General features: G+C 42.2%; 1 long non-coding RNA gene across 1 annotated transcript; it reads right to left on the bottom strand.

Annotated features, from left to right (window-relative positions):
- Positions 1–12,990: 12,990 nt before the first annotated feature.
- LOC310665386 lies at positions 12,991–38,615 on the bottom strand. Its single transcript, XR_014505447.1, has 3 exons — positions 38,413–38,615; positions 19,313–19,520; positions 12,991–13,170 (listed from the first exon to the last, which is right to left on the bottom strand). It is a non-coding gene; the product is annotated as an uncharacterized lncRNA (long non-coding RNA).
- Positions 38,616–72,089: the final 33,474 nt, after the last annotated feature.

The following is a 72,089-nucleotide window of genomic DNA, read 5'->3' as shown; positions in this document are numbered from 1 at the left end:
TGAGGCAAATGGTAACATCAGGATGACCATATGGTAAGGGGAAGCTAGAACTGTTTAGGCATAAAACAAGAGCCATCAGAATTCCACCAACAGACATGCTCAAAAGGAGTAAGAAGGTAGAATGCAAGGTAGCCAAGAAAAACACAAGGGCAGAACAGAATGTGAGGCAAGTTGATAGGCACACAGTAACGGTGACTGGAATTTCCCTGATTCCTGCGTGACTTCAGGAGGAGGGGAGGGATGTCGCTGGTCAACATTTTCCAAGCACTGCAGAGCTATACACACACACACACCCCAAGAAAACATTCATGCTTAAACCAAGACTAAAAGTCATATTCTAATAGGAAATTTCCTATCCTATGTTACAAGAAAACCAGCATAGTAGGTGAATTCCCCATATATCTGAAATAAGTGCCACATCTAGTGATGGGCTAAACTATCCAGCCCAGCATTTTTTATCCCTGGCATTCCACGAGGATGGAGAGAAAACACCTCCTGATTCTATCATGTATCTATCTATCTATCTATCTATCATCTATCATCTATCATCTATCATCTATCATCTATCATCTATCTATCATCTATCTATCATCTATCTATCTATCTATCTATCTATCTATCATCATCATCTATATCATCTAATCTATCTATCATCTCTCTCTCTCTCTCTCTCTCTCTCTCTCTCTCCCTGTCTCTATCTCTATCTCTCTATCTCTATGGCATCAAGCAGTGGTTTGGCTACCTGCAGCTGCTTAGCAGCATCCCTAAAGACGATGCTCCATGGCAAGGCCTTTTAAAGAGGAAAAGAAAGGAAAACATCTTTGGCCACCTCCTCTTACAGGTAAGCAAAGGATCTTCGAGAATTTTGCCCAACTGAAAGTTGCCAAAATATTATGCCCACTGCTTTTACTGGGTGTTGAATCGTTCCATGAAGTAGATAGTGGTGGTATTTAGTCCAGGCCTCGTTTCTGACCATCTTTCATCCTCCTTCCTCTAAAACAGGCATAGGCAAACTCGGCCCTGCAGATGTTTTGGGACTACAACTCCCATCATCCCTAGCTAACAGGACCAGTGGTCAGGGATGATGGGAGTTGTAGTCCCAAAACATCTGGAGGGCCAAGTTTGCCTAATCCTGCTCTAAAAGTTCTATCCCCCCTCCTTCTAAAGGAGACTAGAGACAAGCTCAGTTCAGATACATAGTTTTCTATGCATATTTATTTCTGATGGAACACAGAGAACAAGGTGCATGTCTTGTCTGATACAGAGGTGCTTCAGAAAAAATAAATGCATTAGCTTTGATAACAGTAGAGAAGCTTTCCATTACAAGCCAAGGTAGGAAGGAAACCTACACCTGTAATCCTTTGCATGTGTGGATCTGCTCCCCTACTCCAAATTAATGGGTAGCTGAAAAAGTCAACCTCCGCATGTGGGGATACTAAATAATAATGATAATGATAATGATAGTTTATTATTTATACTCCGCCCATCTGGCTGGGTTTCCCCAGCCACTCTGGGCGGCTTGCAATATAATATTAGAAATACAATAAAACATCAAACATTAAAAACTTCCCTAAACAGGGCTGCTTTCAGATGTCTTCTAAAGGTCAGAAAGTTGTTTATGTCCTTGACATCTGAAGGGAGGGTGGTCTACAGGGAGGGCACCACTATCAAGAAGGCTCTCTGCCTGGTTCCCTCTAACCTCACTTCTCGCAGTGAGGAAACTGCCAGAAGGCCCTCAGCGGTGGACCTCAGTGTCTAGGCAGAATGATGGGGTGGAGACGCTCCTTCAAGTATACTGGGCCGAGGCCGTTTAGGGCTTTAAAAGTCAGCACCAACACTTTGAATTGTGCTCGGAAACGTACCATTTAGGTGTCCTCAGTTTGTGAAACAGTTGCCTCTAACACGACAAGCAGCTGCTCCTAGCAAGAGTGGTTACATTTCCCCATGTCGTGCAGTTATGGAAGAAATTAATTGCCTAGTCAATTGAAAGATTTAAGACACTTGCTTTCCAGATTGCCCATTGCACCACATTACCATAAGCCATCAGCTCGGCAGGAAAGAGTGGCCTGTGGACAACTTACCTCACATGGAGTTGTGTTATCAGGTGATAACAACGCCATTAACTCATGTCACCACTGCATTAAGCCTAAAAGGCTTCCATTTGCTATGGTTTTTCCAAGCAGCCGAACGGTACCAGCTAATTTAGCCTAACCTTTCACAGCAGTCCTATTGACATATGTGTTAACAAAGCCTGTCCATGGTGAAAAGAATGCACTTTGATGCCCCAGTTTCATTATTAACGATGAAGTGTGTCATGCAAAGCACAGGCCTTTCCTTCTTTCACAATGTCTCCATGTCACAAATACCCACATTGATTTTGTGCAGTTTCTAGAGGCACAATACAAAGCTCCAGAATGCTGCACATGCAGAGCACTCCAGAATACAAATGTTGTGGGATTTCATACATCAATTGACAAAACAGAGATCTGCATTGCCAAGTGTTTAATGTTAAGTATAACAGAAAAAGGGACTTGTTAGTGCAGTCCTATGCTTGTCTACTCACAAGCATAGGGCAAGTATAGAAGTGACGTCAATGTGGCTTACAGTTGTGTAGGAATGTGCAACGCTGTCCATTTTAGTTTCTCTCAGTTTCTCATTTTTCCAATCTTACATTCAGTTCTTCGTATTTCAACATCAGTTTGTGAATTTTTTTTATTTTATTTTAAAAAAAGCCCTTGTGGAAATTGATCAGCATTTTAGTGTGATTTCTCCTAATATTGCAGATGTTTGCATGCAGTTTTGCCTAATATGCACATTTTTGCAAAGGAATTTCCTTTGATAATGCATTTTTCTTTTTTCTTTTCACAAATATATGCATTTTTATGGACATTTTGCCCCAGTTCATGCACTTTTGTGCTCTTTATTGGGCTGAAGAGCCTCACTACAAAATTCAGGCAAGTGTGAATTTCAAAGGATTCCTGTGTTTTTGGTTTTCATATTGTTGTGGACAGTCTGAATTCGATGGATTCAATTTTAAATGACATCTCCCCCTTCTCTCCCTATGATTAAGTTAAGTAAGTATCAGATTGTAGCCATACAACACTTCAGAATTAAATCTCTCTACGTTCAGTGGATCCTACTCTCTTGTAGGTGTGTTTAGCGTTGCCCCATTCATCGATTAATTAAAATTCTATCCTTCCTCTTAACTGAGTTTAGAGTAGCAAAGAAGAACCCAAGTAGTAAAACATATTTAAAACATTAAGAACATTTTTAGATGCATTCTAAAACAATAATATACTCTCACACTTCATATCATATAAGTTTACTCCCATGGGTCTAAATGCATGGCAGTGTTCAGCAATTTATTTTAGGGGCATCCCATAAAATATACAGGGTAATATACAGTATATACAGGGTAATATACAGTATATTGCTTTATGCACATTGGTTAATTTGAGCCTCGATTCACACATGCATGTACCTCACTTGGCTTCCCAAGACATGTTCATTGACTGACAGTGGAAAGTGTGAGCTGGTTCAACTGCAAAGCTCTATGCTTGAGGGAATGTAAACATTGGTATTTGTGGTAAGTCACCTGTGATCAGTATTCATGCATGGACCAATCATCTTAGACATGGAGGTATCACAATGAGGAATATTTTCCTCTAACACATGAACATGCCATTTATAAATGGGATTAGAATAGCAGGGACCTTCATGGATTAAGGGACCACACTGAGCATCGACCTGGATTCCCCTGTAAGTAGAGCCCACATCAGGGTTGGGGAACCTGTACCTTCCAAATGTTGCTGGAATACAACTGGTCCCATCATTCCTTACCATTGGCCATGCTGGTTGGGGCTAATTGGTTTCCAACAACATGTGGGGAGCCACCAATTTCCTATCCCTGACCTGCACACTTGCAGCCTGTGTCAACCAACACTGTCCCAGAGAATCTACTAAGAAAATAAAGAACATAGGAAGCAGCCTTATGCTGAGTCGGACCACTGGTCCATCTAGCTCAGTACTGTCCATACTGACCATCAGTGGCTCTCTAGACAGGAGCCTCACTTGGCCCCAAGTGGGACCTCCTGCATGTCAAGGCAGTGCTACACCATCAAGCCATGTCCCTTCTCCAGTCTCTTAATCCACTCTTCTCAATCTGTAAACACAAAGGGTTGATGACCTTTGTGTATTTGCTGGTGTACTTTCAACAGTAACCAATCTTTTGACTAACTTTATTTAAAACAATACGGTGGTACCTCTGGTTATGTACTTAATTCATTCTGGAGGTCTGTTCTTAACCTGAAACTGTTCTTAACCTGAAGCACCACTTTAGCTAATGGTGCCTCCTGCTGCCGCCACACCGCCGCCGTGCGATTTCTGTTCTCATCCTGAAGCAAAGTTCTTAACCCGAGGTACTATTTCTGGGTTAGTGGAGTGTGTAACCTGAAGCGTATGTAACCTGAGGTATGTATGTACCACAATACCTTTCAGATATTACAAGGCCTTATTTCAAGAATGGAGCAGGTTCTGTGTTTCTGCTACTAGAGGGGGGAAAGCTGCACATTGTTAGTGAGAGAAGCGAGGCTCTCTGAAAAGGTGCCCAGTATTTATAGATGCAAACTCACATATATTAAAAAATAAATGTGAAGGGATAGTCAAGTTCCTAATTGCTTTGCTAATGAGGATTAAAGAAGTCACGACTTTAAACAAATAAGGTTGGTTCTTACGAAACAGCCACACCATCATAAGTTTTGTTTTGTTTCTTTCAAGTACAAATCAACGCTGGCCTCGTTCTGCACTTAGAGGAAAATGTCATTTGTGTGATGATCACAGTTCTTGCAGGATCACTGGAGGCTCTTCCTCGTTTGGTATGACATAGATCAAGTATACTAGGACAACAGTGGCTCAAGGCAAGAAGCTTCTGGCATCTACCGGGGCAAAGTTCTAAATATCATGTTATGCAGAGACTGGGGAAAATGGAGGAAAGGGAGCCATCAACATCCACGCAGTAAAGACCAGTTTTGGATATGCAGCCCTGCCATTTCTCCTTTTATTAATTAACTTGACATTCTAAAATCATGAATGCAAATTTTTGCTCTTTGAATGGAGTTTTGCTGAGGCTCTTCCCCTCTAAACATTCTATCAAGAACATTGGAAGCAACAGCAGAATGCCTAACGTTTAGTTCAAATGATGACCCAGGAATCAAATGAAATGCACAGAATGAGGGTCAGTAGTATAAAGAGCTGCTTTGGGGGGATGTGATATAGCAAAGTTGCAATGCATCTACTCGACACACACTTCTTCTTCTTCTTCATTTTTATTAAAGATTTCTTAGTTTGCATGTCGAGGTCCCCAAGACACCCCCCCAAAGAAAAACACAATAAACACTTAATTTTTGTTTAAGGTTTTTGGCATAATTTTGGCCACAACTTTATTCAAATTACAGCAATGTGAGTGGTTGCTTAGGCATTGGTAGCACTAACTGCCCCCGCACGGGGACAGCTCTGACATTCGCACCCCCCGCGAAGTCAGGAAGGGTAAGTCACCTGGGAGAGAGACAGGACTGGGAACCATGCCTCACCTCTCCCCAGCATGCTCCCAGGAGTTCTTGCGTGGCCCTAGCCCCTTGCCAGGGGGTTTCGGACAAAAGCATGGGGAGCCCCTGGGTTCCTTTAACCGAAAACCCTTGAAGCAGCAGCAGCATTTTGGAGGGGCAGGCACAGCCTAATCCATACCCCTCCACCAACCAATTCCAAGACCAATGCCTAACCACAAACCTTACAAGTTGTGATGATTTGCTACGCAGTAGGCAAAAACCAAGTGGCACACACTAATCAGCCAAATGGACAAAATTCCTACTGGGCCCCTGCCCCAAAGCAGACGACCCCATGACAGGCATAGCAAGGTCAAGCAAACAGCCTAAAATTAGGGGAGGGCGGGTGATCCGAAGTAAGCAGCGAACAGAGGAAGTTCTTCGCTGCAAGCATTGTATTTAGCAAATAGGGCTGTCAATCAACAAATGGCAACATCTAGATTTCCCCAGTAACAGCCCGCCCCTGCTTAAAGGATGGCCAAACCATTTGCCTAGTAACAGTGAGGTGTCTTGTCAGCCCCAACCGCAACCTGTGCTCTCCATGAGGGAGAACACACTTTACAAAAATACATGCATTGTCAATTTTTTCAAGTTGCGTTTTCTACAGATCAGTTTCATTTGTTGTGAGACATTAACACACTCTTTATTATGTCAGTTGGTTATGTGAATGGGTCTGGCCCGTAGTGTGAAGGACAGCTATTCAGAGGGAAATGACTTTTAATCCTTTGCTATTGGAGGCCTGTGATAAGCCTGCTTCCATGCTTGCAAACTAAGCAGGGCACAATAGGATATACTGCTGCGGGGCAAGCCAAGCATGAAGAGGTGACCATATACCTGCCTGATTGACAGACGGCAAACAGCAGTTGTGCACCTCTGCCTCCAAACCACTCCTCAGCCTTCCTCCTAAAGGCATACACTCTGGCTAAGAAGTACCAGCTGCCTTTTAATTTCCTTTCCTGATTAGTGCAGACTTTGTGTGAATCAACTGTTAAGTGAATTAGCACAATACATTTTCAGCTCAACAATGCAGCCCCAGTATCAAATCAAATATTGGCACAAGGTTGGGCGAGCAATCCGTAAATGGGAGAGAGGAGAATCAGCATTCCGCAGTGCTCAGGGCAAGCAACATATTATTAGTGCAGGTGGCAGCGGCAACACTGGGGTCTCTGTCATAATAGTTTGTCTGCGGAAAACTGTGAATCGTTTTCACATTGTTGCAAATGTCAGATGTCAGCCTCTCAATGTCATCTGTGTCTCTGCCATTGTTTTCAACAAGACCTGCTGTCGCCTAGGGGGGTTTAGGCTTCTCATTCCAAGAGAAGTCATCACAGGATGTGCTACTAGTCGCTTGCAGTTGGTAGAGAGAACTTTAAGGCATCACACGCATCCCTCAAAGTGAGCAACTTCAAATGAGCTCTGTGACTGAACTCAGCTGGACCTGGGCTTTTCTGCAGTAGGCAAGCGGTATCTGCTGCCTAAACTGATAGGCGTTATTCGGCTGCTGATTCCTTTTGCTCTTCTCTCGAGTGTCAGAAATGTTACGAGGTTGGTGGTCTCCAGGCACCTATCCCTACAAGAGCTTTATGCTAGTGTGGCTCAAAATAGATGGTGGTACTCAAAATTGTTCAGGGGCTGTACATCTTTTCACTGTGCAGACACTCACCTGCATTGATCCCCCAGTATAAAGATCTCAGGTGGCAAATGTCTGCCCAGAAATTGTGAAAGGCCCATTGTAATTTAGTTAGACAACACTGGACCAGATGTGCCAGTGGTCTGATTTAACGTATTATTATCATTATCATTATCATTATTACCCTATACAAAATACATAATAAAAATAAAAACAACAACCCAACAGCCCCCCCCCTAAAAAAACCCACATTTTAAAAGGGCATAGGATATAAATCAGATCAACCAAAGGCCTAGTTGAAAAGGAACATTTTTGCCTGGTGCCTAAAGGTATATAATGAAGGCGCCAGGCAAATTTCCCTAGGGAAAGCATTCCACAGACAGGGAGCGACTGCAGAGAAGGCCCCTTCTCGTGTTTCCACCCTCCAGACCTCTTGATGAGGGGGCACACAAAGAAGGGCCTCAGAAGATGATCTCAGGGTCCGGGTAGGTTCATATGGAAAGAGGCGGTCCTTGAGGTATTGCGGTCCTGAGCCATTTAAGGTTTTATAGGTCAAAACCAGCACTTTGAATTGGGCTCGGAAACTCATTGGTAGCCAGTGCAGTTGGACCAGGATCAGTGTAACATGCTGAAACCATCATGCACCTTCTTATATGCTCATACCCCTTTGAGGTAGGAGGCAGATGTGAGTTACACAAAATTCTTCACCAGACAAGATGGAAGGCTAACTAATTTTCCATTATATGAATCCAAGCTGAATTTTCAATGGTAAGAGCAAAATCTTAATTTACAACCAGGTTTTGTAACTGCCATTAACAGTCACCTAGGGATTGGTTTTAGCATGTGAGCCGTGATACACAAACAAAGGTTTCCCAGCCACAGAGTCTCCTCCAGCTGTTTTCAAGGGAGAAAGCAGATCCGTGCATACATTCCTTGGTGCATCTTTGATCTCTCTGCTCTACTGAAACCAAAGGGTCAGGTCACATGTGCAAGAGCTACATGCATGTATAGCCTCTCAGGAAGGTGGGGAGAATTTCCCCTATTGCAGACCAGCCTAGATACAGCAACCTTCATATCTGTAGTGGAAGCCAGCATCATCAACAAGACTCCTGACAATCCATTTTGACTAAATTCCATGTCCACTAATACGGAACCCACCCCCCAATATGAAATAGCTGAAACCATATGAAAATTAAGAAGAAATAACATTTGGTCATTAGTCCTCAAGCAGAGATCATTTGACTTGATGCCAATGTAGACTCTCAGAGAAAAGTCTCTACCTGGGTGTGGGGACAGAATGGAATCCAGATTCCGTGAAGAAAAAATGTTTCCACTTTCCATGTAGCTTTAGGCCATTCTGCCATAAAATGTAACTGTTCAGAAAGCCTGCAATTTCTGGGTCTGGGAAGAGACTGCCATTTGATGGAGTGCAGAAGCCTCGATGAAGGACTGACTTCAATGTGCCTGTCATGTTAGATGTCTGAATTTTATGAGTACAGAAAAAAAGAGAAATAATTCAGCTATAAAAACAACATTTAAGTTACATTAAGGATATGATTTAAAACAATGAAAGAGAATGGTTAAGCATAAAAACCTGGATTGACACACAACAAGCTTTGCCTGGATTCTAATGCAGAAAGAGAAGGAGGAGAGGGAGATAGAGAATTTTTTTAAAAGTCAGTTAAGACTGTGCATGATTTTATTTTATTTTATTTTTAGTGGAATTGCCTCACTGATAGTTTAGACTTTTCTTAATACTTTGTGGTTAGGTAAGAAAATGTTTCTCTCATAAGGGCAGGTTAAAGCTGATGCAGGTCAGAAATAATTATGGAGGCCTCTATCATTAATTTATTTGTGGAAATACATAGTTGTAAAGTCCGATTCCGTTAAATGGAGCATGTCCCTTTCCTTTCCTTTCCTTCCCTTCCCTTCCTTCCCTTTCATTTCATTTCATTGCATTTCCATACTTGTATCTAAACCTGTTCAGCAGCAACTAAGAATCCTCCAGGTATCCCTTTTTCAGTCACCCAAGCTTTATTCCAAATGCACAAGAGTTAATTGAAGAATACTGAAGTGGATTGAAATGCACTGTGTGGTTATTTCAACTGCCAGCAGATGGAACTATTGCACCCATTAAATTTGATAAATTCCTTTTTTGAGCGCCAATATTTTAAAGCCATCAAAGCAGAAGTGGCTTGGAGAAGAGCTGCCATGCTAGCTTCCTAGCAGGCGGGTTGCTGTTGTTTACCAGAGTGAAAAGTGAAAGGGTCAGCATGCTGCAAACCCACTGGCCGGACAAATTCAGTGCTTGCCCCTCTCTATTCCCAAGAAGCAACAGCAACCCACTTGCCAGAAAGCTAGCGTAGTGGCTCTACTCCTGCGTCACTTCTGCACTGAAGGAAGTGATGGGTTCAGCTCTGACTCCTCTCTTAGCCTCTCTTGGCTCCCATAATACACCAGTATGTACTATCAAAAGAGGTTCATTCAACCCCAGGACAAGATTTCTGAGGAGGGGAAATCTTGGACAATTTCATCTCCCCATATACACACATAGTCCCATAACCTGATATTGCAGCGACCTGTCTCCTGAGCTTGCATTTCCTAGCAACTGGTATTCAGATGCCTACTGACAATGTGGGAAGAACATGGTCATTATGGCTAGTAGCTCATGTGCCATGACCGAGTACTGTGCAGCATAACTGTGTTGGTAAGCAGGGTGTTGATGCCAGCAAACCTATGGAAGTGGAATAGAGAGCTAGCAACAGTGGCTAAAGCCACATTGTCAGAAATGGTGGGTGATCAGCTCCCCATGAACTAACAGGCACCATACCTGTTGATCAGCTGCCTTAGCTTTTCAGACCTTCCCTGCTATAGCATCTGAGCTCACCTGAAGTCCACTTTCGTTTCCCTTGGCTACTGCAACCTTTGGGAAAAGGCAGTAAGAGGAAGCTGCTGGCAAGCAGGCAAATATGTCTAGCCAGATATTAATGCACTCTTAGCTTTTTCTAAGGCATACAAAGAGTCTTGGTTGATGAAGGGTCCATTTGTTTCATCATTCACTTTCTCCGAGTGACCAATCAGGAGCCCAACTTCCTGATCCAGTGCGTGTCGGGACAGGGGGCAAATGGTGTTCACCTCTGAACATGGAAGCTTGTTTATTCATTTATCTGTTTACGTTACACCTGCATCCCACCTTTTCCTTCCTCTTGGTGAGTCTTCATTTTAGCCTTGCATCAACTCTATGAGGTAGATTGGGCTGTGAGACATTGACTGGCCCAAGGTCACCCAGTGAGCTTCATGGCTGAGTGGGGATTTACACATGGACCTCCCAGGTCCTAGTCCAGTCCTCTAACCACTGCACTGCACAATTCTCTTCTATTCTGAATCTGCCTGACTCTACATCCACATACACTACCCCCTTCTCAGCTTTCCCCTAAAGTTCCCGTCATTTGATTCTAGAATCGGGCTTTGTTGTTATCTACTGCCTTGCTCCACGGGAAGTCTAGCCATGGGCCCGAGTACAAGAAAGAAGTGAAAGAGGAAGGAGCAGCTCTCCCTTGCCAGAAAAAACTTCAAGCGAATCACTTTAGGAGTTCTATCCTCCTTTGTAGAGATCAAAGGAAGAAAAGGAGCAGCAAGGATGGAGTGATAGACTTTTGGAAGGCTGAACAGGAAACAGAAACAGCCTCATGGTTAATCTGAGCAGAGGTTCATCAGAGATGAAGGATAGGACAAGTTTTCAGTACTGGGGTTGGCTGGGAACCTTGAATATACATAATAAAGATAAAGAAGAGGGTACCTTGGAGCATATGCAAAGTGACTTTTCAATACTTCTCAATGGCTGCTTCCTCCCTTTCCCGTGAATCTGACGTTGAGGCAAGAACTTCCAGGTCAGAGGAGTCTGCTTTATCAGTGCCACAATAATTAGCATGGTTCCTCCTTCCTGCGCCCAGCACTGAACTTTGGGTAATAAACCCAAAGTTTAATAAACTTCAAGCTCTACTTTGGGCAGGGACTGGCTACACTCCAGAGTTCCTGATCCCAGCTTAGCTTGAAATCACAGCCAAACAGCTAGTCAAGTCTGCTGACTTTATGCTCCACTTTTGGCAGGAGCTCCAACTTGGGGACCCCCATGTGAAACCAATTCCAGTGGGGCTCACACTGGGTGCCAAATTAAAAAAGGCAACAGATACAAGCCCTACTTGGAAAGGAAGCCTTGGGAGCACATTTTAAGGCTGCCAAATTTTTGTCTTATCATTGAGGATGTCAGGTGGGTGGGCATGACTTGGGGAAAACAGCCACGTGGGAAAAATAAGGACCATGGTTAGGTCTAATGAGGCCCATGGGCCAGAAGAACTCCATCACTGCACTAAGATGCTAAGGTTGCCTTTGACTCTCAAGAACTAACAACAATTATAATACAATTATAACACCTCCTGGTTTCTTATTATCCAGTGGGACATACATTTAGCCACATGGAGTGATATGTGGCTCCCCCCAATCACTGCATTAAGAGGCAGCCCAAGGGGAGCTGTCAGGGGCCTGGAATTGTGGGACTGCTTGGGAACAGATGAAAGTTAGGATCTCCTTCTCTTGGACCACAAATTTATTTAAAAGGGGGACATGGCTTTTCCAATCACATGTACATAATAATGTGTCAGGCTTCGGGGACTTGGCCTCCCCCCCCCTTGACTATAAATAAGCAGGACAAAGTGAAAAGAGTCGCTTACCATTTAAAGAGTCTTTAATGATCACAGCAAAAGAAAAAAGCAACCATTCTCAGAATGAAGGTGTTCCCAATTAAGGTTTCCACCCACTTCCCCCCTAGTCACTTTTGCTGCTTGCAACCTGATCTTGCAACCACCGTGCTTTTTGTGTAGCCACCTTATCTGATCTACATGACCTTAGTCTGATAGGCTGGACACTTTCCATCAAGAGAAAGAATCTGTTAGCTCTCTCACTTCCATGTCTTCTTAACTTTGCTGTTCACGCCCCAGTTCTTCCCAACTTTTGTCTTCAGAACTATGCCCCTCTGCAAACCACTGTTCCAAATCTATACTGCTCCACTGATCCTGGGCAGCTTCAGGATCCTGGTCAGGGGCAGGGGGAGAGGGAGGCTCCCACCATTCCTCATCAGAGCAGTACTCCTAAGCCTGGTCTCTGACTTAATGAGACATTTGAAACAAATTACTTTGGGGGGGGGGGTTGTTCCAGATAATTTCTAGTTTGTTTTTAATTTTCACAGCCTCAGCTTTCCATCCGTGCATAGATCCAAAAGCGAGCGGTTTGTGAGTCTTTTAACAAATGAAACTCAAGTAAGATGGGTAAGTGTTGCAAAGTACTATGGCCTATGATTTCATTTTTTCTGGCCACATTGCACATACCCGTCCATAACGCCATGTGTGCAACAGGAGACACAGACCGCCTAATTCCACAGATACTCGAGTGAGCTCACCTTTCGGTATGTTTACCCGGGTTCTGATTATAATTACACTGCCTGCCTCTCCGGTTAGGAAGACTGAAGTAAAAGGGCTTGATTGACTTGCATACAAGTGAAACATACCGCCCATCCCATCCTGATAATCTCCGAAAGGGTTCCTCCCCAATCATCAAGGCTGTTTATTATCATTACAAGTTTTCTGCCATACAATTGCTTAGTTAAAAAGAGAAAGTACAGAGTGGGGAGGGGGAGAGAGAGAATAGAGTAACTTTTCAAAAGGAAAGAAAATGTCAGTGGTTTGTTTTTCCAATATGTACGTTTCAGCAACATAATGTACTGCAGAGTTGATGCTACAGATGGTTGCGGGGAACCAGAAATGTTTCCAAGAGGCAGGGAAGGATGTACTTTTTATATCTCTTACCCAGGGCTAATGCTTTTCCAGGAGCTTTTCAGGACTGATTAAAGTGGAGTTCCATTGCCTCTTGACGACTTCTTTAAACCTGAAAGAAGGAGCCACAGGGGCCATGCTAATTGTGATAAATGCATACTAATTAAGTGCTGGAAGTTGCATTCACGGTTCCAAAAGGGTTTCTTTAAGGAAAAGAAAGAAAGAAAAGAAAAGAAAACACTTGCCATAAGTGTTAAACCCATTCGGGTAAACAAGAACCCTTCTCCATAGGTCAGAAGGCACACAGGGCCACAAACATGGGCTCCGTCTCTCCCTTCTCTTTGCTCAGGTAGGTATCTGTTTTCATTTCTTAAAGCATCCCAGTTAATTATGGCACATGTTTCAATTAGTGTTCCAGCCCTGTGATCAATGACCCACATGCCTTTGAGAAACAGGCAAGACGCACAGCAGGATTCCTCCAGGAACGAGTTCATGACAAAACTGTGTTTAGGTTCCAAAGGGTTAATCCCTTCAGATGTGTAATTTAATACATCATAACTGCTGAAAATTGGAGTCCGCATAATTTATTTTCTTTGGTCTGGGCACATTTGCCTGTTTGGCTGTGGTCTGACTTCAGAGAGACACACCTAAATCTCTCAAGGGTCCCATGTGGCCCGTGTCAGTTGTACAGCAAGCCTGTGGTACTTGGACGGCGCCCAAGGATTAGGTGTTCCTGTGAAGGGTTTTGGTTTTTTTTTTATTTTGGCTCTACAAAAGCACAAGGATGTCATGGGAATAAGCTGCGCTCCTTTCCCCCCTGCTCTCCCTTGAAGGCCACATATCAACGGGGTATCTAACCACTCAGAGCCAGGCTTTGCACAAAGGTATACATTAAAATAAATAGAACATGTAAGCAGAACAGAACAGAAGAGGGAAGGCGGCTTGGCTAAATGGAGACAGGAAACAATTGCTTCATTGTGTGAGGAGTTAAGAGCATGGAATTGCAGAGTGTAGCTCCATCTACAGGAACATTTGCAAAACGTACGCTCTGGCTGCAAGAAAAGCGGAGGGAATCTAACACGGAAACTTCCCCCCTCCTGATTTTTTTTGGCTGTTTTTTTTCTTTAAAAATAAAAATATTTCTCTCTTTCCTCCTGATTCTATCCTTTTTGTGTCTCCCCACACACCTTTCCCCACATTAAAAAACCATGAATACTGAGGAAACTTATTGGTGTTAGGTGTCTAGGAAGCATTTTGTACTTCTTAAATACCTCCTGTTGCTTATTGCAATTCCTTATCCCTCCCATTTCAAAATTCCTTTTCCTGAATCTGTGGCCCTCACGGGGTGGCAGAAAATGTTCCCATATTCAGTCCATAGTTGGAGGAGAGAGTTCGGGCCCTTCCAGCATGGCTATGACATTTGTTTGGCTCTACAATGTGCTCCTCAAACAGCCTGAGGAAAGAAAAGGGGGAAAAAACCAAGAACAACACAACTTTTGCTTTTCACATGGCTTCTGCCTTTAAGAGTTAGAGCAGCTAGCAAAGCTACCCTTCCTTTGCTGTGCTGGTTTTAGTGTAAAACTCTTGCATCTGCTCCTAGCCAGACGTCACGCTTTGCCTGTAGAGGCTGTGTGTTTTCAAAGAAAAGGCTTGGGTCACAAGGGAGAGCGAGATAGCTCTGGGGACGAGTAACGGGATCTGAAGCCTTTCACCTCGAAGCCATTAGCTTGAAACTTTGCCAAGGTTCCTGCTGGGCTGAAGTGGGAGCTGCTTGGATCCCACAGAAGAGGAGAGTAACAGGGCCTCAGGTCGAAGTTGTGGCTTTGCAACAGCTGCTTCAGCAGCTTTCATTAGGTGACATGTGTGCTGGCAACCTCGTCCCTGGCCCTGCTAGATTGACTGCACCAAAATAGTTGCATTGACAGTTCTCTACCTCTTCCCCCATTCCCACCGCACACTGAAAATCCAGCCACACACACACACCAGTGCAAATTTATTCAGAGTATAAATTCAGGAGTCTGGAAATTTGGGGATGAGAAAGGGAAGGGGGAAATGAAAGGGTTCTGGGTTTAGAAGCAAGTTCTACTATATACAGCGGTGCTTCCTAAGTGAGTGTGTTTAGGATTGCAGTCTAAAAAAATCCCATCCATTTTTCAACTGGGATGGAAATGAAATATGTCGGGGCAAAATTTGATTCAGTTTTCACTTAAGGGCAAGTCTACCTAATGCACATTTTCTGCAACAGCACATGAACTGAAAAAAACACAGCTGCACTTTGAAACTTTGAATTTTGAGATGTAGTTCTTCATCCAAGTAATGTGTAGCAAAAAAAGAATGCGGAAACTAGGTTAAAGTGGATTACCGTATTTTTCGTCCCATAGGACGCTCCATCCCATAGGACGCACCTAGTTTTTTTGGGGGGGGAAATAAAGGGGGGGAAATCCCCTTTATTTCCCCCCCAAAACCAGGTCGGGGAAACCAAACCAGGTCGAGGAACAGCGGGATGGCGGTGCTGCGCCGCCCCGCTGTCCCCCGAGCTTGTGGGGCTGGCCAATGTCTGCCCGAAACGCGGGGTGCTCTGCTTCAGCGCACCCCATGCTCCGTGCAGCAGGCTGCTATCCGCAGCCTAGGGAGCCCTGCGGAAACTCCCGCGGGAGTGCGCACCGACCCCTCTCACTCTCCAAGCTTCAGCGAAAGCCTGTATTTGCCCCATAGGACGCACACAGATTTCCCCTTCATTTTTGGAGGGGAAATAGTGCGTCCTATAGGGCGAAAAATACGGTATGTTAGGAAATATTGCTTTAAAGAAAGGTGTATTATATATGTGTGCGCGCACACACACACACACAAAATCAGCATATTAGAATTCACTCTAAAATGTTGGTTAATGTTCATGAGGTCTTCATTAAAAATGCACACACACAATATGGTACAAAAATGTGGGAACTAAATTTATGACTGGAAAAATGGGAAGCTAAGAAATACTGAAGTTGACAGATCCGGCCATCCCTAGCCGTGTGATAATATATAATATATAATATACCTTCCTGCAATCATTTCCCATATTTGCTAGTCCTTGCTGCCCGGGCACTGTACGCTAGAAGGTGGGTTCAGAGGATCTGTGATGATTGCACAGAGCAGATGTTAGTCTTCTCAGATCTATTTCTCTCTGTCTCTGTCTCTCTCATATCTCACCCTCATAAATATGCATTTTCCAATTCCAGTATCATATCTCCATTGCCATGTAGGTGATCCTAACCTGGCGCCCTCCTTTAAACTACAGCTTCCACCATGCCTAACTGCTAGCCATGTCAGTTGGGACCATAGGAGCCAACTCCTAGAGGCTGAGAGGGCTTCACCCTCCCATAAGTTGAGGGCCCCTTAAAGTTGATGGGCAAAGCCCTATACGGCCTAGGACCCTCGTACCTACGGGACCGCCTCTCCTGGTATGCCCCACAGAGAAACTTACGGTCTTCAAATAAAAACATCTTGAAGGTCCCAGGCCACAGAGAGGTTAGGCTGGCCTCAACTAGAGCCAGGGCTTTTTCGGCCGTGGCTCCGATCTGGTGGAACACTCTGTCACAAGAGACCAGGGCCCTGCGGGACTTAACATCTTTCCGCAGGGCCTGCAAGACAGAACTGTTCCACCAGGCCTTTGGCCAGGGCACAGCCTGACTCCCTCCACTGGCAATCTTCGCAGAGCTCTGGCCCAATGGTTGCCAGTGGCTTGAATTAATTAATTTTATAATGAATGATTTTAAAGTGTTGTTTGTACTGTTTTATTGTTGTTAGCCGCCCTGAGCCCGGCTTCGGCTGGGGAGGGCGGGATATAAATAAAATTTATTATTATTATTATTATTAAATGGTGTGTGTGCACAGCATCATGTGATTGATTATGCAGGGTGGGGCTTACCTGCTCTCCCCCCAATATTTTGTTCAGGTTGGCACCCCTGGCTGATGGGAGTTTGAGTTTGAGTTTCTGTTTTATTTTATCCTTGTTTTAATGTATGTTATTTATTGTTGTAAGTCACTCTAAATTAATTTTGTTTTAAAAAGCAACTAACAAGTTTAAATAATAATAGTCCAAAACATTTGGAGCATTGCAGGTTGGTATAGCCTGCATTAGACTTAGGTAAGAAATATTCTCTTCCCTCTACATTGAATCACTTGGAATTGAATGACCTGAGAATGCAAGTTCAAGCAATTGTATTTTTAAGAGCCACATTAGCTTGCCCCAGTATCAGAAAAACAAAAAGGCCCACATTACTGGTGGATTGATCCAAAGCATAACCAGTTTCTTTTACGCCAGACAGGCAGCTGTAACTGCAGTCCTTGCTTCAAGGAAAAGTTTTTGTCCTGTGATTATTATTACCTAGTTTACAAAGACTGTTATCAAGAAAGCTCTCTAAATTGGAATTAGCTAGTGATCCAAGTCTCTGAAGCCCAGGGACTGGAAGGGAAGATTTCTTAATTACACCAGCAGGGGCTTGATTTCTGTTCCTAATAGAGCTGGCTGATGTTGTTGAATATTGGTGGTGCACAAGCATCTTTTGCAAGGGCATCATGTGCTAACCTCTGCTTTACCAGCAGACAAAATCCCTGTTCAGAAGCTGTGTTAAACATGTGCCGAATCAGTGTACCTGTTTGTTTACTTACATGCACAGTGGGGAATTCAACATGGGCGCATGTACAATCCACTTAATTCTACACGCTTACATAAGAACATTCATGGGTGGTTTCCTCAGTCAGTTTCACAGCAGAGGGGAGGTAAAAAAGTGGCAAGAAGGAGATGCTACAAAATATTATTGCAGAAGGAACTCTGAGAGCCAGTAATTAGATGCCGTTCAAAAACAGCTTTAGTAGATTTGGGCTTCTTGCTGTTGTGGTCATATTGGGATTCCAATAACTTTTAAAAAGACAACAAGTATGCAGCACATCTTCAGTTGAAAGTCTTCAAATGGTAATATGTTATATCACCTACTCAATAGCTCAGAAAGACAGGTGGATCAAAGGAAAAGGCTGTGCTTCTGCAGAGTTCAGGGCTTTGGGATAGGATAAGAACAGCGTTAGAAACTGAGATATGAAAGCTAGGAGCTAAATGGCACCTTAAACTTAGGCTATGGGTGCAACAACGGAATGGCTAGGCGTGTTTTTTGTATAACAAGAATACAAAGTGAAAATGAATGAACTGAGGCTAAAATATAATGTTCATTTTTCACATGGTCTAGTCTTTCCCCTGCCCACCCCTCTAATATTCTTAAGAAGGTCTCTTCTCTGGTCTTCAGAGAGTAGCTGGAAGGGGGGAGGCAGAAAAAGGTCCTCCTTTCCTTCCACTCTGCAGTTTTAATCTGAAAATCTAGGCATAGTAATGTGCCCAGAGCTCAGAAACTGCTCGTGCTAATGGAATTCCCTATTGCAAAATGTGTCTAGAACAATGGGAATTTCAAACACTGGATGAGAATAACCACTCCAAAAGTATTGGCTAGCATTGTGAAATATAGAATATTTGGGGATGGACTCAGAGGTGTACTTATGGGTTTGTGAAACGGGCACAAAAGAAATCACCTATCAGACAATGGAGTATATGACAGATGTGTGTGGCACCTTCTTCTTCTGGAGAAGCTTCGCATTATCTTTTTTGCCCTTCCTCCTTGCCTCACCCTCACTCAGGATGCTTTGAGTACCTGGGTCACATAACATGTAGTAATTTTTACTGTGGCTATTGCAATAAAGTGATTGGGGAGGGGGGGAGCGCCAATACAGCCAATTGCCAGGGGTGTCAATACATCTGTTTGCCAAGGGTGCAAGGGACTGTGGCTCCTGCTTTGCATGGAAAAGTCCCAGATTCAGTCCCTGACATCTCCCAGGTAGGTCTCTGAAAGCTGTCATTGCTCCCCCACAAAAAAAGCCTGGAGAGTCGTCGTCTGTCTATATAGACTTAACTAAATGAACGGACTCCTGCCAACCTAGCAGTTCGAAAGCACTTCAAAGTGCAAGTAGATAAATAGGTACCGCTCTGGCGGGAAGGTAAGCAGAGTTTCCATGCATTGTTCTGGTTCGCTAGAAGCGGCTTAGTCATGCTAGCCACATGACCCGGAAGCTGGACGCCGGCTCCCTCAGCCAATAAAGCGAGATGAGCGCCGCAACCGCAGAGTTGGTCACGACTGGACCTAATGGTCAGGGGTCCCTTTACCTTTACCTAAATGAACTGAAGCAGAAGGACCAATGGTCCATCTCAGAAGAAGGCTACCTACCTATTTATTGGTTCTTCAGTCACTCCAGGCATGCACAGTGAGGGGTGAGTGTGAGCTCCACCATTGGCAGGCACACATATAAAACATCCTTGAGGGTCCTCCTCAAACTGTGCTATCAATTGCCTCTGTGCTTTTCCAGAAGCCAGGAAGAAGTGACAATGGAAGCCTCCTCCAACATCCGTACCAAGGCCACTGCTTCTTTATTGGTCTGAAAGAGAAAGAAAACCAGCTAGAGCACATCATGATACTCTGAATGTGCAGTGAGGAAAGCGGATAGGAAGTATTCATCATTCTCATAATACTTGAGCCTGGAGTTAGCCAATGATGCTTTAGAGGGATGGAATCAGGCAGCATTTCTTCACATGGTGCAAAACTATACTGTGGAATTCACTTCCCCCAAGAGATAGCAAGGGCCACCACTGTAGTCAGTTCTAAAGGGGAATTAGACACATTCCTGGAAGATAGGGCTATCAGTGCTACTAGTCTTCATGGTGACTCCATGCTGTCTCCAGAATTAGAGGCAAGATAATATCAGTTTCTGGGGAACCTGATCAGGAAATTCCTCTCACCAATGAGATAGGTTTTTGGGCATCCCACAGGCATCTGGTTACCTACTGTGAGAACAGAATTCTGGACTAGATAGGCATTTTATTTGCTCCAACACAGTTCTTCTTTTCTAAAGGACAAGAATAGGATGTTTGAAACAGTTAGCAGTGCTCTGAAAGCATCTAAATGGGATACGAAAATAACTTGCCCAGTAGTCTCTCTCTCTCTCTCTCTCTCTCTCTCTCTCTCTCTCTCTCTCACACACACACACACACACACACACACACATCCAAGTGCCTAGGAACTAAGCTCCATCCCCTTCCCACCAGGCAGTCAGATTTCACCTACTTCAACACAACCATCACAGTGGTACCCTTGTTTTTCTCCTATCAATTTCATTCTTCAAATGTTTAGCAGCCTCAAGCTGTTCTGTGTCTTTGTCACGTGCTTTGTCTTTGGGGGAATTCTAATTAAAATACCCTCTCCGAATACCTTATGTTAGGGGTGTTTTGTTTTCACTTTAGCCTGCTGAGTTCTCTTGCACCAACATAAAGTCCCTTCTTCTGAAAGGCCTTGGCTTTATAGCATGTGACTTCCCACCAGATCAAAACAGAAGCAGCAACTCTTCTCAAAGACCTTCAAAGCTGCTTCAGAATATTCCCTGCCTGGAGTAATAAGAGCTGTAAAGTTCATCTGCTTCCTTAATTTATTTGCTCAGCTACCTCCCTTCTCCCTTCTCCGCTACCGCACACATTTGCAAACTGTCCCTTTGCTAAGCTCTCATCCAAGGAGGAGGAATTTGTCTTCGAAATAAAATGTGTCCATCTCATCTTGAAATATATTCTTTTGATACTTGATCACCGGGGACTTAATCCCAGAAAAATTCCCATTGACTTCAATAGTCTTTGGATCAACCCCCTAAATTGTCATAAGAAGACCCTGCCTCCAGTATTATGTGTAATGTGCAGCTTATAGCTCAATGCAAGAGATTTTTTTTTAAAAAAAAATTACTTAGCATTGGAATCCTGATTTCTTTTTGACACAGAGAAAGAAATAGCTAGAGATTAAACTTCCATCTCCAACCCCTTGAGATGCTCTAATAAGCTAATCTAGTCAGTAAGATATTGCAAAAAATAATAATAACGCAGCAACACACATCTGTAGCTGCAGTTTAATGGCATGAGTAAGGAGAGAGCCTAGTTGGCCAATTCCCAACGTTCTGGGTGCAGTCCCTAAGTAGGTCAACATGTTTCCCCCCTCTACTAACCACATCAATAAAAGAGACATTTCAACAGAAATGTAAAGTTTACTTATTTAAGAAGATACTTTTTTAAACATGACAGATTGGTCCAACACTGTAGTATGGTGTAACCAATGCACTCTAGAGTATGTCTTGTGTTTTAGAATGTTGTGGGTGTATGTCAAGCCTCAAAATCTAGAAAATGCTTTGGGAGTAGGGAAATTCCTTTATCTGAGAAAGAAGACACTAATTCACACAAATCTATATTCCTGAATGATGATAAGGATGCAGGGTGGGGAAGAAATGTCACTGTACAGCCAAATTTCATTGACGCAGAGCATTCTCATAAAGGCAAATCACGTTAGGGGTAGGAAACATGGCCGATTTGACATCTGAGGCCAAATTGAAGGAAAGGCACAACTTTTGTGTCCTGTTCTGGGATCTTCTAGATCAAATAAAGATGAAAGAGGAAGATGTGGTACCAGGAGCATAGCGAAGAATGATCACTGCCATGATGATCATAAACAAGTGTTTAAAAGTGGGCAAAGTGAGCATGAGATCTTGCAATATTCCAATTTTGAGTTATAGTCCTGTTATGATGTTCTCTCTTGTTGCTTGTTATGACCTTTCTTTCTAGCTGGGATTTTCACAATCTACACTGATTTTATGCTGATAACTGGGACTCTTGTGACTGTGGCTCCGTATAAGACATTATCTTTGCTCCTATATATCTACCTCCCATTCTTTGAGCAGGTTGTTGCATTTTTCCCATTGGTTTTGGAAAGGCAATCTGCGTTATGAATAAAAAGGCATGATAACATGTGCCTGATTGCAATTTCCTCCCATGCCATTGCACTAGCTGAGATTTACTTTGCATTCAGGGTTGAAACGATTGCTGTAACTGGGACTGGGAAGGAAGATTAACCGGTGCCAGATTAACCTGGGGATTTTCATCCTTCTTCTGCAACCTGTGGCTTGGCTCACTTTCTAGAGTCATCTAGATTCATCTGTAAATGTGTACCCTCTTTAGAGTACAGCACATTGGCCCCCATGCCTGCTTTAGGCTGGATAATGAGGTTTAATTGGGGTCTGATGGTTCTGTAGAGGATTCTGCCCTTGGCGCTTTGACTATTCCCTGTGCTTCCATTATACTGAAGAAGCGTGGTGCAATCGCTGCTGACCCATGCATATCTCTAGGGCTCCATTTTTTATTTTTGTTAAAAGGGCGAAGGAATGCCGGTTCGTTATATTCTTACCTAGCCAAGCTGATACACCAAAAGCCAAACGTTCTTTCTTGGATAACTAGGTTCCCCGCCCCCCCTCTCCCCTGGTCTTTGGTAACTTTTCTGCCAAAACCCAACTGTAACAACAAAAGTTTATAAACAATGAAAATTCCAGCTGCTTGACATCAGCGATGTGAAGCTTTCACTTCACACAGATACAAATATTTACCCTGAGCTCTGGCAAAGCTTGCCTTGCCCATGTCACCCTTAATCATACATTTCTCTTTGATTGAGTTATGCTTTCCAGTACGTGATTTGATCTGGTTTACTTTTTAACACATCCCAGAGGCTTCGTCAAAATCAACTCTGTGCAGGCCATGTCATTTGGTAGCTGCCAAACATGCTACTCAGAAGGACGTTGGCAAAGGGGAAGAAACAGGACAACCCCCCCCCCCACACCGCCCCTCTTGCAAACACACAGACACCACTTAATTGCTCTAATAAATGTATTTCTTCTTCTTTTCACTGCTGTTGTAAAGCAGCGAGAAAAGAATATAGGCAGGCCTGTTCAGGGTCTGCATCTCGAGCCACATCACAATTAAATTAGGATCCTGGTCCAGCTCATCTCACATGTGTAGCTTCATACATTCATTCCTTCCACACAAACATCTGTAGGGATACTGAAGCTGTCTTATAAAGAGTCAGATTCGGTCCACGTAGCTTAGTATTGTCTACAGGGAATGGCAGCAGCTCTCCATCATCTGGAACAGTCTCTCTGAACCCTACCTGGAGATGCCAGTGGTTGAGCCTGGAGCATTCTGTGCGCAAAGGAGATGTTCTGCAGCCCTTCTCCATAACTTCTAATCCATTACAAGTGCATCATCTCCACCCCCTGCATCCCTCTGCAGGAAGGGCCACTTTTCTTCTCATGTAAGATCGCTGCATGATTTGACCTCCTGTGCTTTCAGGGTTCTCCATGAGAAGAAAGACCAAGTTCCCTGTTGCAGAGATCTCCAACTCACAGAGGCTGATGAGGATGGCAGTGGAGTTCAGAGCAAGCACATTTATTCCCCTCCCCTATGAGAATAGGCTGCCCATAGAAGGCTGGAGTGCTTCTTGAGAACTACAAACTCTTGGAATATATCTGTATTTCCTAAAAATGTGGAGAGGAAAGAGGGATCCTGCCCGGTGGACCCACTCTCTGATCTCCTTTGCCAGATGGCCCATCCCACAGCCTCCACATGTTCAGTAGCTGGTGTGAAAGGAACCTCTATGGCTGGTGCTATTTTTCTAGAAAAATAGTTGCTGGAGCTCACCATGAACATTTCCCTTATTCTCTTAGAATGGCAATGGTGTCTACCTGAGAGGTGCCAGAACTAAGCTGCAGTGAGCTCTGGCTGGGGTGGGGGAAAGCCCTGTGCATGGCTGTCCTGAGTCAGATCATTGCTCCACCCACTGCCTATATTGATAGGCAGCAGCTCTTGACGTTTCAGAGAAGGGGTCTTCTCAGCCGTATGCCAGGGATAGATTCTTTTGCATGCAAATTGGTGCTCTTCCACTGAATGCAAAGTGTAATTCTCCGGGGTCTCAGGCACAGCAGCATTTCCCAAACCTGCTTTCCCAAATCTTTTTCAGCTGGAAATGCTGACAAGTGAAGTTGGGGCCTTCTGCATGCCAAGCAGTTGCCCTACAGCTGATCTACGGTCCCTTCCTACATACAGCCACCTCAGACACGATGCATTCTTCTGTTGATGCTAGCAGATGTGCTGCTCCTGAATGGGATGGTGCCAGAGCACCACGTGCCGGATGGAGAAGAACAGAATCTATTAGCAAAACAGATATCATGTGGGTGGCGCTGTGGTCTAAACCATTGAGCTTCTTGGGCTTGCCGATCAGAAGGTCAGCGGTTCAAATCCCCGTGACGGGGTGAGCTTCCATTGCTCGGTCCCTGCTCCTGCCAACCTAGCAGTTCAAAAGCACACCAAAAAAGGTGCAAGTAGATAAATAGGTACTGCTCCGGTGGGAGGTAAATGGAGTTTCCGTGCACTGCTCTGGTTTCAGTGTTCCATTGCGCCAGAAGTGGCTTAGTCATGCTGGCCACATGACCCAGAAAAACTGTCTGCGGACAAACGGTGGCTCCCTCAGCGTGTAAAGCAAGATGAGTGCCGCAACCCCAGAGTCATCTGTGACTAGACTTAACTGTCAGGGGTCCTTTACCTTTACCTTTTTAATTGACATCACATTGAGTGACATTCAAACACTCTGCAAAAAGTACTAATGTATTATAGCACTATCCTTATAGGAATGCTATCATCATTATTTTTTAAGTCAGATGCTTTTCCAATGCAAACCTAGGTAAATAGTTAAGGACAAAAATTAGTCATTACTTTTGCTTATGCGTATTACCTGGATTTGAAAGGCTTGCTTACACCCCATGACAGTCTCTGTATGCAATTGAAATTCAAGAGAGAGATTGCTGGTAACGGGCAAAATCCAGACAAACCTGAGATTAATCACCAACAGCCACCATAATTTAAAGGGCCTTGGAAATGGCATCCCCAGCTGGTCATTTAGACGCAAGGCGCCTCCCACACAAAGCTGGCTTCGATAAACAGATGGGCTTGGCTTCATGCCCTGAGGGTCAATAAACTCGGACTCAGAGGACCCACGGGAATTCATACATGAGCAAGCGAGGAGGTAAAAGCTTCCCAAACTTTAAATTATTCTGTATTACCTTATTCAAGGCCTTGCAATTTACTGGGAACAAATTCCAGTGACACTCCCATCATTAGTCATGCACAGCATTTGCATCGCTGTACTATTGGTGCATATCTATCTGCTTGCCTGCCTTCTTCCCCTGAATGGTTTTTCTCAGACTCTCCTAGTGTCCCTATTTTCCAGGGACAGTCCCAGATCTACAGAAGCTGTCCGAGTTTCTAATTTGATCCTGGCATGTCCCACTTTTCCTTAGCGTGTCCCTATTTTCATCAGAGAAATACTGGAGGGTATGGTAAGGTAAAGGTCAAGGGACCAGTCAGGGAAACAATGTTGGGGAGAAATGAAGCTGGGTATCAGTCCCTCACTTCTCACCAGCATGCTCCTGGGGGCTTGCATGGCCCAAGTCCGATGCCAGGGACAAGGATGAAAAGGATGGCAAGCCCCTGGATTCCTTTAACGGAATTACCTCTCAGCACCACCATTGGAGGGGTAGGCACTTACCCCTCCACCAACCAATTTAACCAATGCCTAACCGCCAACCTTACAAGTTGTGACAATTTGCTATACAGTAGGCAAAAACCAAATGGCACCAGCCAATCAGCCAAATGGACAAAATTCCTACCAGGCCCCTGCCTCAAAGCAGACGACCCCATGACAGGCATAGCAAGGTCAAGTGAGCAACTCCCCCCCCCCCAATTCAGGGAGGGTGGGCGGGTGATCCAGTGCAAACAGCCAAGAGGACACCCTATGTTGGGCATCCAGTATTTAAAACCTCTGTCCTCTCCTCCAAATTGGCAACAAGCAAATCTCCCCAGAGATCCAATTTAACCAATCCCTGCCTGGGTCTCTTCAAACATCTGCCCAGTAACAGTGGAGGTGGCCTGTAAGCCCCCACCGCAACACGTGCTCTCTGTTAGGGAGAACACGTTTTGTCATTGGTTTTCTTTCCTATTCTGTTCTCGTCTCCGCTGCCCCTTCATCCTAGTTATTTCCTGTGCCTTCTTGATTCCGTCTGATCCCAGAAGCTCTTTCTTCCCCCACCCTCCATTTCTCTCTTTCCACACACAACCACACAGTGTTACTATACCACAACACTATCTGCTCTCTAACAGGGAAATACTGTAAATGTATAGTGTCTGAGAGCAAGACGTAAAACATTCAAACAAACCCAGCAACCCAGTAAGAAATGTTGTATTCTTATTATATAGAAAACAGAATTTTCTTTACTTTTTGTATTGATCAAATTAAATTTCATTATTATTTGGGCTTTCATTATTTGGGCAATGTATTTAATTACCTTGCTCCCTGGTAGCTGAGCCTGGGAATCTAGCCCATTACCTATAGTTTAAATAGTTTCCCTGGGTACCCTTATGTCCAGCTTTTTGACTCTTACATCATGCTTACTGAAACAAATAAGAATGGTTGTTTATTATAGATATGGGAAAGGAACTAAGCCCACACTGCTCAGGTTTCAAACGCCACAGTAGATAATCTCTGAACCAAGACAAAATTCATGAATACAGAGCACTCAAAGATTAGGTTTCAGTGCTTCATTTTATTTATAGTTTCCTGGGCTTGAGAAGGGTGGCAGGTGAGCAATCAGGGAGGAGGCTCTTTGAGACCAATGAACTTCCGCTGCTCCATTACTGGGAAGGAGTGTTTGTCTTCTCTGCTGAGTCTGATGGCGATGCTAACAGTTAGGCCCAAATGTCGAATCCATGTTGCAGTGAGGGTAACACGTTCACCAAGAAGGTAAAGAGGATCTGTAATGTCCAGAGTCATCAGAAACTAACTATTCAGCAGGCGTATTGAACAGTAAGAAAACAGAATTTCTGAGGGGGGCTTTGATTCATTTATGGAACTGTGTGTGTGTGTGTGTGTGTGTGTGCGCTCGCGCACACACACACACACACACCCTATATGTGTGGGATTGTAAAATCTTTTGTAGAGGGTATCTATGCTTATGTAGGTAAAGTGGCAGCACCCAGAAGCAAGTATTGGAACACTTTGCTCTCTCCTTTGCAAGTAGATCTGTCCAGAGCTATCATGGGTTTTGTAGATCTGCTCACCTGCCCTTTATCATATAACATGGTGGAAGAAAACAGCATAGGTTTTGAGCAAACTGGGAAGAATGTAGGAGCAGCATTACAGTGTGATGTTTTTAGACTCTGGAACTACTTCCAAATGCAGAGAACGACTCCTGCTGCATTTTATTTTAATGTATTGTATTTAATGTATTTTTAACCTTCTGTTGGAAGCTGCCCAGAGTGGCTGGGGAAACCCAGCCAGATGGGTGGGGTAGAAATAATAAATTACTACTACTACTACTACTATTACAGTGGTACCTCTGGTTATGAACTTAATTCGTTCCGGAGGTCCATTATTAACCTGAAACCGTTCTTAACCTGAGGTACCACTTTAGGTAATGGGGCCTCCTGCTGCCGCCACCACGCAATTTCTGTTCTCATCCTGAGGTAAAGTTCTTAACCCGAGATACTACTTCTGGGTTAGCATAGTCTGTGCCCCAAAGTGTTTGTCACCCAAGGTGTTTGTAACCCGAGGTACCACTGTATTTGGGGTCTTCCTGCTCCTTCTGCTGAGTGGGGCTCTGGGCTTCTGCCTGGTAGCATCACTTGTTGGTGGGAATGGACCTTCCATTCCACAGATTAGCCTTTCTTCAAGAGATTAGATTTGTTCAATAGCATGTATCATAATCCCTCTGTCTCCAATAAGGCTAAACTGCTGATTGTGTTACAAAAGAAAGTTGACCGTGGTGCATGACAAGGTCCAAATACAATGCAAATCTATGAAAGGCAAGGTCAACCTTCTGTACTTTCTTTAATGGATATGAAATCTCTCTCTCTTTATATAGAACATCAAGCATCTAAAATAATTAAAAATCTAGTAGCATGCATGGGAGAGCCTTTAATTGCGTCAAAAGTCGAGTTCCTTCATCCCATCATTGTTCTTCAATCTCACACTATTTTGAGTAGGAAACTTTAGTAAAAAGGCTTTACAATTAGTAAATGAAATATAAACAAATATAAAAATTGAAAAAATGCATTATTCACCTTCCTTCCCTCGAACTTTAGATTATAACTGTGACAAATACTGTCTTGCTACAATTATTATTATTATTACTATTTACTTTTACAGGATAATTTCTATTCAAGAAGGGCATTTTATTTATTGACTTAACTTCAACAGCAAAACCAACAGAGGGAGCAAAGGAACTCAGCCATCCAGCTACTGTAATAAAATTTAAAGGCTGTTTTTTGTGTGTTTTTAATCACTTGGTAGTAGAAAGGAGGAAGAAAACAAAGGGAACTTTGCCAGCAAAACAGGGACTATTTAGAACAAAGAGGGTAATCAATATGTATTTACTATGTCCTTGCAATAAATATGGAGTCAAGCAAAAACAACTTACAAACTGTCATCCAGACAGCAGGACACAATGCTACAACAGGAGGCATTTGGAAATGGATGATTTTTCTGTGTTTTTACCCAGAATGCTTTCTTAGTTTCTCATAGCGATATATTAACTTCATATCTGCACCAATAAGTACTGATGGGGTTACTTTTTTGGGGGGTGCACAAAGTATGGGGAGCTAGGCCTATGGTAGAGTTAGGGGGCTTTAACCTTTGCTGTCTCCATTATCATACCAGCCAAGATTGTTCTGCAGCTCATATATGGAGGGGAGGTAACCCTGCCACTGAAGTGAGTAGTTTTTCCAGTACAAATGTCATAAACAGGAATTCTGATCCACAAAAGGACCACAGTGGATGATGAAGGGTTAAAGTGTCCCTACTACCACTCTAGGGTCCCCACTCACTGACCTTGCAGTCTGTGGGGAAGAAGAGCACTGCACTTAAGGACACAGCTATAAGGATTTGAAAAGGCATGAATTTCTCTGCTGGCCTTTCTTCATTGCATGCAGCCCTGTTTCCATTCCACTGCAGTTCAACTTCCAACAAAAGTTATGTTAGTAATCTCACTGTCTACTGTTGTGAAATTTTACATTACCTTTCTCCCTCACTATTCATTTAAATGGAAAGGTAACACAATGTAAAGGGGGGGGGGAGAGTCATCAATTTATGTGTTGTTTGCATACTGAAAAGAGCAACAACAGCACACATTGATTGTATTTGCTAGGTTGATTTCTATTCAGGGCATGAGAAAAAGAAGTGAACATTGGCAATTTCCACCACAGGTGTACCCAGAGGTTGTTGGAACTCCCATCCCCTGCTGGGAGTGCAGGCCTGCCCCCTCCAAAACAAAAACCACATTTCAGACTATGGAGTGTATGATATACGGAGCCAGTGTGGTGTAGTGGTTAAGAGCGGTAGTCTCCTAATCTGGGGAACCGGGTTCGCGTCTCCGCTCCTCCACATGCAGCTGCTGGGTGACCTTGGGCCAGTCACACTTCTTTGAAGTCTCTCAGCCCCACTCACCTCACAGAGTGTTTGTTGTGGGGGAGGAAGGGAAAGGAGAATGTTAGCCGCTTTGAGACTCCTTAAAGGGAGTGAAAGGCGGGATATCAAATCCAAACTCTTCTTCTTCTTCTTCTTATTCTTCATATATATGTGTGGGCTATGCACCACTGCTGTCACGGTTAGATCAAATGCAAGAGAACCTTTCCATCCTTCTTGCACTGTTACTCAAAGGCGTTTTTTTGTGGGCAGAGGACAGCAATGCAACTCCTTGTCAGGGGTGCAAGGGGCCTTTGATTTCCACTTCTGTTTCCTTCAGAATTCTCCACTGTCCTTAGGCCCTGATACATAGTTTACATATTACCTAGCTTGGTCCTAATTCTATCCCAGCCTTCCCATACCTTCCCTTTTTAACAATGCAATCCTAAAATTACTGGGAATAACCGCCATTGCGTTCAGTAGTGCTTGTTGTTATTATTTCAATAATAATAGAGAGAGTGTACACAAAAGAGCTGCATGGTACATTTCCCAGTGAAGTCTTGACAATTGAATTGGGAATCCGATCAGAGATAAATTATTTCCCCATTTGTATGCATGCCACAGATCCTTTCTAGGGTTTCAGTGCCACTTTTAAATATTTTTTGACCCAATGAACCACAACTGAGAAAACACAAAAAAGTCCACACTGAAATACAACACAATTGGCATTATCAATCCACAACTAAACACAACTCCACAGGACATTCATTAAATCCCTCTTTACCTACCAAGCAATCTATATTTGTGGTACATTTGGGGTGTCTTGTCCCTTTCAGAGTTTTAGATTTCAACTTTTACAGCATGCAGAGCCGCATGGAAATGCATAGCTTAAGGCTGAGACTACTATGACTGATCCTGACTTCATGATGGGGTCATTTAAATGTTCCTCCAGCTGGGACGCGGGTAGCACTGTGGTCTAAACCACAGAGCCTCTTGGGCTTGCTGCTCGGAAGGTCGGTGGATTAAAACCCTGCGACAGGGTGAGCTCCCGATGTTTGGTCCCTGCTCCTGCCAACCTAGCAGTTCGAAAGCACATCAAAGTGCAAGTAGATAAATAGGTACCAGTGCAGCGGGAAGGTAAATGGCGTTTCCATGCACTGCTCTGGTTTGCCAGAAGCAGCTTAGTCATGCTGTCCACCAGCTCCCTCGGCCAGTAAAGCAAGATGAGCGACGCAACCCTAGACCTAACAGTCTGGACCTGACGGTCAGGGGTCCCTTTACCTTTTACCAGCTGAACAGGAGCTACTCACAGAAAAGTAGCTTCCGTGTGCTTTTGTTACCCATTAAACAATTTGCTTTAGAATACATAATATTTTCAGCTCTCCTGCTTAATTGTCATCCCCTTTGAACAATTATTCAACACTTGGAAGCAGATATTGCTGTCAAGTTTGTTGTACCGTTGTATCTATAAGCTGCAAGAAGGTATTGTACTTTCTTGGATGTTCAGTCATGCAGAATGGGAAGAATCCAGACATTTTTTTAAAATGGAGAAAGAGTGAAATAAAGAAAAATCCATGAAGAGAAAACATTCCTTATAAAGTGTGTGCAGTAAATCTTATATCCATTCAGCATTTTCTCCCTCCCCCCCCCCCTCTCTTTAACCAGTCACTTGATTATTTCCTTGGTGTGCCAACTGATATTTTTTTTCATGGAAAATATGCACTATTCAAGGCTAGAAGATCCCTTCCAGTCTTTCCATCTTTTACAGATTATTAACTTGGCTGTTGTTCATGGCTGCAAAATTCTGTTGGCCATGCTGCTCAATTGGCCATGCCAATCGAAGACCAAATATGCATAACTCAAGGGTAGGTCTTAGATTCAAATCTATTTCAATGCTTAAAGAAAAAGGGAAAAAATAATTTCCTGGATTATTTAAATAGCATTCCCCAAACCCACGAAAAAGCATGCCAGTACCCTCTTACGGAGATTGCCAAAATGTTCAAGTTGTTGCATTTAACTGCTACCAGAGGAGTTAGATAATTTCCCATGTAGTATTTCAACGTTAACTTGCTTTGAATTTTCGCTTTCTGCATAACTCAGACTCTATCTTTGCCCATTCATGAATCATTTCCTTCTGAAATGTTCTTGCTCCATTTCAAATGAGCCAGGGACAATATTTTCTTATCTACATTCAAATATTTGCGTACACATACATTAGGCCAAAATATGCCTGAAACGTTCCCCTTGCACTCATTTCTCATTCAGACTTTGGAAGAGAGTGTTCTACTTCCACAGGCTAGAAGGGCAGTGTGCCCTGTATATATATGTGTATTTTAGGAACATAGGAACACACAAAGAGCCCTTCTGGATTAGCAGGGATTCCTGAGTGTTTCCCGCGATGGCCAAAGAGATTCCGATGGGAAACCTCCAGGCAGAACATGAGGACAATAGGCCTTTCATGCTGTTGCTCTCCAAGAATTCATATTCAGTCCTGATAGTTGAGGTAACCAAGAGCCATCATGATTAGTAATCATTGGTAGCCTCAGCCTCTAACTATCATTTGTGAGATGAAAGTTTAGCTGTGTGTTGTCTGACAGTTTTATTGCTTAGGTGTCATTAGTTTTAGAGGGATTTCTGTGAATGCAAGTTTTCACAGTCAATTTTTTGTGAGTGGGAGGGATGAAACAATTAAAAGCATAGTAGACGGAACCAGGAAATCACAAATGTGCATTTATTTTTGGGCAAAACACCCAACTACCGTACCGCACCTCAGACTTACGCGTGCTTTCAACATTCTGAGCATTTGCTGAAAGCCTGAAGTCTTTCCCCCCTATACATAGACCATTGCAGAAATTCTACTGAAAACCTATTTCACCACATATGCTTACTCGTTGTTAGTTCCTTCTGAGAAGTTTAGGTATGCAGTTTAGTTAAAAACAAAAATGCAAAGGTTACAATGTAAAAAATAAATAAATGAAATCTACAGAAATCTTTACTTGTAAAACAATTGTGACTATTACAACACAATTTAATAATATCATCAGATAAAAAAATGCAATCTTATATTCAATTTACACCAGCTCTCTCGTGTAATTGGTCTAATTCAGTCAATTAGAACTTGCGCTGCCCAAGTTCTATTGGAAGTTGCTTCCTGTGTACAATTTAGTAACTAAAAACACCACAGGAGATATCAAAAGTTTGAGGACTAACCCTGCCCCATAAATCTCCTGGCAGATAATTTATATGCCATACGTTTCCAGATCATGACTTTTACATCTAAACAGATAAGCAGCGGTAAACTATGCCAGAGAACGCTTTGAAATAATGAAAATTTTAAAAACCCAGAACTACTGAAATATCCTCACAAATGAAAGGACTTTCTGTGCCACTCTGTATATAAAATGCATGAAAGACAGCAATGTTATGGATGCAATCAATCTTACTTTATAGCAATTGCTAGCAATGCATAATGCCATTCCTACTGTACTGGCAGGTAATCTACTGTCGCTTTAAATAAATCTAAATATTAGGTCTAGGAAGGATCAACCTGCGGAAAAAAATGCTGAAATATAACTGCTAAAGTTAATACTTACTTAATTCTTGGTTTTCTACAAGACTTAAAATGAAAAGGCTTTCCAACTATTATAAGATGTACAGACTTAATCTACATTTCAATAAGATATTTAAAGGCAGTGCGAGAACTGTCAAGGACCCTTTCTTAAGCCTGAGAGAGACCTACAAAGGAATGCTGACAGTTTCGTTTTCTCTGACATGGAAGTATTATTTCATCAAGAAAATGTTATTATATTCTTATTCATTTTGGCGCTTCCCACTTCAGGCTCTTCACCAACCCCGTCTGTGTTCGCTGGTATCAGTGCTACGGCGTCACCTGGGTTGTCACGAATCCTCTATGAGAGAGGTAGATTAAATGATCTGAATAAACTCATATTCTTCCATTTCATTTTTTTCTTCATCCTTTCCAGACAAAACACAGGAAGAAAATCCTCAGCTTCAGGTGGGGCTTCCCTTCCTTATCTGACGTGTTCCATATGCAAACCTTGATGCTAAAGCTGTGTCATTTTTTATTTTTCCTGCATGCAAAGTGGCTGTGGAAAATATTTTTGAGGCCAGAAGTAAGTACTCTTCTATATGCACTGAGGGACCATAATAAAGTAAATTATTATTATTATTATTATTATTATTATTATTATTATTATTATTATTATTATTATCCTGCCCATCTGGCTGGGTTTCCCCAGCCACTTTGGGCGGCTCCCAACAGAATATTAAAAACAGAATAAAACATCAAACATTAAAAACTTCCCTAAACAGGGCTGCCTTCAGATGCCTTCTAAAGGTCAGAAAGTTGTTTATCTCTTTGACATCTGATGGGAGGGCATTCCACAGGGCGGGCACCACCACCGCGAAGGCCCTCTGCCTGGTTCCCTGTAGCTTTGCTTCTCGCAGTGAGGGAACCGCCAGAAGGCCCCCGGTGCTGGACCTCAGTGTCCAAGCTGAACGATGGGGGTGGAGATGCTCCTTCAGGTATACCAGACTGAGGCCACTTTGAATTGTGCTCGGAAACATACTGGGAGCCAACATAGGCCTTTCAGGACTGGTATTATGTGGTCATGGCAGCCACTCACATGTAAGATAGCAGAACACAATCCTGAAGCTGGGTTTAGAAATTGTTTCTTTAAGAACAAGATGAAACCTTGAATTAGACTTGGACTGAAGACCCATTCTCTGACAGGCTTCCATGGCCATCCTGCATGCAACTTGGGCACTTTTGCTTTGTGGATATGTAACATGAGCTAATAAAGTATTTTATTTTTTTATTTTTATTTTTGCCTTAAAGTCTGCAGGACATGAGTACAAATACATTTCTATCAGCCACTCTAAAATGCAGTGCAATGGAAAGGTGGAAAGTCATGCCTCATGATGAAGTAAATTTTCTGTTCTGAGTACGATAGGTCTGATGGAAACAGGACGGTGTAATTCACAAGGACATTCTGCTAATGGATGCTACTGCCATTGCCCCACAATGTAAAATAACTGGTGATGAGCCAAAGGTGGGATTGGTTTTTAAAACTAATTTCCATGTCCCTTGCAATAGAATGATTCTTTTTTCCGACTTTTTTTGGTGTTAAAATCTTCACACAAGCTTCATGAAAGGAAGCAAAAGTGTACCATATTATTGACAATGCCAAAGTAGCCGCACTGATATTCCTTGTCCTCCTGCTGAGGTCAGGATTGTTCCCGAAAAATGTTTTTGGCCATTTACCTCTCCCCACGTCTGTTTGTACCAAACTATTTTTGATGGGTCGTTTATTGACCTTTTATTTTAAATGCTCCTGTTAAAGATTTCCCATATGGTAAATGTGCCCTTTTCTTCAAGTTGCAAAACAAATGACTACACCAGGCACCTTTTCAAATTAGCTCCCTTCCATTAAACTGCATCCCCCCTTTAAAAAAAGAAGTCCTTTTACTCTTGTGTGTTAAATTTATGTGGCTAGTCCATAAACAGTTTCTAATTAGACACATGTGCATTCAAATGTGGACTTGTGTGTTATAAACCGACACTGAAGTGTATAAGAAACTGTCAGTCAGATCAAAAGTCAATCCAAAATCATCCCATTTGCAGAGCTGAGATGCTGTCACAGTTAGTTAGCCCTAAATGTTTAAAACATCAACCAAAACTTTTATTCTAATTGAGCATGAGTTGAAAGGCTGAACACTTTGATGTCTTTGCTTTTATCATTTGTATATAGCTTAGAACTGCAGACTTTACCCCCCTGGAAATAGTAGACATTGCTTCTTACTGAAAAATATACAGGTAGGTCAATCTGTATTTGTGAGGCTAGTTTATAGTTCTCAGCCATGTATATAATTACTTACAACACACAAGGGCTTGCAAAAAGAAAGGAAAACCATTTTTCTCTTTGTTATTTAACATTGTTTTCTTCCTATTAATGGACCGCATGAAACAGAAATACATCTTCTCAGAATATTGTCTAGAATTGATTCCTGACTTTAGTATAGCTAAATCTCCATGAGGTCCCCCCAATAAAAAATGAAACTCAGATGTATTTTATTATTCAGTTGTTTAACTATGAAAACTTTCTAAAACCTACAGAAAATGTATTTCTGTGTTAAAACAACAAGCCTAAGTACATGAATATTAGCTGCATTTTAGGACATGAATTGAGAGTGATTAAAAGGGGGGTGGGATGCAAAAAAAGGTGCCTATGGAGAAAGGGTAGGTTATAAATGAATGAATGAATATTTATCTGGATAAATCTTTATCTTTATCTCCCCACTTCTTCCTGCTCCTTGGCTGATGAGTGGGAGGGTATGTATTGGCCTATTTAAGATTAGGCAGTGGTCTAGAAACAGCCTGGGGAGTAGAGATTGCATACTTCTGAACAAGAAATAGAGGTGGGGAGAAATGCACTTTTCTTACAGAAACTTTGCATACTGACTAGAAAATGTGCACATTGCCCAGAATTGTAGATGATGAAGCCCAGATATACATATTCCCCAGAGCCTTTGGGGGTTACGCATAATGGCCAGAGAATGTACAGAATTCAACCAAGATAAGCACATTCCCCAAGGCTTGTTATGGTTATGCATATTGACTGAGTAATGTCCCCAATTCCCTCTTCAAGGATCATGTGTTCATTCTCCATGAGACCTGGTAAATGTGCACAACAGCTGATTATTATGCACATTAACTGCTCAACTTACATTCCTCTTAACATATATATGTACAGGAACCTTACAATTTGATTTGAATTTCACTTTATATTAAATTTTCGTAGCAAGTTTAGCTCTTTCTTTCTTTCTTTCACATTCTACCATCCCAGCCTGCACTATCCAATATGTTTTCAAACTCCTTGGTGCCACAGCTTGAAAACAGCACTTGTCTTGGGCACATGTCCCATCTGAGAAACTGTAGGTCCAAGTCTATGGACCAGTTTGTAAACAGGGGCCCCCTTTTCAGTACCTCTGAGAGAATGTGGAATCACTCATTCCTTTGTGATCCAGGTGGGATGAACTATTGCCTGGTGTGTGTGTGTGTGTGTATGTGCATGTGCATGTGTGTGTGTGTGGCTGCTGTGATTTGCATGGTTGCAAATTGCATGGTTGCATGATTACAACAGCTCAGAAAGGATCTAAAAGTGGTCAAGACTGCCGTGGTCAAGTGTCCACCCACTACATGGACCTGCTGGTTCATGCTGTGAGTGTATTCACATCATCATATCCAGATGGCAAGCCTCCCCTCTCTTTTTCCTAGATACAGTGAGGATTGCCAGCCATATGAACTTGCCTGAAACAGTATTGAATTCATAACCTAAACTCAGAGCTAACCCCCACGACAAAAGAATAAGCCTGTATTTCCTCCTGTCTCACCCTTAGCTAGAAGGTGCTGAGACAAAAAGCCTTTTCATATCTACATAATCAATTGTCTTCCCTTGCCGGAAAATACGTCTTCAAGATTGCTGTCTGGGCAGGGGCATAAGAAGACAGCTTGACACTCTGTGCATGCCACTGAAGATACTAGCTCTGAATCTGAGCACCGGTTGAACTGAGAAAATCCACAGAGCCTGTAGGTATCCGGCCGTGATTTTAGCTATTATTTTTCTCTTTTATGGTGTTACCTTTTAAACTGCGTTTGAGATCTTTGTTGTAGACTAGTACCCTGTGGCACTGGCCTGGCGTTGAGAGACATCAGTGAGATACAGCACATAAAAGCGTACCCTATAAGTGTGACGAATGGCAATTACAAGGCTGGGTTGGAGCTAACTTGTGAATGATCGGGTGAATTGGGGGGAAAAGGCTGGTGCAGTCTGCCTGTTAGGAGCAGTATAAGAATGTGGGCCGTGCCAGGTTGTGTGCCACAGGCGGGCACCTTGCTGAGAACACAGGGAAAGCATACGACCCCTTATTAACATGCCCAGCATCTCAACTAGCTCTTTATCAAACAAATCAGGAGCATCGGAAATCGGCCACGTCGTTAATAAGAATGCAGCTGATGTGCAGAGGAGCAGAGTGTAGCTTTTGAATTGTGTAACGGGGTGGGGTGGAGAATGCAAAAGCTGTGTCTTGGTGTCCCAAAAATACAACTGCTGCGATTAAAATATAAAGGGTTGCAATTCATTACCTTAAAGGCAAAGAAACTAACCAGGTATTGCTGTTTGCCTTGAAGGAGGAGAATAGTAAGGGGCTGCAAATCCCTCTTTATCTGGGACAAACACAGGACTGGCACACTTACTTTTACAAGGGTTGCTCGCTGAGCCTGTTTTGCTGCTGATACTTTACCAATACAGTGGTACCTCGGGTTACATACGCTACAGGTTACATACGCTTCAGGCTACATACGCTTCAGGTTACAGACTCCACTAACCCAGAAATAGTGCTTCAGGTTAAGAAGTTTGCTTCAGGATGAGAACAGAAATCGTGCTCCAGCGGCACGGCAGCAGCAGGAGGCCCCATTAGCTAAAGCGGTGCTTCAGGTTAAGAACAGTTTCAGGTTAAGTACGGACCTCCGGAACGAATTAAGTACTTAACCCGAGGTACCACTGTATTTATATTTTATTTAAGGAATTTATATACTGCTTAATCATTAGCCTTTCTAAGTGGTGCATGTTATTGAGAGAACAGCTACTGCTTCTATGCTATTGCTACCATTAGCACATCTGTAGCACCAATATAGCTACAGCAGTGACTAAGGGACTGAGTTGTAATCCAGGAAACTCCCTGTTTATCGCTTGTCTATGCAGGGAACTTGCTAGAGGTCTTAGGGAAGCCAGTGACTCAAAGCATCAGTTCCCCGTGAGCAATGTGGACTTTCTTACAAGGCTGTTGTAAGAATTACTCAGGAAACGTATCTGAAGTATATGCAGCTTGAACATGCAGCTTGAGACCAGTATTCCTAAAAAGTTTGCCTACCCCCTACATACCCAACTGGTGACTGATGATGATGATGATGGATTCAGGTGCTCAAGTCATTCTTAAAATGACAACAAAGCTGAGAGCTTCAGTGATGGTCCTAGTCCTGCCCCAGAAATGCCCCTGTTGCCACTAGAAGTCGTGGGTCTGGCAGAGATGCCATTCATGTAGACTTGGGCTTGGCTTTGTCATCTGTCATGTAGATCTTTGCATTTTGCCCTATTAAGAGAAAGTGAAGTGTTTTCAGACTTTTGCCACAGTTCAACATATGTAATTAAACAATGGAGTTACAAGTTTTAAAAAAACTGTATACATTTAATTAGTCTCCTTTTGAAAATTCTTCATAATTGCTGATGATGTTTCTCCTGTCTAGAAGTGGTATGCTATGGGGGACAGCAGCAAGGAGAGGATGTTAGGAAACCTTATCAGGTCAAATGTATGGTAGTGCTTTTATTGTCACGGTTTCGTCAATAACAGTGGCAATCCTTAACTAAAAGACCATAATGATAAATTTTGAGGCCCCTGAATATTCAGAATAGCATAAGAAGGCACAAAGGCCACACATTAGCTCATATGTAGTTATGTAGATCCACTGTGCATTGCTTTAAACTTATGCATGAGAAAATAGTACAAAAGATGCATTTTTGTTTTCTGTGGGTGGGGTTTCTTTTGTGAGGAGGGGTCATGAATTCTGTGAAAGTAACAATAGAGCAAATGGGACTTCCCTCTGGCAGCTGTTCCAAATTTTTTATTTTCTTATCTTGCCTATGGATATGAACAGGACAACCCCTAAAATTACTTTTTCGTAACTGTGTAGTGAGCGTGAGCCATAAGTCACTTAAGCCTGAACACCCATAATTAATTATATCAATATGAATTTAATATATTGGGCTATTTCAGTTGTCATCCATGGAATGGATACCCTAAGTTAAATTCATGGTACAGCATCTGCTTTGCATGCAAAAGATTCCAGGTTCAATCCCTGGCATCTCCAGGTAGGCCTGAGAGAGACTCTCATCTGAAAATCCTGGAGAGTCAATGCCAGTTCTCTTTGGTCTTACTGAGCTAGATGGACACATGGCCTGAGATGGAATAGGGCAACTCCCTATGTTCCTGTGTTAACTATCATCTCTGGAAAGACTAGGCTTAGAACAGTTTCAAGAATAAAGCAACCTTTAAAAATACTAGTGAGGATTTAGAAGTCTCCCATCCAGAGCTTCAGAGTGGCCAACAACAGCTGCTAGTTATGAGAGAGGTCGGTACAACTCAACTCTGCTCTCTTTCATAAGCTGCAGGAGTTTAACGGGCGGCAGTTCACACCCACTTGACCCATTTGGCCTGCAACGACTTGAGGCGGGAGATAAATGTCACAGCCAGCCCCACAAGGCCTCATGGGCCTTGTAAAGCTTTGGTTTCACTCTAGATTGACAGGTATGAGTGCTAACAGGCTGATGTATGCATGCCCATCTTTTGCACCTTAAAAGGAACAGGAAAAATAAAACCATTTTTACCTTTGAAGTATGAACTATGCGTACAACTTCCAGTCAGAAAAGCGTTTACAGATGTCCAAACAGCCTATCAGTACCTAAATTAACAATCTGGTTTTGTAGACTTTTTCTAGATCATTTAGAAGAAGTTCCTGATTGGATGATCTGTTTAATAGTGGAAAACAGAACCTTGGAAGGTGGTGGACTTTCCTTCATTAGATATTTTGAAGGTGAGGCTGCATGGTCACCTCTCAGGAATGCTGTAGATGTGGATCTCCTACACTAGTAGTTGGTTGGCCCAGATTGCCTTTGAGGTGCCTTCCAGCTCTTATGATCTTATAACCTAGTTCTATGCGCACATTTTTCCCACCCCCTACACAATTCAAATACAACTGAGTTTTTTGAACATAACTGAGTAAATCTCCTGTATATTATGTCAAGAATAATATTATGTGTTTTTTAAGCAATTTTCAAGGCTTTGGAAGGCTTTATACAAAACTGGAAGAACATAAAATAATTTGTAAGAAAAAATTAAGCATTCTTTAGAAAACCCACAATGTAAATTCAGGTGAACAAAAATAAATGTGAAGTAGCATTTGAACTAGTGTTCCAACCAGATAAGTAACAAAAGGGCTTCCATATGTGCATTGATGAGGGGTGTGATTGTCCCATTGCAACTCATCATGTTCAGCTTAAGGTTTGTATGGAGCCCTCCATGTGTACAACTGCATATAGACTCTGTCAGTGTGACTGAGGAATCTACAAAAGGCAGGCTCCTCAACCACTTATTTGGATTCTATTGAAGCCTTCCTAACCCAGTGCCCTCTAGATGTTGTTGAACTACAACTCCCATCAGCCCCAGCCAACATGGCTTGCCAGGGGTGACTGGAGTTGTATTGCAGTAACAACTGGAGACGTGAGACTGGGGACGGAAGGTCTACTGGCAAACACTTTCAGGGCTCCATGCTGACCTTCAACATCTGACTGATGGTTGGAGATAGAGCCTCCTGCTATTGCCACACTTCTTTCAAACTTACACATGTTCAATGAATGCCTGATTTTGAAACAGAAAAAAAGCTAGAGGCTGAGTAATCTGCATATAAACTTAAAGTTATAGAGTCCATAACTTTACTTAGCTGATTTCTAGAAGCAATCCTCTCTGCCTTCAGTTGGCAAAAGAAGTCACACTCAGCATTGATCCATGGAAATCGGGCAAAGATCTGGAAAGTATGTTTTTTTTAAAAAAAATCACTTATGAAGTACAGAACTCTTTATATAAGGTAAAGGGACCCCTGACCATTAGGTCCAGTTGTGGCCGACTCTGGGGTTGCGGTGCTCATCTCGCTTTATATGCCGAGGGAGCTGGTGTACAGCTTCTGGATCATGTGGCCAGCATGACTAAGCCGCTTCTGGCGAACCAGAGCAGCGCAAGGAAACACGGTTTACCTTCCCGCCGGAGCGGTACCTATTTATCTACTTGCACTTTTGGCATGCTTTTGAACTGCTAGGTTGGCAGGAGCAGGGACCGAGCAGCAGGAGCTGCTACACAGTCATGGGGATTCAAATCGCCGACCTTCTGATCAGCAAGTCCTAGGCTCTGTGGTTTAACCCACAGGCTTTAAAAATTGTTCTAACAATGAGTTTTTGAACAAAGGTGGCAGAGAAGTGAAATAGTTGGGCTTCTTGGTCTAGTAGTTATTGGGGAGTTATTGGGGAGAAAAGAAGCAAAAGTGATGCAAGGAAGAGGAAAGAAATAGGTGACATTTGTGGGTGCCTAGGTTCAAGCAGAATAGACTTCCAATTGAGCAATGGGATATCCTGTTCCTACCCTCCCCACTGAAGCCCCATATTGGGGGGGGGGTGCAGGAGAGGAAAAAGGGATCCCATTGTCGGCACAGGTGCATAATGGTTGTGGAGGTGAAGGGAGGGCCACAAGAATGACACAGGAGACTGGTATCGGGTTGAATTAGGCCACAACTTACACAGGAAAGTCTAGGTTTGGCTAAGGCATTAGACATGTATCTCACACCAGGCAGCCCGCCTGCTACCTGATAGAAACCTGGTGGGGTCAACCCTGTGCTGGGGAGTCACCCCCAACATACATTTGATGCCACGACCCCACACAGGCCACCATTGGAAGAAGTGTCTTGACCCTTTGGTCCACCAGTGGACTCCCGGACAGAGTCACCCCTCCTGGACCCCTCTAATGGGGTACTCCTGTGACTAAGGATGCAGTCCAATGCCTAATCTGCCAAAGTTGTGATGGTTGCTATGAGGTAGCCAAAAAACCTACAAGCCGGCCAATTTGCTTGCAGGAGAAAATTCCTCCCTGGTCCCGAAAATACGGTGATGAATTAACCATAGCAAGGTCCATAGGCAACATGCCCACTCTCCCCCCCCCCCCGTGGATGGAAAAATCCCCTGACACCTGGCTGCCCCCTTAAATAGGCTGGTGATAGGCTGCTCACAACACTAAGCCCCAGCCTCTGATTGGCTGAATGGGCACTGCCCACCCTTACCTGACGGTCCGATGCAGCCAAAGGTGGTCAGTGCCAGCCATCCCCTCCCTCGTCCATGACTGGAAGATGGCAGCCTCCCTGAACCCACCATGGCCACACCATGCAGCAATGGCCGCCTCCCCAGATCAGCAGATATTATGTGAGTAGAAGTCCACTCACTCAAAATAGATTCTTTCACTTTGGGAGAAGAAGGACCAGCCCCATGTGCCTGTCGGAACTCCGTTTGACCGAGCTACTCCTCCGGTCGAGTCTTTGGAATCTCCTCCAATGGTGATTAACGACCTAAGCCTTTGATGAGGCTTCAGGCACATTCCCATTACGCAGAGTATCCAAACAGCAGCAGAAGGAGCGAGAAATGTGTGCTACATTGCTACGTTTATTGCTAACTACGCAGGACATAAAAGAATATGCATCTGCTCTCTGTGAAAGTCAGAGAACCAACTGGAACAAAGAAACAGAAAACCAGTAACATCAACATCCGTCTCCCGTCTCCCATGAGACTTACAGCAGTCTGGAATGTAAACAGAGTCTTGTGACTCCAAACACTGCACAGTGGCATAACAGGAACCTAACAGTGCCATCCTTCTGACACAAATTGTATATTGGTGAACGAAATGTGGGAAACATCATTTGCTCCAGTTATTATTTCCAAACAATTTTTTTCTCCTCTCCTAAAAACAACCCAGTAACATCTCTTTCCAGAACAAAGGATGTTTCAGGGTTTGCAACCTTAGACTTCCACCTTAAATAAATTTTCCATCCAAGTAATTTATTTACACAGAACATGGCATACAAAATTGTTATGTCCAAGGAAATGTGTCTGTTTGCCACTAGACGCCCAGTGCAATGTGATGCATGCTTAATCAGAAGAAGCCTCACTGTGTTCAATAGAGTTCACACTCCATGGGCATAGAATTGTCACTTTATTTCACAACAGTAGGAACTCTGCTCTTACTTTTTTGTTTCTGTGTAGCTTTTTCTTTCAGCGAATATCCTTTTAAAGCCATGACCTTGTTTTCCTGGGTTAAAATAAATATGTGAGTAACTGAGGACGCTGGCAATATTTCTTTCATTTGCCTTGCCATTAAGTGTAAAGGTATGCCTGACCGCTAACCTGACATGTCCCTGTCACTTGGGCACTCTGGGTTCTTTCCTCTTCCTAATGGACATTCTTTCACAGGCTTCTGTGGCCTACCTGAGTACAATATTTTAAATTTTAATTCGCTTTACATTTAGGCCAGTCATAAATACCATTTAGGTACCCAGTATTCTGTTCTGTACAATCCCTAAGGTGGTGCTTTTATTTTAATGAAGCCATTTTGGAATGTAAGAGAGAGAGAAAAAAATCATCTTTGATTGAATATATTTGTCAGTTTTATTCCCCAACTGGTATTTTCATGTGGAAAATGCTCACCCTTTTTCAAAAACTGAGGAAGAGTGAGTGCTTCAAGAACCTGGATTAAAAGTTTTCCCTGATATTCCGCTTTCAACTCTATCTGAATAAATGGCCTTTCAAATGAATTTTGAATTATATGATTGTTGAACATGGCCAAAAGAGGGTTATAAAATAAAAACATGCATTGGAACCGTTCGATGTTCCTTGTAGAACAACCATGAGATATCACTGAAGTGAAATAAAATGCAGAAAGCTATAGAAGACTGAAGTTGAAACAGAGGGAGAGAGAGAGCATGAGAATGAACAAAAGGTCCAGGTTTTCCTTTTTTGCTTTCACTGAGGGAACCACATTTTGTGTTGTTGGTTCATGAGATGTATACTTTCAAGGACTTTCTTTATTTTTGTGATTGTAAGTCACTTTAAACTGTTTTTAAAATTTGTGTTTCAGTTGTTGTAACTGAACTGAACTGAACTGAACTTGCCCTGGAACTTTAAGCATAATAAATGGACGAGAAGAAAGGGGGAGAGGGGATGAAGAAGAAGAAGAAGAAGAAGAAGAAGAAGAAGGAGGAGGAGGAGAAGATACCTACTTGTAGTGAGAAAGTAGGACCTGATTTTTGGATAATTCAAACAAATCTACCGTCCATCAGTTTTATTGTCTAATATGATCACAACAGTAGACCAAAGATATTTAGTGTCACCTGGTGTCATGCAACATGTTGCGTTGGGGGTTTTATAAGGAAGCAAACAAGTTATGGGTGCTAGTTGAATTTACTTCAATGCAAGTGAGCAAGATGAGCAAGAGGATCATTATCCCCCCTAGAGTGGCCATGTTTCATACTTTGCAGAGGACAGGTTCCATTGACTATATGAAAGTGTCCTTTATTTGAAAGGTTGAAAGTTCCAAGCCCAGTTTAAAGATAAAGTACCCTAAAAGGGAGAACTGAATTTGCCCATCAAGTGTTCACACCTGAATACCAGAACAAGCAGGCACACAGGTTATATGGTCACATCTTCCCCACTGTGTATTGTATTTCTTTTTAAATTATATAGAGATAGAGAGAGATAGAGAGAGATAGAGATAGAGATAGATAGAGATAGAGATGATAGAGATAGAGATAGATGGAGATGGAGATGGAGATGGAGATAGAGATGATAGAGATAGAGATAGAGATAGAGATAGAGATAGATAGAGATAGAGATATATAGATAGGTACAGATACAGATACAGATACAGATACAGATAGATATATGATATATAGATATATGATATAAGTATAAATGGGAATTTAGAAATAAATCCACACAGTCACATTTCAATGTTTTCTTCTGCCCTCTTCTTTGTTTATTCATTTCATCCTTTTTTTTTTTGGTCATGCATAAATGGCCACCTGTTTCCATCCAGTGATTGACATGGATTGCATTCCCCCCCTCCCCCCAGTTCCTAATTTTACTTATTGTGGTTATTGTAAGCCCAGTGATTAATGTGAATGAAGCATCATGCTGGAACTCATATTTCGCTGGGACGCCATCTTGGTATGTTCCTGCCCAGTTGTGCTATTGTTTCCGCCATTTTCAAGCTCCCAATAGCCAAGTGGCCAGAGAGATGTAACTATAGAGGTTGTTGGCTTGAACCAAAACTAAGACTTTTCCATGCTAGCTGCTTTCACCCCACCTAAAAAGATGATGCTTTGATCATGAAACCATGTACCCAGCAAGGTTGAGCCAACATAGTGCCATCCACATGTTATTAGACTACAACTCCCATCATCATTGACCACTGGTCTTGGTGGCAGGAGCTGATGAGAATCATAACCCAACCACATATCCAGATTACCATGTCGGCTAATCATGGCCCAGACACTAAAGAGCATTTTTCAATTTTCATTTTTCTGTATCCCCCTCTATGGAAAATATACGTCAGAATCCCAAGGCTTGTGATACCCATAAATATGAAGGCAATTATGAAAATATATTGTTTTTGTTCTGGAAGAAGACCTGAGTGCCATAAAAGGGGTCACTGTTTTGGTAATCAGGTGCTCGATACATCTGTCAGCTGTGGGATGTAGAAGCAGAAGAGAGGAATTTATTAACCATTTACAAATGATTAGATATTGGTAATTTGATTCTTTTGACGAATCCACACTACCTTTCTTATTAGGGTTGCCAACTTTCCTTCCTTCTCCTTCTCCTTCTCCTTCTCTCTTGGTTTTCACTTATTTCCTTCCCTCTTTCCATTCCCCCAGGCTCCATAGATTTACAGTTGAATATTAAGCTAGCTGTAGCATGTCTTGGATGTAAGCAAGGCTGCTGGAAAAGGATTTATGAAGGCACATTGCTTCTTCCTTAGCCTCTTGAAGCTGATGTCATGAGAACAAAATTCAGTGATTGTACGGCAAACATATGGCTAGGTGGTAAGTGAAAACAAACACATCTATTTCTCCAGCCTAGAAGAACTAACTTGTTTGGCATCTTTCAATGTATACATATGGTCCTATGATCATTTGTGTAAATAGAGAGCAGCATAGGAAGTTGGAAAAGTGGAAGTGGCTGGAGTAATGACAAAAAAATAAGCTATTGGAACCACACAGGGCCAGCAAAAGACTTCATGGTGCCCTTAGCATGGGGCCACCATTGCCCCCCATTACCCCCACACTTCTATGGTCCCATAGGATTTTTTTTCTTCATTGCCATCAACACCACACACTGCCCTCTAACAGCATTTTGGCAGTAACACTTCTGAATGCACACCAAACTTGACCTGTTTCTGGGGTGGCCAGTGCCACCCACTGTCTTAATTTACCCAAAATGCAATGTTCTAGTGTGCATATCTTTTCATAGATCTTCAAGCTCAGTTTTATAGAGTGATAGGGTGGGACAAAGCGTCTTGTGTAAATTAAGATGGCTTTCCTCATGTGTGTGTTGATTTTGCACTGAAAAGGCGCCTGAAAAAATGCAACTGAAATAGTACAAGTGGAACTAGAAAGCCCTTTGTGTAATGGCACAACAACTGGGTGAAGATTTATAAGTAGGCTTGGACAGAATGTAGTACCAAAGCATATATTCCTTCATTTATACAGATTCCCTGCGGTTATGACCCCTTCCTACTTAGTGTCAATAAACCCTTTCAGCCACAAAGTTTATGTTCTCAGCTGAATGAAACGAATCACCTAGAAAAAATATTTCCCCCTGCAGAACCTTCTAATTCTGAAGGTCGACGAGAGGGACAGGGGTTAAGAGGTATACTGTATTCATGATAAGATGCCATTCAGGGTATGGTTGCTATTTGCTATGTTGAATTACACACAGAGGGTACTTGGAAATAGTGATGCAACATGTTGGAAGGCCTCTACTGTGCAGTCATTCCAAGGTGTGCATCCATCACTGCATTTCTTCAGGGTAGATTTAGAGCCAGCGAGGCAGGTGTGGGGCTTTATTTATTGTGACAAGGGTGATGAAGCATTCTTGCCTGAGTGGGTGAAGGTAGCCAGCATGCTAGAAGACACACAAAAAGAGAATGACATGTATTGTGAGGCTGTGAAATCTCAGTCACTTATTTCAAACAGATCCCAGTTTTGTATATTAGATATTAAAGGAGAAACTTCTATGGTATTTCCCCCCTTCATTGTTTTTAATGAACTCTATTTTCTCTTTTGGTTGTCTAATTATATTATGGTCTCTGAGACAAAGTCTCTAATCTTGCTAGTATGTCAACATCCTGTGTAGAATGATATTTCTGCTGTGGAGTTGTTCTCAAGAAAAGAGTAGTTCTTCCTCAGTTTTTCTATTCAGATAATTGAAATTCCCTGCGGCCGGTGTTCTAGGCTTTACTTATCTCTATAAACATTTCCTGATCCTGCCCTGAAGGCATATCACAGTCTTCTAAGATCAGGTTTTTGTTATCATTTCTATTTCCCATTCAGCCCAAACTATCTCTGTCTATGGAATGTAAGTTGCATATATCAATTTCCCCCCCCTCAATATACGTAATTCCTTCAATCAATTTATCCATACTGCCATCCTCACCATTTCCTGTTGAGTCTATCTTGTTATAAAACCATGTCTTTTGTTCCTGATCTGAGTCTCTCGATTAAGCTAATGAAAGAAGAGTTACTTTTGTGTTTTTAAAACTCATCCAGAGGCAAGTTAGCAACCAGCAAGCCTTTTTATTCTAAACGTCTGAATCTTCTATTGGACATTTAACTACTATAGGCTACAGTCCTATCCACATTCACCTGGGAAGTAAGTTCCATTGGAATACTTTTGCGTAGCCATGAATAGGACTGCACTGTTAAAGTCTACTGTAGATTTATAAAACTGCCTTAACCTTTGTTGCTGTTAAGACACTATTAAGCAATGTACATGACAAACTGTGCACAGCTACTTTCTATGTCAGCTCTCGTAGCTCTGATAATATTGGATAGAGTGAATATGAGTGATACCATGGTCTGATCTGGAAATATTTAGACCTAGTGTGAGTCACAAGAGTACCAGCAGGTAGCCTGTTGGGTCTTCCATGTTGGAATCTGAATACAAGCAATTGTCCATTCTCTAACTGGCTCATCAGAGACCATGTTAATGAAGACAACATAATATTTCTAGCTCATTGTCTAATGTCTTGTTCAATTTGGTTTGATTGAGGTTTCAGATGATAAAACAGAAATCAATCAATAGCTGTTTTGGAAACCTGTTGAATGTTGTGCCTTTCAGACTGTGCAAAATGTATAAGTTCTTGGAATATTCCTCCACACACACACACACACCCGCCCTCAAAATTGGGTCTTATACAACGCAATGATGAGGCTTCTATTGTGCAACAGGTTTATCATTATTTTTATTTTTTTACTCCCCTGCCCAACTCAGGAGAAATTAAGTTAGTGAAGCGTTTCCTTGCATGCAGATAAAATTATGGCAAATGCTTTCTTTTATTAATTCCCATGTGCTATGCCAGGAACTCAGTTTGGCTTATAGTCATGCAAAGCAATGGGACAAAAGGCAGAGGTTTCTCCAAGAAACTTATAGCCAGCATCTTAGACTACTTAGTTTGTGCAATACTATTACGTCCCAACTCAAGGCAGATGCACACCATGCATTTAACATACATCCAACACACATTTGAAGAATACGACTCACCGCTAAGAATCCTAGGAACTGTAGTTTCCCATCAATTACAATTCCCAGCAAGCTTGGCAAACTACAGTTTCCAGCAGGGGTGCCAAGGTAAGCCCTGCCCTGCATAATCGATCACATGACACAGTGCACACACACCATTTGAATGCCCATAAACTTTGTGGGGGCCCGGCCCCCCTCAAATATTTTATTGTGGGAGCTGAAGCCCCCACAACCCCTAGGAGTTAGCTCCTATGGTTCTTCTTTAGGGGAAGTCACATGCTTTTAAAAAAGTCTTGGGTGTGTTTTGAATGTATGGTGTGGCTCTCAGTCAACTAAGCTGGAAGCCTCAGGTACTGAGCTAAGTATCTATTTGCTGGATCAGAATGCTCAAAATATAGAGACAGATATAGGCTCACTTGTAACTTTGGGGCAAACTGCTTTCAGGAGCAGCCTAGGTGATACCGAGCCCTTTGCGGAACCAGGCAGCATGACAGAAGCTGCAATTTCCGGAATAAGCTTCCCACTGTGGAGAAGTTTGTAAGCAAAGCAGCATTGACTTTGGATCATTGTACTTAATAATGGCACAGGATTAGCAACAGAGGTAAGCAATTAGTAGCTATGATAAGTACCTGCTATGAGTCATAGGATATCATGAAAATTAAGGTACAGAATTAAGGTGTTTACCCCAAGAGAAGAGAATACACAGGGCAATAGGACAATCAGAGGCTATGTGAAACAAAGACTTAGGATCAACATGAACAGAGTTTTGTCAGTCAAAACACTACGAAGAGAAAGTCTGTCCCATAACAGAATTACAATAAACTGATAATACAAATTCTTCAGAGAGAGTGAAAAAGAAAAAAAGAAGGGGGGAAAGATTATAAATTAGATATCCATGAGTTTTTATTAAATACAAGGTTTGCTGAATCTCTTGGCAGGCGAAGAAAAAGGTTACCTCATGTTTTCATTGTAAAAATCTCTGTCTCCAATGAACAGTACGGATGTCAGCACTTGCTTTATTTCCACCTGGCAGATGTGTAAGATAATGCACAGATTATAAACTAGTTATAGGACTTAATTCCTTGAGAGATGACAGGGAAGAAATGAAATGAACAACAGGATTTTAACTGTTTGTTTTTTACTCACTTGCATTCACTTGCATTCTCAAACAGGAGTGTGGCTGCTTCCCGGCAGCCTTTCCGTGGAACAGAGGGACAGCTCATCCTTTGCACCCACATGCCTGTCCTGAAGACAGATGATATATAGGGGGTAGTTTGGATTGTGAGCCACAATTTTGCTAATGCCTTGTTTGATCTGTAACATTCTTGATTGGCTTAAAGCCAATCTCCTCAAATGTAGAGTGGACACATTTGCTAACAAGGTGAGTCAACAGTGTCTAGAAAGCATCTCCATTCCTGCTACACACTGTGGTCATTTTCTCTGCAACATCTTGTCCCACCCTGGCTTCCAACACTGTATTAGCAAACTGATCATAATAGGTATCTTGAGAGAAACAAAACATGAATATTGCATCTGGGGGCTAGAGCGGTCACGGCTCAAACCTATTCCACCAACTTTTATGATTTAATTACGTAAAGTAGATGCAGAGCAGGGGATGGGAAGCCAAAAAGGAGAATACACTGAACCAAACTAAAAGAGGGTGCAAATTTGCATGAAATTCGCAAGAGATGGGTTTTATGTATGGGTGTGAATTCAGAAACAGTTCCTATTATTTAGATACATCTCACCATAGTGGGGAGGGATGAGACCAGCTGACCTGTGTGCTGCTCAGCCTGCTATCTAAGCACTAGCTAGTGATGGGAAACTTCAAGCCATCAAGCCATCCCCCTAATCTCCCTTTTTTTGGTCCTTTTTTGTCTCAAGCGTGCACTGCAAGCCAAGCAAGCTCTATGTAGAAGTAAGTCCCACTGTATTCAGTGGTGCTTACTCCCAAGTAAGCATGCATAAATTTGCTGCCCTAGTTACTTAGGGAGAAGGAAGCCGAGACTTTTGCAGAATAACGGCACTTTGAAATTGTTATCCCCCAAATTTCACCCAAAGGCAAAAAAGGGAGAGTGATTTCTTATATATAGGTACAGGAAAACAGGAGTTGTCCCTGCCAGAAAGGGGCAAATAGAGCATACGAAATTCAATGGGATTTATTTTCAGGACTGCACAGTAATGTCTGTACCTGCATACGGCTAGGATATCTATGTTCATTCATTATATCCAACAAATGTGCCATCCACATAGTCTGTCTTCTTCTACTTAAATATTTATTATTTTTCTTTAAAAGGAAAAAAAAAAGAATATGAGGGAGTGTGTGTGTGTGTGTGAGCATGCGCGCATACACACACACACACATTGCACTGCTTCAGGGGTTAAATTGTTAATGCTTTACTTTCACTTGAGTTTTCTTTCTTTTTTTAATCAAACTTTGGATTTCTCTCTCCCTCTCTCTCTCCCTCTCTCCCCGGGGATAAACAAATGGACAGCTTTCCTCTCTAGAATTCCTCCTTCCATTACCATCACAGCAGAATGCATCTGAGACTATAATAACTCAGTGATGAAATACAAAATGTCGCAATGCCATCTCCCTTAAAGTGAACTGAGATTTTGTTATGCCATTTTAGATGCACTAATAGCTCCTAAAGTCCCATAGAGTATCCTAATGTGAATTTAATGAGCTGATAGCATATAAATGACAGTACTGAGAGGGTGAAGGTGACATAACCTTTTCTCTTCTATTTGATGTTTGTCTTTGAAAAAATACAGATCTTTCCAAAATGTACTGCATTATTGCTAAGTGCCACATCTTTCAGCAAAGAGGCTCGCCATTGTCTTACCATTTAAAAATCTATTCTTCTCCTTTATGGCATAAAGATCTGGGGCAATATTTTTTTTTTAAAAAAACATTTATTTTATTATTAACGCAATAAAAGGAATTGGAATACTTCTTCTTCCTGTGCAGGCTTCCATTACTTGTCACTGTTGAGCACATGTCCATTTCATGGGCTGCACATCCAGTGACAACCATTCATTTTTAGCATTTGTGTTCCTTCCAATGTCACTGTTACTAATACGGCATTGCTGAAATTGTGCATGAATCATACTGAAACCATCCATCTTTATTTTCTGGGTGTAATTTTTTCTGCTACCAAAGATGATGTTAAGGGGACTGCTCATCACCGCTGGCTCCCAGTCTCCCTATGTCATTATAGAAGCGTTGTCATTTATAATCGGTTGCCTCCCCTTGCCTGCCTGATTCATTCAATGATGTCACAGTCCATTGTTTGTGCAAATCCCAATCACCTTCATCATGGTAATGAACTGTGATCGCATAAGCACTGGCTCGTGTCCTCGTTGACACTACTGGGGGCGGAAGGGAAAAAGGGGAATGGAGGACAAACCTATATGGAATATGAAGGTTGGAATGCAAACGTGGAACATTTGATTTCTGAGGCTATTCTAGGAGAGATATGTGCTAGAGTTTGCCAGTTTAGAAGACTGCCTGCTTATACATTTACATCCCATCCTCTCTCCCCAAAAAGCATTCATGATATTACCCCATATTAGCTTCACAACAAAGCTTTTATATAGAGATAGATAGATGATAGATAGATAGATAGATGATAGATAGATAGATAGATGATAGATAGATGATAGATAGATAGATAGATGATAGATAGATGATAGATTATAGATGATAGATAGATAGATGATAGATAGATAGATGATAGATTATAGATGATAGATAGATAGATGATAGATAGATAGATAGATGATAGATAGATAGATAGATAGATAGATGATAGATAGATGATAGATAGATAGATAGATAGATAGATAGATGATAGATAGATAAGGCTGTGAAACTGTATTTCGCCCACAAATACTCAATGACCTTTATGGAAGAGCATAATTTTGAGTTTGGATTTGAAATGAGCTCTCACCAGTCCTACTCAAGTTAGTCAATCCTCACCAGTTTAGGCCGATTCTAAGCCAGTTAAAGCCTGAAATATGTTATTTCACTGCCCCGAAAGCATTTAGCAACATGGAGAAACATGTTCACCCTGTGATTCTGCCTAGCATGGAGAAGTTGTTGGAGTGTAACCGAGAAGATCCAAGTTCCGATTCTCCCTCAGCCATGAAGCTGATTTTAGGCTGTCACCACCTCTCTCCCCAAACTGTGTTATAGGGTTACTGAATGCATAAAAGATGGAGGACGAACTTTATAGGCCACCTTGAGCTCACTGCAGAGAAGGAATAGCAATCTAAAAAAGAAATAAATTGATTGTTATCATTTCAGATAATTTATGTTTGTTGATTTCAACAAGTATTTTGAACAGAACATTGTAAAACAAGAACCAATGTTTCTCTGTCTCTTATCAAAGATGTAAAAAAGCATTATTATTATTATTATTATTATTATTATTATTATTATTATTATTAAATAATTCTTAGTATTATAATATATTTGTTTTTCTTTTTGTGCTGTATAGATATTATGTGATGTAGTGACATTTGTACTTTTCGTTGTAAGCTGCCTTGGGGTCTTCTGATGAAGGGCAGTACATAAATTTAATAAAGAAAATAGAAATAAAGACAAAAAATACTAAATTCGAGACAATCAGCATATGGTCCCACAGCTGTCAGTGGGAAATATGCAAGTGGAAAAATTCCAAACCAACTGACTTCAGCCAACTTTGGTACTGTGCTTGGGCACAGCTGGCTTTTATTTCCAGGTGGAGGACAGGAGTGAAACTTCCCCACTCCGGTCCACAATCCAGGCTCCGCCCCCCTTGCCCCTGATAGGGCAATTCAGATTTGTGGGTGGTGGGCTATCCCACCATCAATAGTTCCTGGTCAGAGGACAGCCCAATGCTCAGCTGCAATGAGGAGGCATATCGCCCCCAAGGGGCAAGAGAGGTAGGTGCGATAGGATGCAATCACTGCCCACCCTAGGACCGGTTTAAACGGACATTCCAAGCACAAGACAAACAAGCTTTCATGTGCATTGTAACTTGGGGGCCATTCCTTGGGTAGTTATGCGCTGCTACAAATGTGGAGTTTCGTTCTCCATCGAAATGAATGCTGATCACAACTCCAACAAACTGCTGGGATCAGGCACTATATATCTGATACAGTGGTATCTTGGTTTAAGAACAGCCCTGTTTCTGAATGATTCGGTTTACGAACGATTCGGTTTACGAACTCCGCAGAACCGGAAGTAGTGTCCCGGTTTGCGAACTTTACTTCGGTCTAAGAACGGAATCTGAATGGTGGAAGGGCACCAGCGGCGGGAGGCCTCATTAGGGAAAGTGTGCCTCAGTTTAAGAACAGTTTCTGTTTTAAAACGGACTTCCGGAACAGATTAAGTTCATAAACTGAGGTACCACTGTAATAAATTTGTCAACGGCCTATGTATGTCTAAACTCACCACAGAAAACAAATCAATGAATTGTCATTTTTGAAATTGCACAGATGGGCTATATAATTCATTTTGTTGTTGTGTTTGACAGTTTGGACAGCACCTGATAAAGATCATCCTGCATTTCAGAGTTGAAAGTAAGTACTTAATGGGCTTTTGGACAGAAAAACGCAGGACCCGCCCATTGTCTAAAGCACCACTGTCATTGGCTGGGAGTAATTATACAAATAACAACAAAAACAACACACCTTATGTCTTTCAGAAAGTTATGGCTCTGGCAACATATAAAATGTGTTCCATAACACTTTCTGTTGCCCAGTGACAAGGCAAAACATATCACATATGCTTAACAACCGCCTTGTACATATTTTGTCTTTCTAAGGTTTCTAGGGTTTGTCAGGCATAATGATGCATTGCATCTGAGGGAATTTCCAGCAGGGACAAATGATGGTCTCTTTCCAAAAGCATTTCCTCAGTCCTTAGCGAAAAAAACAGCCCGATATTTCTCATTGTTTAATGGCTGGGCAAAGATTAATGCTGCTCAATATTCCTTGTATTACAAGTTATAATATTTACATTGGTGTGCTCGGAAGAGTCATGTCACCTTTTCTTTGGGGTAGACCATTTGTTCAGCAGCCTGTGAAGCAGTTCAAACAGTATGAATGCACAATTGTTTTATATTATATTACATAAATGAAGTGCTTAACAGTTAGTTTCTGGGCTCAATTTGAAGCGCTGGGAATAACTTTTTAAGCCTCACATGGGACCAGGATGTCTTAAGGATCATCTTCATCCTGTATGTACCTACTCAACTTCAACTTCAACATCAGCATCAGAAGCTGTGGCCTGTGGCCTGTCATTTCCTCCAAATTTAACTGTTGTAAAATTGTTTTGCTGGGGTTATACGATAGGTTCATTTGCTTGCCATCTTTCGATGGATCTGTCCATGTCATGTCTCCTTGTTGGAAGCGTGACCACATGACTCCCACTATCCTACAGCCCTTCCTCTCCCCCAGGTTATTTTTGGATGAAGTCCATAAATATTATTCACATGAAGTGGGAGGCAGGCATTTCTAGGTGGAACTGAACTACTGTCACAGTCAGTCTATGCCTTCAACTCATCCTGAGGCTGGTGATCCTTCTTTGGAATGAAAACATTCTGTTGTTGCTGTTGCTTGCCTTCAAAGTTTGCTTTGGGTATATCCGTTTCCATTCTATTCATGCTTGCCAGACGCAGTCCATCTTTTGCGGGAGGTGCAGCTTGCACTGAAGCAAGCTTCACTGGGCCGCAATTATGCACATCTTCGTCTCCGCTCAATATGGACGATTCTACAAGAGATGTTCCACGGGGTGAATGAAAGCAAACATTTCCTGCAGAAAATTTGCAATTTCGATTTTTCCTCTGAGGAAACATTCCATCTGATATTTTCTGACTAACTTCAAATTATGTTCACTAAGAATCAACTTCAAGGGGAAATTAGGCCCAGGACAAAAGTCTCTGCTTTGTGAGGCGATGCTGAGTACATGAACAGACATGGCATGCTGAAGGACTTTCAAAGCCAGAAAAAGGGCTAGGGCTAAGCCTTAGAATGAAACAATAACTACATTTGTACAAGCCTATAATGCTTCAGAAATCACTTAGCAAAACCAGGCAACTGAAGAAATTTATTTTACATGGCCTTGTGATGGCCCATGTAATGATGCAATGGCATGCTCTGGACTTTAGATTATTTGTGGCTTTTGACAAATTGCACCACTGTTCTCACAGGTGTCAGATATGCTATAAAGGAGCATATTCTATTAGCATGGCTCAAATAAGACCTTTTCCTTTGTCATGTGTTGCAATTTACCTTCAACCTTATCTTCATAGGCTATTTCATCTCACAGTCCTGATTTCAGTTTTCAGTCAAGAGTACTATACAAGAAAGAGTTCCTTCCAATTTTGATAACCAAGTGCAATTTCAATAAGAGAGCTGACAAAGGCTTCAGGAAACAAGTTATTTTTCTTTTTTCAAAAAAAACACAAAACATCAAAAGCAAGAAAAACAGCGTAGCTGACAAGCAATTTGTAGAGAGCATGACACGTTTTGTACACATCTCTGGCAACTCTCCTTCCTGAAAGGGGGGAAAAAGTGAATATTATTCACTAGGTTGCTCACACAATTAAGGCCCATCAGGTTAACACTACAGAATCCAATGGAATTGTTTATAGGTATGTTGGAGTCTATACAATCTCTAGTTTCTAGCAACCAGCATGATCCTGTGTGGATTATTTCATTATTGTACTCACAGCACAAACAATGATACTTGTTTGAATTATTATTGATCTAAGGCTGCAATCCTCACCCTCGATGTTGCTGGAAGGGGTTAGGATTTTGGATAAATTCCATGCCTCTAACAGCAAGCAGAAGAGGAGGGCACTACTACTGAAGGTAGCTGTAAAAAGTATGAAGGGGAAAAAATACTTGGGCTATTACAAGGGCAGAGCAGGACACACCATGGATCAGCTGGAACATGAACAAGTCCACTTTCAAGAAAGTGACCTGATTTGGTCCCCTTAGCTTATGTTTACCAGATTTTTTTCAATGAATCCAGGGACATTTTTTTTTAAAAAAAGCTGAGTAGCAACAGGGAGTCAGTAGTGAGGATGGTGAGGCAAAATGCATATTACACATGCATATTGTGTAAAGGAGCAAAGCCCTTCTTTCGCACCCTGTGAAACATAAATGCGCAGAGTTTTTTTTAAAAAACCTGGGCAACGGTTGCCCTCCTGCAACTCCCAAGCCTCCCCCGATCAGTCAAAACAGAGAGGAAAGGGGGTAGGAGATCTGTACCACTGAACGTCCCCGGTACAGCGCACAAGACACATCATATGGGAACTTCCAGCGAGGGAAAATGGTGGGCGCCACAGCAGCAGGCAGCTCCTGAAGCCAGCCAGAGCCAACTGCGCTACCAGGCTGGCTCTGGGCTGCTGAGGCTGCCGGTGCCACGTTTCCCGGGGATAGATTTGCAAATGTGGGGACATTCCGGGGATGGATTTTTTCCGGGGACAGATCTGCAAATCCGGGGACTGTCCCCGGGAACCAGAGGCATCTGGTAACCCTACCTTAGCTGTACCAGCCTGGCACTAGTACAGTAAAACTTGAAAGGATAACCCTGGTTTGGAATGTTCAGTTAATAACATAATCATGATAAAGTCTATTTTTTTGTTTATGTTTTCAGTGATTCTTGCTTTTATCTGTAAGCCACCTTGAGTCCTGCCAGGGGGAAAGGCAGGTTATAAATAAACATAATAAAGTCTTCGTTTCATTTCTGGCTTGCATGCAGTTAAAAACGAAGAGTGGGATTCTAGCACTCTGCTCTTCAACCATTCTGTCTGCGCAAGCATTGCAGCTTGCTAGATGGAATGATTCTCCTCTCTTCCCCCTGTGCACTGTTCTGGAGCTTATCCCACCACCACCCAAGACAGTTTTGGGGCATGCGCAAGGGGGCTTGGGTGCAGGAGAGGGGGGAAAGCCCATCACACAAGTTCAAGTCCTTGAGCTGGTCTTCCACTGATGGGACAGTCCATTTCAAAATGTGGTTTTCAAAATGTAGCACCAGCTCTGTGACACCAGGAACGGAAGGTGACACAAAACCATGAAACAGTTTTCTTTTCTTAAGGGGTGGGTCTAGAAAGGCAAAGTGGATTTCCAAAGTGAAGTTTATCTGGTATGGAACATCTCAGTTGCACATGCAACCATGATAGATATGAACAGGTGGATGAGGACATGTTGAACACCCAAGGGAGAGGTAGCAAATCCTAATACTCTCCCAATGACTTATTTTTGGGGGGTGACAGGACAAGATGCAAAATAGTCTCAAAATGGGATTCAAAAGAACCACACTATTTTCCGAGTTTGGGAAAATCGGCCCCCACTCGAGCCAAATTATGAATCTGACTAGGGAGCTCTCGCCCATCAGTTTATAAGTGTTGTATATGAATTCCTATAGCAGCTATATGCATGCAACTCGCAGTGAAAATAATGAGACTCACACAAGCTCTGTTTTTCCAGGACTGGAGGCATTATGCATGAATGCCAACTGATGTGTTTTATCAGGTTGTTAAATGTATGTCAGCTGAGTTTCCATATTGTATTATAAAAACTCAACTCTAGGTCATGGACACCTTTATATAGTTGCATGAAATGTTTTTAGAAGAAGTAAAAAGTTTTTTCCATTGTGCATTGTATGTTTTCTTTTTCCCCAGCAGGGTCTGCTGATGCTAATGGACTCACAGCAGTATACCCTACCTCGGTTATTACAGGTCTAATTCAGTCATTAACATTTCATTAACAGACTAGCCTCCTAGCTGCTTCCATGCCTGTCTAGATATTGATGAGCTCCCTGGTATAAGAAACTGGTCATTAAGGTGGTTTAAAGTGTTTATTAAAATACTGGTGTTTGTGTGTGTGTTGCGCATAAATGTACATGTCACCGAACAAATAAAGACTCATTGTCTACTTCACATCTTTCAGTAAACAAATTCCTTCCATCCAAAATTATATTTATGGGAAAGGTGGCTGTAACATGTTTAAAACAAGTGCCTTGTTCTAACTAGGGATGAGTGAATTTGTCTAATTCCATTTCTCATCCCCCCCCCCAGTCTTAACTTTGGTTTGCCCCATTTCTGCATATATTTTCTTTTTAAAAAGAAAAGAAAAGAAAAGAAAAGAAAAGAAAAGAAAGATCCTGCATGAAAATTTGTATGCATTTTCAGGCACATTTCTCCTAACACACACACTTGTGTGTGTAGTTTTGCCCAGCATATGCATTTTTAATAAAAATAAAAAACCTCTATAATGCATTTTTATACATTGTTTTCACTAGTATATACATTTCTGTGTCTACACATTTTGTTGGAAAGCTGTATCAGAAAATTCAGAGAAGGAAAAATTTCAGATACGCTTTCACCGATTGCTTTGGGGAAGTGTGTATTTGGGAGACTCACATTAAAATATGCACTGAATATTTCTTCCCCATCCCTGGTCCAGCCAGATGCCTTTTCTGGTGTCAAGTGTGCTGGCTCATTCCTTCTGATGCTGTACGATGGTTTCAGTCCCCATTTTTGCAACTCTATTGCTCTCTGATCCCCCATAGGCTACAGCCAAGGCCAGCCCATGTAATTTCAGGGTGGCAGAGTCTTTGCTCTTCCAACAATATTGTCTGCAAATCTCAAGAGAATACATTAGTGGGAGAAAGTACAAGAGTACACTCAGCAATGTCATTAGAGGGTGGAGGCTAAACCTTATCCCTGCCCCTGTGACCACAATATCTGGAACATGGTTTGCTCCATCTCAAGTGAGCTTCAAGTTGTTGGTCATTTAATGATTCCAGAGAGCTCAGCAGGAGCCACCAGGAATCTCCATAGATGCATTTCTCATCCCCATATTTCTGCTTCTACTTGGTTGGTTTGTTGTTGTTGTTGTTGTTGTTGTTTAGTCGTTCAGTCGTGTCCGACTCTTCGTGACCCCATGGACCAGAGCACACCAGGCACTCCTGTCTTCCACTGCCACCCGCAGTTTGGTCAGAAGGTTGGTTTGTTGGTTCTCACCAAATAGAACAGCCTTATATGTACACCTATGTATACATATGTATGCACGTATACAGCTAATGATGTGCATCTCACCTACAAATGTCAAAGAAGGTTGCATTGTATCTCAGAGGACCATAGCACGAGCACAGTAGGGCTATTGCTAATTTGGTAGTATAGTTATGATGGTGGCATAAAGTTATCATACACTGCCATATTGCACAGCAAATGGAACTTAGATTAAGGCAATAAGTTTTATTTCAGTTTTGTTACAATATATTTATTATATTCTTGAATGGAGCCCACAGCAAAACAAAAACATCCTGGGGAGAAATGGTTGGTGGGTAGGAAGAACAAGTCCTGCATTGTCTTAAAGGCTAACAAATTTATTATGACCTATTCTTTTGTAGGCCATAGTCCACTTCATCAGATGCATGAAGAATAACCTTGAACTGGCAAGTGTGTACACACATGAAATACAAAAAGGTGGTCATCTGAAATAAAAATACTTATAGCTACCAGCTAACAAGGCATTGTTGGTGGTAACAAATATCTTGGCATGAGTAAGTTAATTAACACATATAGTGTAAAAAAAATAAATCCACCTTAAACTCAATTCAAGACGCCAGTGACAGAATGGAATTGCCTGATAAATTGTAATTCAATGATTTTCTGTCAGAGTTTCCATCTGACATGCCTTTGTTCAAGTTGGTCCCCCTTAAGCTCACTTGCAGAGTGTCCCAGTAGGTTGAAATGCTCTCCCTTTGGCTCCTGTAGCACCTGGTTAATTAACCACTGTACCTATTTGCTTTCAGGTACTATCACTGCTTTTTGCATTTAAATTTCCCCTGAACTCACTTGACTATTATTTCCCCACTTGCTATCAACAGTGGTGTGTGAGGGAAGGAGCAGCCTCCTGGTAGTAGCAGTGCTGCCGCTCTGTGGGGATGATGACGCCACCAACCCACCCAGAGCTCCCTTGCCTTGGTGCCTCTTCACCTCGGCCCATCCTCATCCAAGCAAGTGCAGCGCCACCACCACCAAGAAGGCATCGCCAGTACTGCTTTCTTCTCACATGCCACTGCTGTTCCCCCACCCCCCACCTTGTGCATGTTTGATTATACTTAATGTGTTTGATGAAGTGGACTGTGGCTCACCAATGCTTCTGGCACAAAAAAATTGTTAGCCTTTGCGTGTCACAAGACTCTTGGGTTTTATTACGACAGACTAAAATGGCCACCCTTCTGGAAGGTTATGAGAACAGAAACTACATGCAATTGGAAGTATGCCTACTCAGAAATAAACCCCGCCAAGCCAATAGGGATTTGTATATAAGGATTGCTTTCTCCATAATCCAGCGCATGTTTGCAATTTGGTCTCTGGTTCCTCTGCCTCTTCTAAATCCAGCTTGCACTTCTGGGAGTTCTCGGTCCATATACTGCTTGAGCCTACCTTGTGGAATTTTAAGCATAACCTTGCTAGCGTGTGAAATGAGTGCAATTGTGCGGTAGTTGGAGCATTCTTTGAAGACTCCCTGGAAAAGACCCTGATGCTGGGAAAGATGGAGGGCACAAGGAGAAGGGGATGACAGAGGACAAGATGGTTGGATAGTGTTCTTGAAGCTACCAACATGAGTTTGACCAAACTGCGGGAGGCAGTGGAAGACAGGAGTGCCTGGCGTGCTCTGGTCCATGGGATCATGAAGAGTCGGACACGATTAAACAACTAAACAACAACAACAGCATATAAGGATTGCAGTGTAAATCACATAAAATAACATGTCCTGCCCATGTTTCTCCATTACGAATGCACCTATGATGGGTCTGGGCTGTTTAGACCAATGAGAAGTAGGATTAGACCTTGGTAAATATGAAAAACCCCTAGAGTGTGTTCCATTAATAGACCTAGCTTTCTTGCAAGGCTCTTCATGACTCCTGCGTTATAAATGGGTCTGTAATAAATATTATCGATCCTGACTTCATCTTCTCAAGAATCACAGAGCCTTAGTCAGTCATGACTTTGCCAACCTGACATGTAAATAGGTCTCTCCGTATTATGAAACCCAAACCTTATTATCTTGATAAAAGGTGGCTGTGCTTGAGAAATCCAGATGGATACGAAGCTCCATGACTGCTAAAACAAATGTCCTTAAGTCTCTCTCCTCCTCACCGTCTTTCCTCCTCAGTAGAACTGTCACACGTAGATAAGGCTAGCATGTACAGTTGACTTACTTAACAAGGGAATGGTTAGGTAGGGGGGAGGAATCATGTGAATTATTGGAAAAGTACGCCAAGGCCTCATCTGAATGGATTCATGTACAGTCCTTTTTCTCTGTCAGCATAAATAAAAATGAAGTAACAAACCACGACGAGGAGAGAGAAAAACAACCAGTCAGCTAAAATGTCATGACTTGCTTCTCCGCAGGTGTCATCCAGACTTCACTGAAATGGCACATGGCTTTGATATTCTCATCAGGGGAAATATTTACTCCTTTTTGCCACAATCAGGATTCCAGACATAAAGGCCTCACAGATAAGACCGTGCAATGTAAGGGGAGCGCATTTAGAACAATGCCAGTTTCCACAGATAGGTTTTTGCGGGTTTTAGTTCAAAGCAAAAAACAAAACATTTATTTAGAATATTGTTAATATTTAGAGCAAATGAGTGGTTGATGTTTCAGCACTGGAAGCATGAATTATTCAAGCAAACTTGCTACCACTCCATTATTCTGGGTTTCTCACTAATGGCAAGGTTGGTGTCTGAGATCCTACTGTGCATTGATAACCTACGGAAAATCAAGAAGTTCAGCCTTGTGTCATAACTTTCAACTTCCTTCTCATCTCACAGTAGCGGCATTGTATTAGTAGTTCCCTTAAATTGTTAATTTGTATTCTTAAATTATGCACCATCTTATCCATGTATATTCCTGAGATGCACCAAAGGTGCTGAAGACAACTTTGTACTTTATTTGTAATACATCCTTAACCACATGTGACATGAATAGTGATTAGCAATCTTGTTATATATATATATATATATATATATATATATATGCAGGTTTTGGTGTCCTCGGGTGTCTTCCCGTGTAAAAGTTGGGGTGTCTAGGCGACGTTTCGACGAGGTCTCACTCGTCATCTTCAGGCTGGTGCTTTCGGCTTCTTGTTACTGGAACAGAGCAGGATCTCAGTGTTTGAGTTCCTATAAATACTGTTGAGGAGGTGTGGTGTATAGCCTCCAAAGTTCTGGGCAGAGAGGAGGTTCCCAGGCTAGTGTGCCTTTTCTTCTTTTGTTCCTTAATTACTTGAGGGATATCTTGAGTGATTTCTTGAGTGATTTCCTGAATCCCACTTAGGTGGGTCATTAGGTGTGGATTAGTTGCTAAAGCCTTCGTGTCTTGAACTCTTGAACTTTGTGAAGAGTTTTTCTGAGAAGATGGCTGTACTGCACTTGGTTGTGCTCTGGCTTGGCTTCGTGTATAGGGGCGAGCTGTGGTTTTGTGGCCTGTGCCAGCCAGATCTGTGTAGGGATTGCAGGGGGGTGCAGCATCCGGAGGTGCCACCCTGGTTTGGCTACTGGATGGTGTCTGTAATTTATCTGTGGAGAGGGTCTGGGTTTGGGTCTGGTGTGGTTGATTGGTGATGGCGTTCTGTGTGCCTCTGGATCTGGTGTCGGATTTTGTGGGGAGGGCTAATTTCCAGATGTCTGGCAAGCGGGATGTGTCGTCACGCTTGTTCATGTTGTGAGGGTGTTTCTCTATCTCGATGGCTTCCATGATTATTCTCTTGTGGTGATGTTCCATGTTAAAGAGCAATTTGGAATCTGCAAAATTATATATATAATTAAAAATTAAATAGTAGGGTATGAAGGTTGCTATTAAGATTGCGGCATGCAGGGAGTTGATGTTTAAGCCTTCTTTCCTCACCTACAAGCTCTGTGAAATCCTCTCCCAGGGTGCATGAAGCTAATAGCATTTGGGAGGGGGGGTTGCCTTTCACTGGTAACAATGGGAGTTTTCCCTGCTTAATGATAGCTGCTGGGTTGCTGAAGGTGGGGCGTTCCATGGCAATTGTAGCTGTGGGTAGGCTTAAACATCAACTCCCGGCATTCTGCAATATTGATAACCAATGTCACACCTCCACAGCTGATATCTGAACACACAACATGATGGCTCATCACAATATCATGAACATTACATGCAGTAAGGCCCCGAAAGACAGGTTACAGAGCACAAAATATACAGGCATGAGATAATTTATGAATGACGAACTGAGGATTTTGCTGTCTAAATACATGCAATGCTGTGCATGTGCATTTTGTATCGGAAATCTGTTCCTGATGGCTGAGAGAGAGAGCAAAGTGCACTGCTAAGCTTTGCCCCACATATTAGATTTATGAAACATAGATAATTGCATATTTCACATTAAAGCACCCATCCTAAATGCACGTTCTCTGAACTAAAGCCTGTTGATATAGATGGTGTTACCTTTCGAGTCAACTACAACCCTATACCCCCTGGAAGCCTTAACACCACATAGGTTTTCAGAACAACAGGTAGGTAACTAAGCACCTAACCTCTTATGTGCATTCACTGACCTTCTTGTTCACTGCATTTCTGCCACCACACAGCGCTGGTTTGTACAACTGTATTTACCTATGTATCAAAAAATTAAGTAATGTGAAGAACATACATTTTTCCCAGAAGCAGTTCTGTAACCCAGAAGTCTTGGAAGTCTGCACACCTGGCCAGTGGCAATGGAACTGGAATGGCATGAGAAGCGAGTCAGTGAAGTAATAGAACACTAGCATTGAAACTAAGCTCTCTTCATGTATTTTTTGGAAAGTAAATTCCACAGTGGAACTTATTCCCAAGTAACTGAATAGTACTGCAGTCTAAATATCACTGGGTTTTTGGCATGTACTGAAGATGTACCTCTTTATTCTGGCCTTTGATATCTGAGATGTAAGTAAGTAATATATATAAGGGGGAAAATGAAGAAATAATTCACAGACCCAGCTATGTGTGTAGGAGGGAACTACCATAACCCTCTTTTTGCTACCTCTGTCACCGTCACTGAGCCTTAAGCATGCACATTTACCACAACCACCACCACCCGGTTGTGAAAACCCTGTTCTGGCCCCAATTAAAGTTGTGATAGTACCAAATAGTGACAGTACAAAGCCCTAAAAGAGTCCCTCCATTTGGTAGACCCAGTTGGTAGACCCATGGCAAGACCTTCTCAGTGGCAGTTACCCAACTTTGGAAAGTCCTCTTGGGTGAAGTACATCTATCTTGATCATCTATCTATCATCTATCATCTATCATCTATCAACATCTATCATCTATCATCTATCAACATCTATCATCTATCATCTATCTATCATCTATCTATCTATCTATCTATCTATCTATCTATCTATCTATCTCTATCATCATCTATCTATCATCTATGATTATATGATTATATTATTTTGGGATTTATTCTATATGCACAACAAGCTTTCCATTGTTATTGTTTTCAACACAGTGCTTTTTTCTGGGGGGACGCAGGGGTACGCTTACCCCTAAACATTTTGTGAATCTAAGTTTGGCCTCATTGAGGGGCAGTATTTCGATATGAGTAGGAAAATGAGAGTAGCCCTAAATATATTTTTTTTAGAAAAAAGCACTGTTTCAACAAGAAGAGGCATTGTGCCTGTATAACTCCAGTGAAGAACACAAGAACAGTGAAATGTGCTTTATTAATGCTGATAGGAAAAGAGGAGCGATTAATTTTTGACACAATATGACACCTGTCTTTCAGAAGCAGATCGCCAGGTGAGGCGGAGCCACTGAGCCAGCATCCTGGCGGCGGGTTGCTGTTGCTTACCAGGATGGAGAGAGGGATGATGCAATAGAGAGGTTGGTGCAGTGCAAACACAGTGGCAAGATTGCCAGATGGGCAGATAGGCTACAACAGTATGTTTAGACTACAATAACCTTCCCGCCACCCTCTTTCTTCTGCCTAGCCTAGCCGCTCCACTTGACAAGCCTCTTCTGAGTGCTATCTTAGGTTACCATTGTGTACAGATATGGTGAGTGTAGTTTAACTATTGTTGCTGCTGTCACTATTGTATAAGAAATTTATTATACTGTACTACTGTGAGTAGTAGCAGCAGTGAAAGACTGGAGGGTTGGTGTGCACTGAGTAATTCCTAATGCGTAATTCCTAATAAACTACATTTGATGGCAAGGTGAAAGGCAAGGTGACAAGGGTATTAAGAACAGTGGAAAAAATACTCCATACAAGAGAATTATTCACCTAGTATGCTCATGCACTTTCAAAATTCATGACTCTTGTAATAAAAGAAGATGATGCAGTTCTACTTTTGAAAGGATCAGTTCTGAATTGAGAGTTTCCCTTCACCCTGTTTCCCATAGGCTGTAACACTTTGTAGTTGTTTAGCTTTGTCATGTTTACAACACAGTAATGTCAACTGACTATATAATGAAATGACAACATTCTGAGACATTTAAAGAGACATACCTGCCTATTTTCAACTAAAACAACTGCTATCAATTGAGATAATTGCTTTCCCAGCTGACAGATGTGAGGCTATCCATTCAGATAATGACTTTCGCAGCTGACAAGTTGCAGAGAAAAGGAAGTATATGTGGGGGGGGGGGGTAAGTGGTTGTGAATTAAAGGACAGCCAAAGTTTGCAGCTACCTGAATTATTGTGAATGCAGCCTGTTCCTAATAACAAGAAAAAGGCAAAATATAATATCAACCAGAGAAGTACACTTCTACTGAACGAAAATGTATGCCTTAAATATTGGATGACTTTTTCAATGTTCTTCATTATTCTTTAAGAGTCGAGTGAGTCAGGTGCCACCCTCCCACTCTAAAAGCATTTTTGGAAAGCACACAGGGAAATACATCTCAACCTTCATTTTATCAAGCAGACAAGAAAAGATCATCCAGAAGACAGAGCTGGGTGTTAAGAGATGGGCAGAAACTTTGGCTTTGACAGAGAATAGAATGATTGGATTCCACCCCACGCAAACTCCAGGATAAATAACAGAAGACATGCTGGATGGAGGATTTCAAGTATACAGATCCATCCAGCAAAGGGATACTCAATGTACATGCACACTGCCATCATGTAAAGAACTTCAGGCACTAGGAATCTCATACAGCTTCTGGGTTTCCTCAAGAACTTTCATACATGACGGATTGACGGATCTGAGAGCTCCTTTACTGCCATGTGTGGATGGCTGTATTAGAACCCCGTTCACACCTCAAAATCTTTGAAGCAGAGATAGGAAGGTGAAAATCCGCCCAGCTCCCTGTCCTGTGAGCCACTCTTTATTTCCAGAGCTGGTCCATCAGAAAGCAGAGGGTACTCTAGAAAGGCTTCTACTCCTGCTGGAAGATTCCTTTGTGGGGTGGAGTTCTTGGTAACAATCCAAAAACTTCCAGTTAGTTTGGTGCACATAGATATGAACTTTGGACTTAGTCATCCTGGCATGACTATTGGGCATCAGCTTCCACACTGGCTTAGCTCAACTGTTTAACCGGGGAGGAAGGTGGTTGGTGGACATAGGTGTCAGGGACTGGCAGGGCTCTGATGAGCGTGTGGTGGAGGCAGGAGCCCAGGGGATTGACCCATGGAAGGGGGCCAGCGATTTATAGGGTTTGGCACCCAGGTGGGGAGGAAGAGGAATGGTCAGAGCTATCAGAAACAGAGATGGATGCATAGGATGTGTTGGAGGAAGAGGCTGTTTGGGTGAGGAGCAGGCCAGTCAAATCCTTACCACCCTCCTGTCTCCTAGAACCAGGAGGGCTTGAAGAGGGAAGAGCATCAACAACTTTAATGTAGGTGAAGCCTCAGGTTGTGTATGCACAGCTCATCAGATGAGGGCACATAAGCTGGAGGGGGGCATGGGCCTACTGTTGCTGCAAGTGCTCTGCAGGGTACAGACATCGGGTCAGCTGCCTAGAGGCTAGAAATATGTGGTTGTGTGTATCTGAGGGGAAACATGGAAGCTGGTGTAAGTACAGTGGCACCGCGGGTTAAGAACTTAATTCATTCCAGAGGTCCATTCTTAACCTGAAACTGTTCTTAACATGAGGTACCACTTTAGCTAATGGTGCCTCCCACTGCCACCACTCCGCCGCCGCACAATTTCTGTTCTCGTCCTGAAGCAAAGTTCTTAACCCGAGGTACTATTTCTGGGTTAGCGGAGTCTGTAACCTGAAGCGTCTGTAACCTGAAGCATCTGTAACCCGAGGTACCACTGTATGTGCTGTTGTCAAAAATGTATTAACTGTCAGGTGTGTGCCTTCTTTGGCTGGGAGTGCCTAGGACTATAGGTCCCATTCTGTGAGGGTGTAGCTGAACCCCTTTCCAATTTCTGGACTTTACCTAATGCCCATGGGTCCTCTTAAGTCCCTTACTATGCAGAAGTTTTCATATATTAGAACAAACTCACATTACTCATGAATGGACAAGTTGAAGCCTGAAAAATACTTTTTTTGTTTTAAAATTTCAGTCTGTAAAGCTTGCTGCATTTTTAAAGCTGCAAGCCTCTGCAAACACCACAGAATACAATGGGACTTATGCCATGCATAGGATTCAGTTATAAGAATTTCAGTTTGTTCGTAATAGCATTTATCATAAAACATACAAGAGGAATTAAAACACATAACCACACAAATGGTGGTTTTTGACTATATAGTCAAAAATGCACCCAGAGTCTCAAAACAAATCTATATATCTTTGAATGATCAATAAGAACGTCACTGCATAAAAGAAGCTATAATTGTGTGTTTTTTTAAAAAAAAGAGAGAGAAAGAAATGTAATATAAAAGGGGAACACAGGAAGAAATAAAATTTAATCATATAATTTGGAAAGCAAAGAAAAATACCACAGGCATTGTGACTAGTCAACTTTATGTAGTTATTACCTTTGGGTTTATGGAAGTGAATGACTACCTTGAGTGAGAAAGGAATATAATATTGTCTTATGGCTTCTTTATTTAGTAGTCTAAAAAAATAAAATGCTTCCATCAAAAGTCTGAAAGGAAATTCAAGCATTAAATGTGGAGAAAATGACTTAACGCTCACCTGTTTAGAGCGAAGAGAATCCACTTAAGGTAGATTAAGTTAAGAACATTTTCCACTTCTCTAGTGAATTCATCTCCATAGAGAAATGTGAGCACATTTTATTTATTTGTTTGTTTGTTTAAATATATTTACCTGGCAAGGAAGACGAGTGACCCCAAAACAAAATGGAAAACAACAGAACCATTATTTCAGTTACTAAGTAAAATAAATATTTATGTCAACCACTGCCAAAATTTGGCTGTGTTTTCAGGTTAAGCAGCAAAATGTGTAGGGGCCCATCTAAGCTCACAGGATGCTTATTGCTTTATTTGCTTTGCAGAGAAACAACAACACAGTGCTTAGTGTGTGATTTAGATTGGGAGACTTGAATTCAAATTCTTGATCAGCAACGAAGTTTACTGAGTGACCTTGAGCCGGTCACTTTCTCCTATGCCAACCTACTTCTAAGAGTTGTTGTGAAGTTAAAAGAGGGGAATTCTCTATGCCACCCTGAGCTCCATGGAAGAACAGTGAGGTAAAGAGAATAGAAATCTGCAAAAGTTTCCAGCAACAGTGCAATAAAATATTCCCCACACATTATGAGGATTGATTGCTTAAAGACTGAAAAATGACATTAATAAAAAAAACTGGACCAAATCAGCAAAGTCTAAGAGTGTAGTATTACTCATAGGCAGGGCTTCTTTTCTATTATTATTATTATTATTATTATTATTATTACTTCAGCAGGAACTCAATGGAACTCAGTACTGACACCTGTCATGTGGGCACCATTGCAATTATAAGAGAACAAGGGAGGCATTTATGGTGAGTTCGGGCACCTCTTTTTCCAGAAAAATATCACAGCTCATGAGATTGCATCCTGCTGGTCATACTCAGACTATGTTAGTCATGTCTATTAATTTCAGTGGGTCTGCTCTGAGTAGGATTAGCATTGGATACAACCTGTAGTAATGATACCAGCAGAAATCACCAAAACAAATAAAAGTATATAAAATTATATACAACAGTAGCTTAAGGAACAAGCCTACACCGAAGAAACTGGCAAAAAGCAAGTTGATGTCACTGGATCCAGCTCGCAATTCAACATTGAGGCTGTTGCTGCTGCTCTGTCTTAAACTGGTAGAGAGACAACAAGCCTTTAAAATAGTGTTCTACACTGGGTTGCCAGGTCACGTGTCTGAGCTGAATGTGCTTACAGCCCAGCCTAAGTCCCCTGGCTTTGATCCCACTCCCACCACACCTGTGGAATGTCCCTTTTTGAGGACCTACACCAGCCTCAACTCAACTTTCATTCTTAGCTGCCCATCCTGGCTGATTTTTCCATAGTACTGTCCCCTAAATAACTAATGAGATAATAGATAAATGTTACAATTTCTCCAACAAAATTAGGACAGCTTCCTTCATCTGGTTTATGAGATGCTACTTATATAATGAAAGCTTCTTCATTAGACAATTTAGAGCAGTGGTTGTCAACCTGGTCCCTAGCGTCCACTAGTGGGTGTTTCAGGATTCTGGGTGGGTGGTCAGGGGTTCTACGGCACAAGCTGAATCCTCCTTCCTTTGAGCACTGGTGGGCGGTAAGGAAATTTTACCATCAAGAATGGTGTATTAGTGGGCGGTAGGTATAAAAAGGTTGACTACCCCTTATTTAGAGTATAAAATATGAAATTTGGTGGTGAGAAATCCTGCACGTAAGGCTTTCCCATGTGTGTGCCATGGAATTCGGAACTGAAAACCAGTTCAACTTATTTAGGTTATTTTGAAAAAGAAAATAAGAGGTGAATTTCAGATTTATCCAAAACTTTGAAGGTTGCCTTCTTTTCAGAATACAAATCATGCCCTTTTTGTTTCCTATGTTGTGGAACACTCAGTGATGATCGACAAAAGAAGACAGGACAAAGAGTGACAATAATATATTGATTCAACATTTGCCATTTTAAGCTTTCTAAAAAGCTTTTACTGATCCAAACTCACATCATTACCCACGTCCATGTGCTCCCAATGAAATATCAGACACTGCTACATTGCTTTGAACCCCACCTCTGTAAATCTTTAAATTGTAACAACTCCAAATGTATGCTTGCGTACATGAACGCCTGAGGGGGTTAATAAACTTTTACAATATTCTGGAGAAGCAAGCTTTAAACTTCAGTCCTTTGCGATGGCAGATCCTAAAAGAGGCGTGATTCCATTGTACAAATGCTGAAAGTTTAATTTAGAGTTCCTCCATCGTCAACCAAAGTGTGCCTTATTTCTCAGGTGTGAGATTTGGCAGTTTCATCTTCAGTTGTATATTATCACAGCACTGTCAGGAAACAGAGTACAGTAGTGCCAACTCTTACTAAACTGGGTGTGTTATAAATCTGGTGTTAGCACAGGATTTCTTATGCCAACAATGTGTTTCAACCCTTACCTTATTACCACACTTCTTGGCTGCCAGGAGATAGAAATCTTTGAAGCTTTTTTTACGGCCAGGGTGTGCAAAATCTCCGACGCCATAGCCAAAAGCAGTGAACATTCAGGACTGTTTTATGACATCGCTTTATCGAAAACGTTGATCTTCAAAACCTTGAAAAGCCCCGATTCATTGCTTTAAAAATGAGGTCAATTAAACCTCACCTATTCCCTTGACAGGCCTTCCCTTTCATTTAGTAGACAATTTTATGTGAGTTACAAAAATATGCCCTGTCAGACAAGAGCCTTCCCTGAGAGGAACACGGCTCCAAGTAAATGGGGAGTTTTCGGCAGAACTCAATTCGGCACAGTCAACAGCCTAAGAAACATTATCTGTAACTATTGGAGGTAAAGTCATCCCATAATGAAAGTCAGCTGAGAAGCAATTAACCAAGAAACACCACCAAGAATGCAAAGGTCTAATGACAAGCCAGGTTTGGCAGAGTGCACTGCATGAAACAAAATAACCACTGTGAGGATTTCCACGAAAAAATGTTAATCATCCCAAAACAGGGAAAATGTGTGACATAAGGAACAGGAAGTAATGGCTAACATATGTCAGGCAGTATACTTTATTTACCTTTCATTAGCCTGCCTTCCTATGAGAAG

The sequence above is a fragment of the Podarcis tiliguerta genome, assembly GCF_965153285.1.
Source record: "Podarcis tiliguerta genome assembly, chromosome: 1".
Taxonomy (NCBI): Eukaryota; Metazoa; Chordata; class Lepidosauria; order Squamata; family Lacertidae; genus Podarcis; species Podarcis tiliguerta.
The sequence above is the reverse complement of the archived record's forward strand: the minus strand, read 5'-3'. Positions and strand labels throughout refer to the sequence as shown.